Source organism: Triticum urartu, chromosome 7A (assembly GCF_056163025.1).
Source record: "Triticum urartu cultivar PI428250 chromosome 7A, HENAU_Tu73, whole genome shotgun sequence".
Lineage (NCBI taxonomy): Eukaryota > Viridiplantae > Streptophyta > Magnoliopsida > Poales > Poaceae > Triticum > Triticum urartu.
The window spans coordinates 734,288,703-734,360,791 of record NC_141879.1 but is presented as its reverse complement, the minus strand read 5'-3'; the positions used below and the strand labels follow the sequence as shown (position 1 = coordinate 734,360,791).

Sequence of the window (72,089 nt, the reverse complement as noted above, 5' to 3'; positions counted from 1 at the left end):
TGTCCTTTGGAAGCATATCCTTTATCATTACCAGCAACTTTCCAAATCCCTTGTCAGATACACCATTCTCTGCCTTCCATTGCAGCAATTCCAGTATGGTGCCCAGCTTTTTCTTGTCACCTACGCAATTCGGGTACAACAAATTTTTGTGATCCTCTAACATGCGCTGCAACTTCTTCTTCTCCAAATCACTTGCGCAGTTTCTCTTTGCATCGGCAATGGCCCGACCTAGATCATCAACGGGCTCATCTGATGCCTCTTCTTCAGCTTCTTCCCGCATTGCCGGCTCAGCTTCTTCCCGCATTGTTGTATCATCATATTCAGGGAACCCATGGCCAGGATAGCTGTCGTCGTCCTCTTCTTCTTCATTGTCTTCCATCATAACCCCTCTTTCTCCGTGCTTGGTCCAAACATTATAGTGGGGCATGAAACCGGACTTAAACAGGTGGATGTGAATGGTTCTTGACGTAGAGTAATTGTGACCATTCTTACAGCGAGCACATGGACAAGGCATAAAACCATCCGCCCGCTTGTTTGCCTCAGCCGCAAGCAGAAAAGTATGCACGCCCTCAATGAACTGGGGAGAGCATCGGTCATCATACATCCATTGCCGGCTCATCTTCATTACACAACGCGGAATAGACCAAATTAATACAAGTTCATACATAAAGTTCATACAACACTTAAATGCAACAAACAAATAACTCTCTAGCTAAAGCATATAAATGCAACAACAAATACGATCAAGATCGCAACTAAGGTAACAATGGATCCAACAGCATAATGATACCAAGCCTCACTATCGATGGCATATTTTCTAATCTTTCTAATCTTCAAGCGCATTTTCTCCATCTTGATCTTGTGATCATCGACGACATCGGCAACATGCAACTCCAATTCCATCTTCTCCCCCTCAATTCTTTTCAATTTTTCTTTCAAGTACTCGTTTTCTCTTTCAACTAAATTTAACCTCTCGGCAACAGGGTCGGTTGGAATTTCCGGTTCACATACCTCCTAGAAAAAATTTCTATGTCAACTTGATGGGCATAATTTGTCATAAACACGAAATGCAACTAGTTTTAAAAGAGAATATATATACCACATCCGAATCATAACAAGGACGAGGGCCGACGGGGACGGATATCAAAACCATGGCACTATATGTATAACAAACAACGTACGGGTAAGATAATTATACGAGTAACTATATATTCAAATCACACAAACATCAATTTTTATATAAAATTTCATGAACAAGAGGCTCACCACAAGGTGGTTCCGGCGACGGGACGGTGCGGGCGATCGACGGGGGTTACGACGGAGATTTAGAAGGCACTAAGTAAACCACACCTACATATGCAAACTAAGTGTTATTTTTGACCTCAAATTGCATATAAATCAAATACTAGCACATATATATATATCCTCCCAAATTACTAAACTCACACATTAATCACTATATAAAGCATTGCAAGAGCTAATCTAGCAATGAGAGATGAAAGGACAAAGTTGCTAACCTTTGTGATCATTTGAATGGATGGGGGCCTTCAAATCTTGACAAATTTTGGGCAAAATGTGTGATGAGCTCGAGAGGAAGAGGGGAAGAACAGAGAGGAGAGGGGAAAGGGGAAGAACAGAGCGAGCTCAGGTGGACGAAGGGTTTATGTAGGACGACCTTTAGTACCGGTTTGTGCCAAGAACCGGTACTAAAGGGGCTGGAGGGGCCCCAGTCTGACAACATCCTGCCACCACTCTCATTAGTACCGGTTCGTGGCACGAACCGGTGCTAAAGGTTCGCCACGAACTGGTACTTATGAAAGCGGCCCGGCTAGCCGTTGGAACCGGCACTAATGTATACATTAGTGCCGGCTCAAATACAAACCGGCACTAATGTGCTTCACGTTTGACCCTTTTTCTACTAGTGGTACATTACTGATCCATGTACTCAGATGACACGTGTACAGAATTGCTAGGAAGGCTGCCGACTGATTAAGAAGATCATATCAAGATAGAATGTACAGTGTTTAATCTAGTCTAAAGTGGTAGTAGGATGATTATTTTGGTACATAGATTATTTTTTTTTTACTAATACAGGGCTATAATAGAACATTATTTTTGTGTGATTCTTTTTGTTCCCTGGCAGTGGATATAGATGTATCTTTGATAGTGCATTTGTATATAAAGGTAGCAATTAAATGCATGGAATTAATCCGTGCTGCAGGGCATGCGGTCCCAACCTCGCCTTGTTTCAATATTTTGTACAGTATTACTCGTGTACTTACTTGGTATGTATAACAACAACAAAAATAGCACGCTATTTCGACTTTATAGCGTCGCTATAGCATATCTGAAAAGGTCACATTATGTTTTAACTAATTTGCTCGCTACAGTGGTATTTTCGCTATAACATGTTATTTTTTACGGTAACGGAAATCGTTGTAGTGTTTTGGCGAGTACCATAGAGTAGCCCATCAGGCATCACTGCATCGCATCGGTCCAACTCACTCTCACTCTCTCTAAGACACAAAAGCAACACATACAGCCTAAGCTAGCCAACTTCTCATCAATTTCCACCAGGTCGTGACTGGGCCCCCCCCCCCCCCCCCCCTCCCTCCAAGTAGCAGCGCCGGCCACGGTTCCATCTCCAACAAGACATGGTCGATGTCAACCGCGTCGACGAAGCTTGCAAGTCAGCCACCGATGCTTCTCTGTTTAATTAGAAGTGTTCCTTTTCCTTACAAATGAAGAGTATACATGCCTTCAGCCTAGCTCTTGTGTGCTTCTTTGTGTAATCTGGAGTGTCCCATTCCTTACAAATTATGGAAGCCTCGAGTTTTTGGATATATTTGACATTTTTATGCAGAATGCTATCTTCGAATATAGCACACTATTACTTGTATAGCATTTCGATAATGGCAGCGCTAAATCTTAAATGACGCTATTTTTCCATTGACGTATAACCATTTGCTCTGACGGTTGCCGGCAGACTACGAACACTATATCAACATCGTATGTATAGTGTTAAATCTAGTCTAAAGTAGGAGTAAAGATGATTATTTTGGTAAGTATACATTTTTTTTCTATTTCTTTCCTTAGCTACTGTACGATAGAAGGATATATTTTCTGCCATTTTTTCCCTGGCGCGCAGTTAATATATAGGTCTATGTTTGTAATGCATTTATAGGCCAGGCTAGTAATTAAATGTAGCAAATTAATACGTACTCTGGCGCGCGCGGCCCGACCTTGCCGCGTTTCTGGAAAATATACGGTATTAATGCCGAGCAATAAATGCCGCGCGAGCCTCGTTTCCTTCCATTCTCCGTCATTTGCTTCTCCTCCGGCTGCCTCCTCGCACTTGTCTTCTCCCACGCGTCACCGAAGAACCATCGACCTAATGGCCGACGCCGGCGTTGTCAACGCCGTGCCCTCTGCGAACGACGCCCAGGAGCACCCCGTCGCCGCGCCGGCCCCCGCCCCCGTTGCTGACGATGGGAAAGGGAAGGCACCCGCCGCCAACGACGACGAAGGAAAAGGCAAGTTGCAGCCCTGGGAGGGGCGCCCGTGCGTGGTGCTTGCCCTCCGGGCGGCGACGGCGCCGGTGGAACCCAAGCCCAAGAGACGCCGCCAGGCCAACCGCGCCCCTGCACCGGCCGCCAACAGAGAGCGGTTGGAGTCCCGAGAGGCCCACGTCGCGGCGCATGCGCTCCCGAAGACGCCGGTGGCCCCGCCTGTCTACGAGAACCACCCGGTGAGTCGCCTCCTCTCCCTTGCAGAATCCTGCACCGTGCGTGGTCCTCCTACCTGGCGATACTACGTACTCCAGCTCTCCGTCCGCTAGCTAGCCGGCGACCTGATTTGGAAGTAATTAACCATCCATTAATGATTCAGCACTAATGATCCCGCTGGTTATGTTGATTACTACAGTTGTCCTTAATGAATTTCCTGATGTGTATGTATTCTTCGCTTGTCTAATCGCTTGCAATTTGATCTTGATGCTAAGCAGCCGGGGAACATTCCGCGGAGGCACGCCGGGTATAGACATACATCGGGGTGCGATGCATGCGCGTTAGGTATGTACTTCATACTGTTACTTGATTTATTTGTTTGTTCGCCAAGCGCACACGAGTATCCTCGTGACCGGGGTGTGCCTCCAATTGGCACATACTATTAGTAGATTGTTTGCTTACCAATATAGTAGTACTAGCTAGTGTGTGTCTTCTTTTTTTTCGAGAAAAAACTTCCGGACTATTCATTAACTGTCTATATGCATCCCTCGCCCTTTGGTTCAAGTAAACAGGCCGTTTTTGTCATTCGTTAGATGTCTTCTTCGGAGGAATGTGATCCGAGGGACAAGGTGCCATGAAATGTTAATTAAACTACTCCACGTGGAGAAAAGAGAGGCTGTACCAAGCGTGGAGGTGGAGACGTGAGACAACGACGACGTGGAGGATCCGGCCCCGCTTCGTTGCTCTGCTGCTCCGACCAGATCTGCCGCTCCGCTGCTCCAGATCCGCTCGGGCGCCGCTCCACATCCACGCCCCAGTAGCCTAGATCCAGTTTTGGCGCCTCTACACATCCACACCTCCGTCGCAGAGAAGCTCATCGCCGGCGCAGAGAAGCTCATCGCCGGCGCAAAAGGAAAAATTTTTTACCTACAAGGTGTGAGTGAAGGCGGGGTGGTGGGAAGAAAGGGATGGACGAGGCCGGCGACGGGGAGAGGAAGAGGCCGGCGATGAGGAGACGGAAAAGACGGCCACGAGGAAAGGGAGTGACTGGCCACTGAGAGGAGAGGGAGAGGCGACGGGGGAAGGGGATTCTGGAGGAAGAGCGAGGGAGCGAGTAGATCAGGTGGGATGGTAAAATTGTAAAGTGAGAAAAATCTTGTAACGTGGTAGAATTTGAACTAGGTTTGCCCAGCGACAAGTATTTATGTGCAGAGTAAGTAGCAGTCAAGCCCTGAAAGTACTATGCATAAGACATTTTGTCATCCGATTATTGTAAAATACTTAATCCAACGTATGAGCTGCAATTTCCAATAAGCATGGATGGCCCTATAACTATTTAATTTCTAGCTAGCGTGATACCAAAATCGTAAGAAAGTAGTCGCGTGCATAGCATGGTTCAACGAGCTGTCTCGTTTGAAAGTTAGAACTACCCGTACGTTTTTCCCCATTAATTAAATTTTTGTATAAGGATACCAATCAATTAAAAAGATAGAATTACGTACTTTGGGATGTAGACGCCTTATTATAACGATTTGAAGTCTGATGCTTACCGTGTGAACAGTCTGATCTGCCTCGTCATCCCTTCGCGCTGCTTGCGATTAAGGTGGGCAAATACCTAGTGTATCGCTCGCGATGGGGGAGAGAGAGAGAGAGAGAGAGAGAGAGAGAGAGAGAGAGAGAGAGAGAGAGAGAGAGAGACGTGCTTGGGTTATGTTCAGCCCAAAGCCCCTGATAGTCATTATCCCTTTACTCAACAAGATCACACCGCCGCAACTTTCAAGCAGCGACCACGCGGCCAGGCCCACACTGCCGGTGATACGATCATAATTCGTAAATATCCCGCCAGTAGCTAAATAGGCAATGCTCTAAATCACATAGGTCTTCGATTTTTCTTACTCGTATGCTGTTCAGAATCGTAGATTGATGCCTGCTTGACAGCAGTCAGCAGCATGAGAGAGCATGGGGTCACGCGCTCAGGGTCGTGCCATCCATGTCAACTGGAGGGGAGGAGGGGAACAAACGTTGGGAAAGAGAAGACGTGGGGAGAAAAAAAACGTGCAGTTGATGAAGTGTGTGAATGCATAATGGCGACCTGAACAGCAAATCACGTAACGATCCAACGCTCGGCATGCGAGGGATTGGTCAATCAGGATCATCTCCCAATTACTTTGTTCCGTTATAGGCAGGCCATTACCTTTCTTATGGAAAAAAATATCAAAATGTTCTTTGCATCTTTGTTATGATTGAGTAACCTTTTGAACTTGCCCAAATCTCACTGCTCAGCTAACACGCTCCCCAACTAGCATGGTCCCAACTCACTGCTCGAGAAGAGTGATTTTTCTAATATTGTACTTTCCACTATGGGAAGCAATCCTTCTAGCAATTTTGAATAGATGCACTACTAACTTTCGGAAAATAACAACTAGGTTTCAAGTTTCTGGAATTTGAACTTCCACCTTTCATAAACGTTCAGCTTTCCAAATTTTAAACTACCAAAATTTTGAGAAATTTAAACTTTTGAGTCATTTAAACTTCCAAAATTGCTAATTTAACTTCCGAGTTTGAAATTTAAAAAATTTAAACTTTGTGTAATGTTGAACTTACAAAATTATGGATAGCCTACAGAAGAAAAATGTTGAAAAATAAAAACACGCACATTGGTGGGGCCAAATAGCAAAAAGTCAAGAGATGGGAATTAGGTTCCCGTCCCTCTCCCCTACTCATCCTGCACATGCAGATGCACTGTCCAGCGAATGGAATACGCAGTCCTCCCACTCCTTGACAAAACTTGCCCACTCCCTATGTCGGAACGCTTCGTGCTCATGCCGACCACGACCACGAGCGGATTCTGGAGGATGTGATTTCATTTGTATCATAGGAGGCTGCCATTGCCATCTTCTTCTATATGTTTGGTTACTATTGTGACATGCTACATTATTTTGCATTGAGCCATGCTACTTTGTTTCGATGTTTGGAACCCTTTTAAGGCATGTTTTAGTTATCTTGCTAGTGTGCCCGTTATTACATACTAAATATTTTTCATGACATAATAGGTGTGAATCTAGATATGTTGTGTCGATAATATTTTGGTAGTTATGTGTTAACATGTGTCCTAACATTCTTCGTTATGTCCACATGACAATCAGTTCATTTGCCTTCCAGGCACGTCACGTCTGGTATGATGTGCTACCTCGAATAGGCCCATTCTGCATGGTGCTTCGCACTCTATAGGGCCCATCTCTCATGCCGCATACTCTGCTCTTCTCTATCCCTCCCTCTGCCCCTCCTCCTCTCCCATTCATGAAAAACATTATCTTGCAGTAGCACTGGCACTACTCTAGAAAGCCATCCTATAAGGACGGGCCCAACAATGCCCATTAGTGAGTGGTTCGTCGCCCATTCACTAATTTCTAGTTAGTGGAGAGTAACAAACCAGTTTTGTTCATACGACCTGTCAGCAATGTGTCCTTGTATGTGTCATCGCCATCCTCCTATGTCATTTATTAGTGTTTGATATGGATCCATGGCCTCAATATCATGGTCGTCTAGCCTCTACTCCTGGATTATAATCTTCATGTGATTCATGGTGTGTTGTTCAGAGAAGGTATGGAATAGGGATCTTGACAAAGAAAAAGAAAACTAGGGAAGCACTAAAAGAATACTAGAATCAGGATATCTCGATGGAGAAGGATAGCCACCAGAAGCAACACCCTCGACCTGTAATCACTGACATGTGCGACTAGGTGTTGAATGCAAAAGTTGTCGTCGTCATCTAGGAGGCAAAGCAAGGTGGAATAGCAAGCTTCACCTCCTCGGCTAGCTCATGGAGCTGTTGGAGATGATGACCCGCTGGTTTCCACGGATTTGAGAACATTGAGGAGCTGGAGGGGTGGCTCAAGGTGGATTCTTCGGAGGTGTTATCTGTGGAGAAGAGAGAGAGAGAGAGAGAGAGAGAGAGAGAGAGAGAGAGAAGGGTATGATGTGGCGGGCAATCAACCCAGGGAGTGCACATGTATGCCTATGGAAATAGATCGAGTTAGACAAGTGTACTGGTGGCTAGATAAGGAATTAGTTTTACTACGAAGGTATTTTTTTTCTTATCAGTCGGGGCTAGGCTTTTCTTGGGTCAGTGATCTCATGAAGGAGCAATGATGTAGGCACTCACAGGATACATGTTTGGTCCATCACCGGTGTCCTCCGTCATCTATAACAATGCATCTGTGATGGGCCACATATTTGGCCCATCACTAGTACATATTTTCATTTAGTATGGATTGTCCATTCTAGTCACCATTGATGGCAATCCCATTGCCCATTATTGTCAAGTGCACTATTGATGGAGTTCTCCGTTTGGTTAGTGGTGACCGATGATGAGATGGGTATAGTATAGTGTAGTGCACTGTAGTTTCTTTGATATCATGAACAAGTTTTCCTATGCCTAGGGACATATCGATCATCCCTGGCCCATATTCCTCTCGAATCTTGTTTTTATGAATAATTAAATCTAGAACTATGCCTTTATTTCATCAGTTCCATGCACTAAATACCTTAAATGTTATCACTAATGTGACTACAACTACTTTATCGTGAAGACAATATGTTGGATATTGATTTGTATTCCTTACAAACATAAGTCTTATCATCGACATTATATGCGACCAAAGCTCTTACAATTGTGTCTTAGTCTGATTGACTACCTATCTCTCAACATGAGAGAGAGAGAGTTGGTATATTTCCTCATGTTCACTTTGGCCACTCAAAATGGAATTTCTAATCATTTTCCATAATTATTTTCATATGTGGGTTGTTTGAACTAGAGTTTCCATCTGGCCAACTTTGTGCAACATCAATGTCAGAGCTACTTCTTAGGGTACACGAGAAGACAACAGGTCAAGAATCATGTTGGCCCATGAGACAATATATCATTTATGTTGCTGGCCATGGGTGATGGCACCGTGGGTCATATGAGAGAAGGTGGGAGGGCATGTTTGGATTCCAAATGAGTTGAAGAGTTAGAATTGGATGACCGGCGAAAAGGGCCAAAATAACATGACTAAGTGGTGGAGGGACACAAGGTATGGAGGTCACCAACTGGATGAATGTGAATGGTGGCTATGTAACCGATCACGGGAGTTTGATCTTTCATGTAATTCAAACCCACATCCTAAATGGGCATTGGGCTTCATGCGGCTACTAATTCATGGTCAAGCTAAGTGATCTATGTTGCAAAGGTCGGAGGACATGGAGCGAATAGTTTTCAATATGGCTCCACCACATTTAAATTAAGAGTTACAATATGCACGACAGAGAAGGTGATTTCTAAGTATCCTATCTAGTAAATCTCATAGAGATTGGAGACACCAAAAGGATAATTATTTGAGCATCAAATGGAGGACTTTAACATACATCAACTATCCTTCATATAATTCAAACCCACATCCTACATGGTAATTGGGATTCATTGCGGCTACTACTTCATGGTCAAGCTAACTGGTCTTTGTTGCAATGGCCGGAGGAAGATGACATGGAGTGAAAAGTTGTCAATGCATTTGTATCAGATTCAATTGTCAAGAAACATATGTCCTGACATGGGTCTCTTAATTGATTATGTCGTAGTTCACATTGATTATATATGCCACTATGTAATCTTCCTTTCACACTTTGTGTCCACCTTTTAGCGTGAAGACATTTGTTACTTCTCTAAACTAATATCGTTGTGTCCATTTGTTTGACCAAGATAATGGCAAGGGAACTAATATCCTTCTCTATATTTAGATGAACATAAGTGAATCCAAGATATCATTAACCTTCAATATTACCCGTAATTTTCGAACTAGGGGTCAAGTTGCATCCACCCCCGTGCATCATCTATGGTCACATATGGTGTATTGCCTACTCTAAAAAAAATGAGTATTTCATAATGACATGTGCCAGTGGGGACGGACGGTATGGCTTGTTATCTCCAGCAGAGACCACATGCCCTAATAATCGACATTATGAAATTACCTACCTTCTATCTAAGGTCTAACCCAAGTCGGTGAAGATGCGACATTGAAATTCCACAGTTCCAAGTAGTCAGTTTTAGATAATTGAATGTACCCTATGTTGTAAACTTGATAATGACATGTACAAAAAAAGAGGAGGGATTTGGCATTTCAGGTCAAGGAGACACGATAATCCCAGACAATCAGACATTGCAAACTTAACTGCCTCCATAGCTCCAAACCCAAATTGAAAGACGTGCCATTACAATTCCTCCTCAATGTTATCTCTAGGTCCTTAATGTTTGGTACTAAAATGTGCCCCATATGTCGAATTTGATAATCACATGTACTAACGGGGAGAAGCGAGGTGGCACTTTGTGTCAAGGATAGACGATGTGCCCACATAACTATATTTGTACTAAGTGCCTCCATCGAGTTGAACACAAGTCGGCATAGATGTGCCAATTCAATTCCACCACTAGGATATCTCCATGTCATCAATATTACAAAACCAAATGTGCGCCCATATATTAACTTGCTATATTTAATGCATTTCGCTAAGGTTTTGTATACCCATTACTGTAAGGGCAACTCCCACATCAGCCTCCCTTATGGGAAGGATAACCATTTTGAATTTAGTGTCGAGTTTACCTTGCCAATTTTGACAACCAGAATCTGTGATGGATTCAAGCAACCAATTATAGTTGGTATGTTATTTATGTCCATGTATATCTTGCCAAGTTGAATCTGAATTGGCTTCTTTGAGACACTCGTGCCGATATTATGAGTTTATAAGAAAGCTAATTATGTGCATTGGAATAAGCCGAACTCATGGCCTAAGAGATACTTGTAAAACCAGTTGAGTTGGACCATTCAATGGGTATGTCATCTCTTGAATTCATGATGTTGACCGGTAGTTCCCTAAAAGCATTAACTTGTGAATAAGCTTGTACAATGTATTCCAACAAACCCCTCATGTCTAGGCTCTTCTGAAGCCTAGATGAGCCTAGTCGTGGGATTCATGTAGGATATTTATTAATAGTGCATTGAGTAGGTCCTGAAGTTGAGCCCTCTTTTCCTTGTACCGTATCAATTTCCCACCACACTTCGTACCTTTGTCCGGTTTATTTTTTTCCACTTATATTCTGGGTGACAGTTTGACAAAAGATTTAACCAACAAATTATAATTTATACGTAACAAAAATAATATCATTGGTAACTTCTTTCAAATATGAATCTATCAATAAAATTTTTATGACATATAAGTAGATTTAAAGCGGGTGTCGAATTGTGGCCAGTATATTTAACGAGTCACCTCACGTCCATCTTTTAGGGGCGTATAATGCCCTGGGTCGACAACAAACTTTATCATATATACTTAAATTCTAATGGAAATTTATAATTGAGAAGCAATTTTGTATGTCAAAGATATTTCGCCAATGAAAATAAGGTCTCAAATGCTACTAGTTGGCCCTGATAAAATAAAATGGGCTAGGTAGGAATCTTGAACCAAAGCACACACAACCAATCGCTCAAGTTGTCTTTTTCCTCCCATGTTGGTTCCTCTGCTGTTTGACATTCGCAGTTACAAGGACAACATGTTATCTTCACACACCAAGTAGAGTGAGGGATCGAATCCACTAAAGCACCACATACCACCTTTGATATTCCAATTTGAATGTCCATATGGTACAGTGAGTTATCTCAGGGAAGATTACCATGTATCTTATACGTTAATAAATTGGTTATCATGCCTACAAGGACAAAAGACTATTTCTTCAGAGAAAATTATTCTGACAATCTGTTGTCCTTTTGTGTAAAAACAATATTTGTCTTCGGTATGTTATAAGCAGTTTGAAATATATATGTATTGAAGAAGTGTTAGCAATCAGCTACTGATAGGTGCAACTTTTTCCTTTTTCTTAGGGGATTTTTATTATTGCCTTATCAATCATTTTATTCATGCCATAACTGGAAAATCTTGGGACAAGAATTGTTGACCTTGCTGGTTGCTGCCAGTCGATATGTTTTCACATTGGAGATCACATAGGCATAGTAATGTTTTCTTATAGGGCCGGAATATATTGTTCCAACTCTGCACTTGCACTTAGTTGTCCATCTAAATTTGGTGTCCTCCTTAGTTTATATATTTTTTGGATGCATTTATCTCAGAGCTAAGGTATACTCCATTAGCTAAGTTTAATCATAGACTGACATACTTACCATGTTATGCAAATTAGTAAGCTCTGTACTTACCAAAATGAAGTCACAGAAGCCGAGACTGTAAAATACACATCATGTGGTACGCCACAAACCCAAGGGTATCATTTTTTCCAACTTTTGAGCCATGCTACGACATGTTCATCTTAGAATTATCTAATACGTCTAGCGAGGTTATTTCAATAGCTTGGTAGTACGAGTGTTTGATTGCTAGGGGTAGGACTAGGTATCACTTTGTAGCGGCTGGGCGTACAGGTGTGGAAACTAGTCATGTTTTTCTTTTACGAAAAGTTTGTTCATATCTACAACATCTTTACTTTTTTTGATGTAAAGTGTTGTAGTATTTCATCTCATCTGACATTGAACTATACTTGTAGAGCAAGCGCACGGTGGAAGACACTACATTAAGGCAAGAGGAAGGCCCAGACCACGCCGCGCTCCTCGTTGCGAGCTTGAGTTTGGAAGGTGGTGATTGATCTAAAGGTTAAGGTGTTAGCCATGGATACTAAATAAGGAGTCTGCCGAACAATTAGTAATAATATGGATAAAACATTGCCATGATTGCAATAGCATTACAAAACATGATGTTGACATTTTGATGTCCATTGCTGTTCTCGTTATGTTTCTCGTGGTGGCTTGCTGATTCGCAGTTTCGCACTTGAAACTATTGTTTTGTTTTGGTAAATGCTGTGTGTCAATGCTCCTGCAGGTTTGCAATTGATTAAGTTCTGCACTGAATGTGTTATTGCTTGAAACTTGAGGGATGGAAGTTGCGAACTTGCAATGTAAATTTGCAATTCAGTGCAGAACTTAATCAACGCTTTCAAAGACCATTCGACGTAGGACGTCACTTATTCAGGACCAAGTCCGGAACTCATGTTAGGTACGTCTGAAGTTTCTTCTGATGTTGGGTGACCACTGCATATTCTTCTTCAAAAGTTGTATGTCCCCATATGCTACATCTACACTCATTCCCATCATATACTCAAACATCCGCGAATGTGAGAGGTTGGATGGGAGGACGGCAACGAAGGCAGCACAAACTCAATTCATGCAATTTAGGATGTACTTGATCAAGCATGCAGGATTGCTCATCACTATTTGTATGTGAAGCGTACGTCCCAAGACGTACGTTCGTATCTGCTACCGATGAGATGAAGAACATGTGATCCAATGCTGTGGTCAGTGTCGTTTGTCTCCTCCTGCACCTAAAAGAGCCTCGCCACCAACCTAGAGAGCATCTCAGTTCCCTTTGTGCTAGTCTGGCCACTCATATACATTTTTTACATATTACATGGTACATATTAGTTAGTTTTTAGGAGTTTGTGGAAATTTTTTATGCATTTAATGTTTTTAAAGTTGAAGTATCTAGAAATGCACTCAATGCTGTAAATATAGCAAACGGCCCTGACAAATCCCAAATTTTACATGTCATGTGTAATAGTGTGTGTTGAGTGTAGAAAAACATTACAAACCAACTAGCAAAGCAGCAATCGCTTCACATGCAAACCTAGCACGTTCCCTATTGAAACCTAGTTTGTTCCTCAGAAATGGTCCCGTTTGTAAGCATCTACGTGAGAAAAATTGTGAACCAATTCTCAAGTTTTCTACCACAACCTCTATGGGGCATACCGTGACACCAAGCCAAGTTTCGAGATTTTTGGAATTGGTTTGCATTTTTTAGAATTAAAAAGCCAATAACCACCATGTTGGTGGCCAAGTCTTGCGCCCTAGTGTTTAATACTCCTCTTACTTCCTTGTATAAGGCCTAAACATAGGCTAAAGAAAACAAAATGGATTTTTGAACCCATTTCTAGTAATCATTTTACGCACCTTCCGTTTAAATATAACAATCAAACCATGAAATGCCATAGTTTAACATGCCACATGTATCTGTGTATGTTGAGTACAGAAAAGGTTTCAAGGCCAAACCCCTCTCGAAACCTAGTTTCTTCCAAGGAGATTGTCCGGTTTCTATGCAGTCTATGTGAAAACTATTACGAAACATTCTCAATTTTTACCACAACCTTTAGGGGTCATATCATGAGATAAAGCCTAGTTTTGTGGTTTTTCATATTTGTTTAATTTTTTTAGAATTAAAATTACAATAACGGCCATGCTGGTGGCTGAATCATCTTACCCTGGTGTTTCATGCTCTTCTTTTTTCCTTGTATAATGCCTAAACATCACTGGAAAAAATAGCGCGCTATAGCGCCGCTAATAGCACGCTATAGCATGTAGAGAATTGCCTCACTAAATTAATTTGTGTGTAATGTCTTGCTAATAGCACATTGTAGTGCACTATGGCACGCTAATAGCATATTTTCGGGGGCTGCGCTATTTTCTGTAGCGCGCTATTTTTTTCATCGCTAAACATAGACTAAAGAACACATAGGATTTTTAAAGTAAATAATGGTCATAATTTGATGTTCCCATAGTTCAAACTTGAATTATATCTATCAAATGTCCAGAAATGGATTTTTTGCGAAAAGTTTAGATATACACTTAATGGCTCAAATTAGCAACGGACATTGGAAAAACGATGGACGTGTCACATGTAACTATGTATGTTGAGTGTAGAAAAATTCAAGGCCAACCGGCCAAGTAGTAGCCCTTCGCATGGAAACCATATTTGTTCCCTCTCGATGTCTAGTTTCTTCCTAAAAACGGACCAATATGTAAGAAGTCTACGTGAGAACTTCTATGAAACATTCTAATTTTTTTTACCACAATTCATATAATTTTAGAAGTAAAATGCAAAGAGAAGAAAGAGAGCAAAAAGAATAGAGAACTAACAAAAAGAAAGGGCATGCAAGAAAGCTAAGTAAAGAAAATAAAAAGAGGAGAAAAATATATAATGAATTTTGCGAGTGCTCTCTTTCAACTACTCGGAAAGGTGACCGCGTCGTCGACCTCCTGCAAACCCTTATGATGACGAACATTTGGCACATGGTTTGCGGAGTATTGTCCATGGGACACTCGGCAAAGGGCGTCTTTGTCGAGTGTCCTTATTTTCCTAAGTTTTTTATTGTTAGCACTCATCAAAGGGTGTCTTTGTCGCATTTCTTATATGTTGAGTGTTTTGTACATGTACTCTATTTAAGCGGACCCTTGCTGAGTGCCAACAGGAATGCACTCGGCAAAGACGCTGACACTTGGGAAACACTGGTTTTCTAGTAGTGAATGTAAAAGTAAATATTATGTGCATTACATAGCATAGATAGATCACCTTTGGACTCACTAGATCATGATAGGAAGGAGATAATATATTTCCACACAAGATCACTTTTCTCGCTTTCTAAGTGTGGCAAAGGAGACGATCATTTTCTTCTGCCAAACACATAACTTTGTCAAAAATGTATTGTTCCTTCTAATTTTTGTGTTACCATGGGATATAAATTAAACTTTCATTTTCTAATCTCCTGAGAAATCTTTTTGATCTGGTGAACAGTAGAAGAGTAAGGCAAACCACTTTGTCATAATTGATTGTTGCTTCAAATTATTCTGTTACCATGGGATGAGGGTGCTCATGCTCTTCTTTTGAGGTGAATGGTAATCCAGTTTCACCAATCCACGCACTTGTATACGCTGAAGTTGTGGAGATAATAACTTACGATGTTAGTATTTCTCACACAGATGCATGATTTATTTATGTTCTATTATTTTGACAAATTTAGTACTACCTCCGGTCCGCTTTAATTGTCATGAAGGAAACTGCTGTGATAGTACAAAGTCATGTACAGCTAGTGACAATTATTTCGGATCAGAGGAGTAGTCTTTTTTCTGAGTTATATTTGGTTGAGATAGGCTTACTAAAGAAAATTTGCACTAGTCAGAAGGCTATGATGCCCTTTAATCTTGTTCATTCCATACAGTTGTGATTCTGAAATTCATTCCATTGTATAACCATCCAACTAAAGAAATTGTAGTCTCATATTTTTCACATGTTGAGCAACCAAATTGTTGAATTGCTAAAGACAAATCTAGACTGCAGCATTAGGATTCCATGGCAGTATGTATTGGCACACATATGTTAACTCTTGAGTATCTGGGTAAACTCGACTTATACACATATATACTTACCCCTTTTTGTCTTGTTTCGGTAAATATGCATTCAAGCGTCATCAGCAGTGGCTGCAACATGCCAAAACCCGCAGTGCTAGGCACAAAATTATGAAAACTAAAGTGACTCCTCTCATCCTAAAAAGGTAAAATAAAACTAAAAAAATCTCGGAGCGTCCTTTCCGCTCCGATGTGAATGGTGTCTCTGGGAGGAGTTCCACGCACACCAAGGGTCTCAGGCAAGGAGACCTGATTTTGCGGTTGTTGTTTGTTATAGCTTTGGATGTCCTGATGGGGATTATCAACAAAGTGGCTACGGAAGGAGTCATCAGCTCGTTCCCAGGAATCGCGGCCATGCAACGGCTATTGATATATGCGGATGACGTTGCTCTCTTCATCAGGCCCTCGGCGAGAGATTTGCAGTTTGTCAGGAGGGCACTACATATCTTTGGACAGGTATCAGGGTGAACTACGCTAAATCTTCAGCCATTATGATCAGACGGGGCGGGTTGGATCAGCAGTGTGTGGCTGAGATCATTCACTGTCCGGAGGGAGAGTTCCCTTGCAAATATTTGGGGCTGCAGCTTGCGATATGACAGCTAACTCATGCGGAATGGCAGCCAATGTTAGACCACGCTAAGTATTTTGTGCCGGCTTGGCAAAGAGGACTTATTCAGAGGCCGGAGATTGGTACTGGTGATAGAGACGCGCTTCGGTACAACCCCCCTCCCCCCCCCCCAAAAAAAACGTATAAAGGGCAAGGGGGTCATTTCGCAAGGCATATGAAAATACACGCCCGCTGTACCAATACACGCCCGCCCGCGTCACTGTACGGGCCGGTCGCGTACGCTTGCACGCCCGGTGTACGCCCGACCGGCCACCCGCTATGCGTCCTCCCGCTATTGTACGCCTGCACCGTTCGAAAAAAGAACAAACCGTTTAACAAGGCGCCACCCCTAGGCGGAACCCTATTTCCCCCCTTGCCGTTGCCGCCATCGCTGTCATCTCCGGCGGTATCTGGCCGACGGGGAAATATTGTGGCTGGCATAGTCGCCCTCACGCCCCCGCCGACGGCAACCACTAATCTTGATGTCGTCTCCGTGCCGACAATAATGTGCGTCGTCGCTCACAAGCGTTGTGGTCGTCCAGAAGCCGTCGTTGTCGTCTGCCCCACGTGTTGGTCCCCCTCACGCCTTCGTCACCGGCCAACATTGAGGCTTTTGTCATCTCTGACGGCGGCTACAAGGTAGGCGAGCCCTGGTCATAGTATTTTGTACATATTTTATCTCCTAATGAGACATAATGTAAGCAATTGATTTAAAAACTAATTATAGTTGCGATGATGTTACGTGGTGTTTGAATGGATCTAAGATTATATTTAAACGTGTATAGATGGAGCAAGAAACCGGTTATGATGGCGATGATGGTGGTAGCGAGGTCTGATCATTATCATTCAATGTAGACCAACATGCCACGGAAAATTATATGAGTTTGGATGAATCTTACAGTTGCAATGTAAGAGTTGTGCACGTTGTCAAAAACATGAAATAGAAACAACTGCGGTGACCCTGAAATATACTTCTTTAACCTTGTACAGGTAGGTGAGGATAATGACAATGAGTATATGGATATAGATGATTCATATGTTGAAAGTGGTAGCCAGGTAAGTTTAAAATTAAGTAGGGTAGGGAATGACATAACAAGCACATCAACTCTTACATGTCTTATTTTAAATTTGCGCGGATGGATGCGAAAGGGTACTAAGAGCGGAATATATTCGATGATGACAATGACCAAAGCAATGTCGATGCATCTTATGTTGAGAGCTCGAGCAAAGTAAGTACTAAGAAGTATAAGGTTGTATGTATTTTTTTCTAGGGAGACGTAGTGGCCCAAGCGGGAACGATGAGGATGCCGATGGTGATGAGTGTGATTTTGACATTGGCTATGATGAATACCAGCAAGACTCACTCGACATGCATTGAAAGGTGATGGCCACGATGTTCAGGTCAGAAGAGGAGGCATACAATTTCTATAACAAGTACACGAAAAACCGTGGATTCAGCATTAGGAGGGACCTGCTGAAATACATGTAGGGTGCTGACGCAACTATGCGCTTGAGGAGGTATTGTTGGAAATATGCCCTAGAGGCAATAATAAAGTGGTTATTATTATATTTCCTTAATCATGATAAAGATTTATTGTTCATGCTACAATTGTATTGAGCGGAAACTTAAATACATGTGTGAATACATAAGAAAATATAAGCCTCTACTAGACTAGCTCGTTGATCAAAATATGGTTAAGGTTTCCTAACCATAGACATGAGTTGTCATTATGTAACGGGGTCACATCATTAACAGAATGATGTGATGGACAAGACCCATCCGTTAGCTTAGCATATGATCGTTCAGTTTATTGCCACTGTTTTCTTAATGTCAAATACATATTCCTTCGACCATGAGATCATGCAACTCCCGGACTCCGGGGGAATACCTTGTGTGCTATGAAACGTCACTTCATAACAGAGTGATCATAACGGTGATCTACAGGTATCTCCGAAGGTATCTGTTGAGTTGGCATGAATTGAGATTGGGATTTGTCACTCTGTATGATGGAGAGGTATCTCTGGGCCCTCTCGGTAATACAGCACCACAACAAGCTTGCAAGCAAAGTGACCAAGGAGTTAGTTACAAGATGATGTATTAGGGAACGAGTAAAGAGACTTACTGGTAATGAGATTGAACTAGGTATGGAGATAGGAACGATCGAATCTCGGGCAAGTACCATACCGACTGTTGGGGATATAATTATTGGGTTAACCAGCCCAGGAGGGGCATGGTTAAATCCCTGGCGGTTTATCAAGACATAGCCCATGAAGACGCTTAAGGCGGTAGTCTATTATGCAAATGACAAGGCCCGGAGCCCAAAGGCGACTTAAGGCCCAAAGAATTGTAAACCGTCATATATATGTAATTTGTATTATAAGGCATGTGCAGTTAGTAACCGAGTCGGACACGTTGTTTATGAGCCGGTCGGGACTCTGTAAACCGTCGGGCGTCGACCTGTGTATATAAAGGGACGACCCGGCGGCGACTTAGGGCAAGAAACAACAGATCAAAAGCCAGGCTAACCGTATTTGCTCCCCGGTAATCGAGACATAAGCAATACCACCTCAAACTGGTTTAGGCCTTTACCTTCACAACAAGGGGCCGAACCAGTATAAACTCATGTGTCCTTTGTCCCGTTTAAAACCTCTAAGCTAACCTACAACATCTAAATATATAAAAATTCCACGACTAAGTCCTCACCCTAGGACATCTGCCGTGACAATTCCATGACAGTTGGCGCCCACCGTGGGGCTAGCGCACGGTGGTTTCAAGTTCTTACAGGGCAGCTTCGAAGGGATCAAGGGATACGCTGTGGGCCGGATGACCAAGAGTCATCGCGGCAAGCTCTACATCGATGACGCGGGCTGGGGCCCCTAGGCCGGCTCAATCGAGTACGGGTACAAGGTCCCCTTCGGCGAAATCCACGTCTTCATGGGCAAGATCGGCGAACCGGGCCCTGAGCCGGACATCTGCACCGACATCATCGAGACGGCTCAGCGTGCACGACCCGCCCAAGTTCAACCCGCCGTGAAGCGCGCCTTCATTGGATTCATGCATGGGGCGGAATTCGAGGAAGGATCTGTGTCTGGCAGTGAGACGGAGATCTACTCTGACGGTGAGTCATCCACAGGCGAGACTACTTCATTGTATCAACTGCAAGATAGCAGGCTCGGGGGCTGTTCCGATGGCGATAGTATTTCGGACCCCTGTGAGCCGCCAAACCGGGTTGCAATTTTCATGGCTGGTACACAGCTAGGGCAAAATTCTTCAACTGCAGCAGCAATGGTTTCTGGGTCAGCAACGGTGACGGCAGCTGGGGCAGGAGGCCCTGCGTGCCCGCCAGCTCAGTCCTTGTCCCATTTACTGGACACCATGACAACATTGGTAATAGCAGAAGTCAACCCGGCAGATCAAGATCAGCATAACGCGGAAATTGCAAAGCTGCAAGATCAGATAGGTCAAGCCAAGGAGGATCTGGTAGCTGAGGACGCAAGGATGATGGCGGAACGAGCTATTCTGGATGCTCAGGCACAACGGATCCAGGCTAATTCCTTCTGGCTCTCGTTGGATCAGAACGCTTCGAATGACATCATGAGGAGAAGGCACCGGAGTCATCTTCCTCCGGTCTACGAGGCGAGGAACCTCTTCAACACAGCTGGTGCAGGGACCAGTGACCGGCCAGAGGTAAACTGGGCAGTAACCACGCCTAGGGCTAGAGCGTCGACTCAGCCATGCGTGACGGATCCGCCTCGTTCGAACAATGTTCCGCCGCAGTATGTTCCAACACCACCGGGTCATTATTCTGACCCTTTGGATAATATGATCGTTGCGGCATCACGATTGGCGACTCTCCCGGTGGAAGGCGAGTCTCCAACTACGGTCGAAATGCGGAGGGCCAGGGAGCTTCTTCAGACAGCATTGGTACAGCAGGAGGCCTATTCTTATAGTCGGGAGAGGATTCATTCAACCCCTCACCCAAGCCGGAGTTATAGTAGACACATTGACTCACCGGGCGTTTCAAGCGGTGAGAGACATCGTAACCCGCTCCACGGAAATGACCCAGCGCACGGTGGTGCTAATGCTCAGGATTTGGTAGATAAGGGCAGAGCGCGCCGGGAAGCTGAGCTGGCGGCTCAGCAAGGGGTGCATCAACGTTCCCCGGTTTATCCAACAAATTCGGGGGAGACGGGCGTAACCTCCAGAACCTTGGGAGTGCCATGTTTGGTGCCTGCTTTATGCAATGTACGCTTCCCCAAGGATTTCAAAGGTCCTCTTAAGGTGCCCAACTACACATCCGACTTACCCCCTAAAGCATGGGTTGAGAGTTATGAGAGGACAATGGAGTTGTTGGATGTTGATGATGCAGCATGCGCTAAGTACTTCACAATGATGTTGGAGGGGACGACCCGGAATTGGTTGAAAGGGCTGCCTGGTAACTCCATTGGATCATGGGCTGAGTTAAAAGCCCAGTTCATCCAGAATTTTAAGGATACATGCAAGCAGCCTATGTCGATTGTGGATTTAGGTTCCTGTATCGAAGAAAAAGGCGAGTCAACAACCCATTGGGTGCGCCGGGTCTCGACTCGGATTGCATTAATGTTGGCTCAGCAGTCTTGATGTTAGAGAAGAACTGTCGTTTTATGTCCCTTAAGCAGATGTTAGGGCGGCTCAAGTGTCACTGCAATGACATGGGGGAGCTGATAGTACCAAGGACCCCGAGTCTGAGGAAACGCCGGGAAAGGGAAAGAAGAGTGGCGGTAACACAGGGTAGCAACATAACCCGGCGAATCAGGAAGGAAACAGTAAGAGAAAAGCTGATAATAGTTTAGATTTTGTGGCTAACACCAATACACAGAATAATGGAAACCGACGTAAAGGAAAGCCGCCTCCACGGATCGGAGGGTCAGATTTTGATATTGAGCGGTAGCTAAACATGCCCTGCCCAAGGCATGGTAGCCGGGAGAGGCCATCCACTCACCTCTGGAAGGATTGCTTCAGTACGAAAGAGTAGAGAAATTCCAATCTTTTTCAAAACAATCATGGGCCGGGCGGTGGTTCAGGTTCCGGCCCTCACGGCCCGGGTTATGGTGGTGGAGGTTCTAATTCCGGCTTTCAAAACCTAGGCAATCAGGGCAGTTACAGCCAACAGAACAATCGGGGGAATCGGCAGCAGTCCGGTTATCAGAGTAACCCGAAGCATTTGAACAGTGGGCAGTACCACGTTTTCACCACAAGTTTATGCAAGCGGGATCAGAAGCTCCATAAAAGGGCAGTAGACACCGTTAAGCCGGTGGTTCCTCGTTAATTGCGATGGTCTGAGCAACCCATTGTGTGGAGTCGCGACGATCACCCGCCTCGGCTTGATAATTCGAGTCATTTGGCTTTGGTGGTGGCACCTCAGGTTGGAGGATACAAATTCACCAAAGTACTCATGGATGGAGGAGGCAGCATCAATATCCTTTATTATGAAACTTTCTTGTCGCATGGGATTAACTGACAAAAACCTTAAGTCGTCGAATATTGTTTTTCACGGTGTAGTGCCTGGTAAGTCAGCGTATCCAGTTGGTAAACTATCTTTGGAAGTCGCTTTTGGAGATGACTATGATTCCAGGTCCGAGACATTGACCTTTGAAGTCATTAAAATCAGGAGCCCTTATCATGCACTGTTCGGGTGGCCGGCTTATGCTAAGTTCATGGCAAGGCCTTGTTATGTTTATTTGCAGCTGAAGATGCCGGGTCACAAGGGCACTATAACAGTACATGCACTACAAAAAAATACACTTCCGTAATGATACGTGTTTGTCACAGTAGGTCGTGTTTTTTGTCATGCATGTACATCCATGACAAATTTATGACAGAATCAAGATAGTCATACCTATGTTGTCGTAGAAGTGTTCCATGACATTACCAAAATTATCATCACGGAAGTGTCCACTTCCATGATGATAAATCGCGCGTCACAGAAGTGCTTTCATCAAGGGTGAACGACACGTGGCATCCACCGTAATGGAACGCCGTTAAGCTATCCGGTCGGGTTTTGGATCCGATAACCCGCTAACAGCCCCGACCAATGGGAAATTTCCACGTGTAAAATTCTTATTGGCCGGACAAAACACGTATCAGCTCATCAGTGGGTCAAATAGGCTCCTATGATACGTCGACACGTGGCACGGCCCAACAGAGGCTCATTCCTGTGAAAAGGCCGGCCCGTTTGACTTGGTCAAAAGGTGGCGGGCCGGCCCATGTAAAGCATGTTAACGGCATGTTCGCATATAGCCCATTTATAGCCCGCTAACCCAAGGCCCGTTACGCCCTATTCGAATTAGGCCTAGTAGTGTCATCTGGGCCACCCAATATGATTCCAGCCCGTTTACTTCTGGCCCATATGTGGCCCATGACGTCTTTCGGCCCATATGAGGCCCTATGTAACTCTTGGCCTATTAACGGCCCGTTGTGAAACTAGCCCGTAATGAACAGTGTATCACTTTACACCCATTAATGGCCCGTGGTGAAACTGGCCCGTAATGAACAGTGTATCACTTTATACCCATTAACGGCCCGTTATTACGTTGGGCCGTTTCCACCCCATGTTATCTTTCGGCCTTCTCAGAGCCCATTTATTCTTGGGCTCATTTCCAGCATTCGTTTACTTACGGCCCGTTACTGTCATTTTCTGTTTGTGGGCCAAATTCAGCCCGTGGTTACAGTCGGCCCGTTTGTGGTCCGTTAATACGTTGGGCCGTTTTCATAGCGTCATCAAATATGGCCTATTAATGATGGCCCGATATGGTCAGCCCATGAACGGACGATTCCAACTCTAGCCCGTTTACGGCCATAATGCGGCCTGTTATTGGCCCATGTTTGGCCATCGATCATACTGCCCGTATAAGGCCCATTGATGATACGGCCCGTAGAAGGCCCATTGTTTCTACGGCCCATAGAAGGCCCATTGTTTCTACGACCTGTAGAAGGCCCACTATTTCTACGGCCCGTAGGAGGCCCAGTGTCACTACAGTAAATATTAGCCCATGGTTATTGTGGCCTAGTTTTAAAAAATAGGTTATTGCAGCCACTAGCAAACCGCGGAAAAAGAACTGCAATGACTAGAAGCAAACAAATAAACAAGACAACAAGGAAATAAATAAGCAAGCAACTTACGCTAGGCTATAACGGCTATCACACATATTACATCCACTGGGCATCAAAGTTCGCCACCAGTGCAAATAAACGCGCCGACAAAATAATATACAAAACTGAGAGCACTTCAGAAGGCACTAGGCCTGGCCAGGTCGGGCCCCCCCAAACAACTGAAGAAGCTGAGTAGACCTCAGTTGTGTCAAGGATAGATGCATCAACTATAGATTTAAGGCATGATGGTGCGCACGACAGTCCTCTGACATCTTCATTGCATCTTTGACTTCAAGTCGGAGCTGAGATGAAGCAAGCCTTTCCGCTTTAAGTTGAGACTGAAGAAGTCGAATTGATTGAGGTAGCAACTACACAGAGGTTGTCTCACACCTGCTGGTGAGTAGCTTCAACTCACTGTCTTCATCAAGACAGGACCTTGGGGTCATCTCGGTGTCCTCAAGATGGTTTGGCTCACTATCTTCCCTAAAGTTCTGCCTGGCGTAAGAGATACGAGTCTGGAAGAGAAACAAGGAGACACGTAACAGGTTTCACAATTATATAAGCAAATAAATGGATTTGTTCTGCATAAGGAACATGTTTTTACAACTACAATTTGAGACTGGTAGTTGTTGCAAACATCCAATCAGATGTAAACAGCAGCAAACAACAATGGAGGAAATGATGCCTATCCAAATCTATACTAGAACAAAGTTTGAACGCTTGAGAAGGATGAACTTACATTACATGTTAACACGGGCTGGACAAAGCCCTTCTCCATGTTGATGGAAGGATAATTCCATAAATTCCCCAAAGAAAATTCTTTATAAGCGTTGCCATTATTCTACATTTTGCAAAGAGTAAATATAGATCAAATAATATTGGAAGAAACAGATGATAATGAAGCTCAGGTGCAGACTGATGATACATAATCAAATAGCAATTAATTAAGTACAGCGTTACAAGGCAAAAGGGAGAGAGGTATTAACAAGAGCAATGCAGAGCCCATTATTGTTTTGAGATCGTATGATCCTTTGAGCAAGGAGATTCATCTGAAATTAGTTTTCATACAAGTGAGAAGGTAAGGCACAAGCATAAATTTAGGAGTTCAAATTTTGAATTGATATCATAGACAGTACCTGACGATGGGCTCCCAGCAGTTCTAATAGGGGTTTGGCCATTGGAGTAGGGGTAAAGTGTGGTACAGTTGGGCCTGTGTTTTCTGTGGCTGCTGATCTATCTGATTTAACAGGTATCACTACCTTTTCCAAATACCTATTTTGTACTCCTTGACGACCTGCACTCACCCTCTTCCTTTTGGACACCTATTACAAAAGAACAACATTTGACTGGAAAAACTAGTGTGACGACACATGGAATTGGTACAGAAAATGGATAGGTATGTCATATACTCATATATGATGCTTAAACTAAGCAGATGGTGTAACAAAGTAGAAGTAATGCAAGAGGTCAGAAGCAAAATATGTGTGACCAATACAACTTTGCAAAGTTAGAGCAAGCACGTTGATGGGTGAATAAGATAGGCCATCCTCCACCATGCCAAGTTTGTTAGGCAGTGGATCATTCCGCAATATTCCTCTCGTGCGCCCATTCTCATATTCATTTTGATAATGTTCAATATCTGACATGCATGAAAACATAAAAACAAGTGAGATTTTCTTTGTAATGCAGAAGTGATTCTAATCCAATATTGCCTCCCTGTAAACCCCTTTGTGGTATCTTTGCAATTCTTTTAAAAGATGCCATGCATGCTGTAATTTGTTGTGTGCATTAATATAATGTGGCCTACTACTCAAAATATGAGAGCTCCAGAAGTGATGACACTTCACAAATGATAGCTTCAACATATAGTAAAGAAGAACAAGTCGACCTGACCTGACAGATTCAAAATATACTAAGGGAGAACAACTCGACTTGACCAGTCGACCGCAAGAGAAGAGTATCATCTTAAAGAAGAGCAGAAGAGCAAGCAAATTGAAGATATTACAAGTCTTTTAATACAATGTCGGTTGGCCACCCATGATGAACTGGAGCGCACAGAGAAATACTATTCTTTTTGGTCTCTCCATATGTGGCTCACATGCATTTCGAAACGAAAGTAGGAACATTTAGCTAACCAATTAAACATCTCTCAGTTTTACTAATATCAGCAATAATATCAGATATGAATTTGTACAACTAAGCTTGTTTAGCTCGATGGGTGGAGCAGTGCTATTACGACACGAACCATGTAGGCTGATTGTGGTCATCATAAAATGGGGAAAACATAAGCATGATGAGTATAGTGTTGACCGTGGCAGTGGAATGGCAGATCTAAAGCTGCAAACCGCGCAAAGGGTAGTTAGGAACTGATGTTCGCTTTGAAATAACAACTAAGATTTGGTATGGACAAGAAAGTACGGTCAACAAGTGACAATAAATGCAATTATGCTATCTCTCTATATGTCGCGACATGCATTTGGAAACTCAAGTGGGACATTTAGCTAACCAATTAAATGTGTCGGTTAACTAATACCAGTATCAAATCACAATCATATTTGAACAACTAAGCTTTCGAATTCTGAGTGTTGTGTTGTTTAGCTTGAAGGGTGGAGTAATGCTAGTATGACAGAATGCACCTACGCAGATCATAGGAGAGTAGATAAAAGGGGAAAACCCTAAGCATCAAGAGAAAAATCAGGAAAGTGGAACTAGCTGGACCAGTGGGTGGCGCACATGCTTTTAGAAACGAATATAGGAAGATTAGGTGACCAATTAAACGTTCTCTGTTTTAGTGATATGAGCATCATATCAGATTCGTATTTCAACACATAAGCTTTGGGTTGAGGTCTTGAGGAGCAGTGCTAGCACGACATGAAGCACCTACGATGATGGTAGTGAATATAAAGGGGGGAAATCATAAGCTTTACGAGTATAGTGCCCGTGCCATGGCGGATCTGAAGGTGCAAATCGGACAAAGCTACTTCGCAACCAATGTTTGCTTTCAACTAGCCACTACGATTTGGTACGGACAAGAAAAGTACAGTAAAAAAATTACGATCTATTTTACGGGTGAGATCAATAACTTAAGCACATATGGAAGAGTACCACCTCTCTTGCGACGCCGTGTAGGCCTATGCTGATACGTTGAGGGTGCTGCGGGTGCGATGGCTGTCGGCGCCGGGGAAGAAGACTTTAGACGGCAGACGTCTGGGTCGGGGGATATATCCTGTTGCCGTGGACGAGGCGGTCGTAGGAGCGGCAACGGCAAGGTGGACGACGGCGTCGATGAAGCGAGAGGAGGCGATGAAAGGATGTTGGTCCAGCGCCGTGGATGAGAGACGTCCATCCCTTGTAGTGGACAACGGGGTAGGGGTAGCGGCTCCGGCAAGGTGGAGGATGGGGTGGCGGACGGAGGAGGCTGGCCGCAGTGCGGAGGTTGTCGTGCCGCCGACGGTGTATGAATGGGGAAATGGAGGGGAGGGGGGGGATCTCAAACTTTGGGACGCGCTTCTCTGAAATGGGGGAAAGTTACAAACTTATCCCCCGTTTAGAATTTCGGACATCGCGTCGGTTGGGGATAGGACGGTAATCTCGCATCTCCCAAATATTTGCCGGTAACTATTTCAGTCGAGGAGAGGGTGTTTTGCCGCCCACGGTTGGCGCCCACTGTGTATGAACAGGGCTGATAGATAGGGCGGTTTGTGTCACGTCTGATGGAAGTTACACATCTGCCCCTATTTAAAATATAAGCCTACATCGATTTCGGACGAGGAGAGTTTTTTTTTCCGCCCACCATGTATGAATGGGGAAATGGAGGAAGAGACACATGTCTTTCGGACGAGCTTGAATCAAATGTGTTTTGCCGCCCACGTTTGGTGCCCACCGTGTCCGAATGGGCTTAGAGCCGTCGTGTCACGTCTGATTGAAGTTACTAGTCTACGCCTATCGACAGCAGCCTAAATCCTGTCGATAAGGATGTCAAGTGTCAGGCGTAGACAATAATTTCCATCTCGCAAACACTTGCTTCGAGCAACCCACAAATTATAGTGGGTGTTTAGCCGCTTCGTTCAAAACTTGGGAGAATTAGCATTCACGTTTGCCCTGGGACCTGGCAAACTAAATTCAAATCCAATTTGTATTCGATTACGAATATCCACAGATAATTATACGTTTTGTTATTTATTTCTTCAAAACCACAACAAAGATTTATGACGGAGGGGCCGTGGGGAAGAATGTTGTGGGCAAAGAGGGGAAAACAATGGAGTTACCAAAGCAGCCCTTTTCCGTTCATGTGGCAGGGGTAAAATAGGAATATCGCAGGGCTAAACTTTCGGGCGCGTGATATTTCGATGTGAGCGGGAAGTTTGAAAGCTTTTGGCGCCTAAAATTGTAAGTATTATGCTCTCGTACGGCCGACTATGATATCATGGCCGACAATTTGTTTGTTTTGGACGCAAAAAAAATGTGCAAGTTTTGAAATTCAATGTCTCCAACTCGAAACTTAGATTGTCCATTCAGTTCAAATATGGATCATTGAGATACTACAAGAAAATACCATCATACGGTCCAATTCAAATGAAATTCCAAATGTGTTTATCCTAAATATGATGACAAAAGCAAAAATGTGTATGTGTATGAATAAAGTGGATGATTATAAAGTTTGAACATGTCCGTATGAGTATATCTCTAGGTTTGATATATGAATTTGAAATCACGAAATCCCGGCTTAAAAATGTACCTCCGTTAAATGAATTACAAAAGCTAATGATGGAGTCGAATTCCAAAATTCCAATCTTAGATTTGTAATTCTGGTACATCAAGGTATATCATGCATGTTCAAAAGTATCGTTATCTCATAGTACAAACTATGAATGATCAACCATGAGTGCACAGTATCTCAATTACGCTAAAGTCCTTCAAATATAGACACCTCACTCTTTATCTGAAGTCAACCCCCCCACCACACACACACACACACACACACAGAGAGAGAAGTCGTTCTCTCCCCCAAACACCAACACACGACCACATTAACACCCCTCTCTCTTGTAAAGTCCGGACCCCAACATAGGTCTCTATCACTTTGTCTCTCGCGCATGCACACATCTCTTCCCTCACTCTCTAGGTCTCCCGCTATCTCTCTTACCCAAGCACACGCACTATGTAGAGTGTATATTTCCCTACACACAAAACGTCACCCCCAAACGTCTATCTCCCTAGTTATGTGGTTCTCGCGCACTCACCTCACACCACCCCCACTGCAAACAAGCACACTTTGTCTCCTGTGCACCACTCTCCTCTTTCTATCTCTCCCACATGCGGACCCGCCCCAGCTCCTTCCCTGTATACATATATGTCGTGACTCTTTGCATAGCTCCCTAATGTATAATCGTTCTCGATTTCGCACATTATTCTCTACACAATCTATTCTAGCTCTCTCATGAAGTCCCTATCACACACACGATGACTCGCTTCCCTTTTGCGTCTCCGTTCATAGGCCAATTTCGGACAACATCAACATTGTCTCCCTATCTATACGCCATTTATGGACACAAACGACCCATCTCGCCCCCTCTCTTCCTCTCTCTCTCTCCCTCTCTCTCTGTCGCTAGCTCTCTCTTTCTCTCGCTCTCACACCCCTCTCCCACACACACACACACTCGATGTCTCTTCCAAATAGTCTGATCCCCCCGCCCACACCCATGCTATCTCGCTACTACACATGTCACGCCATTCCCCCTTCCCTTATACTAGGTTTACATCATTAGTGGTCTCTCTACTCCACATACACTCTCTCCCTCTCACACACAAACGCGTGCACAAACACACACACACGCACAAACACCCATTTACCAAGATCCTCATCTCTCCTCATGTCTGTATGTGTATCTCACACACTCACTCTCTAATTATGTATATGTGTCTCCACGTTACACAACACAAAGCCCCATGTACATGTCTCTCTCTATCCTCCACACACATAGACACAAAGAATATGTTATCACTGCCTCATTCTCTAACATATCACACACGCACTCTCTCTCTCTCTCTCTCTCTCTCTCTCTCTCGCAAACACGCTCAACAAGGGATTCCCCGTGAATAACTTACCGTCTACTCATGAACAGTTGTGGCAGTACGGCGAACACGAGACGTGAAAAAGAATAAATCTACACGTGCTTAGACCACCTAGTATGACTACTAGGACTAGAGAAAGCCAAAAAGCGCGCCGCCGTCACCCCTGCTTGTCTGCGACGGGAAAATCTTCGTTTTACACAGTCGAGAAGTCATTGTGCTAAGGCCCCACATGCCGAGGCGTTGAATAGAATGTAGATGCTAGTTTACGGAAGCAAGTATCGATAATACATTTGTATCTCCATACTTATATTTCTTCTCTTATAAAAAACCGAGTTGGTGATGATGGTACGTGTGCCATCTTGCAGTATAGACCGTCCGATCTATATCTGACGGATGGAAATTAAACTAAAAGATACCCGCACCCCTCTCCACATTTGCAGACAAGGCCTTCCCTCGTTCATCCTTATCTCCAACAAACCTCATTGTTGAGCAATTAAGAAAGGAAGCCTCTGGAACAAACTGGCCTGGTGGCCGCTGCCGGCGTCGTCAATCCCCATGCCTCCGCTCAGTTCGACCACCAACCACCACCACACCCCACTCCTCTTCACCTTATCTCATATTTCTCGAGATATCATTAGTTTTTACACATGGGATTACTCCCGCAAGGGTCAATCACAACAAGTGTTTTATAAAAAAAATGCATCTTCATTTTCCATGCAATGCACGAATCTTGCTAGTACTCTTACACAAGACTAAGTTGGTGATGCTGGTGTGTCTGCCATCCGTCGTTTCCGATCATTAGATCTACATCTAACGATTATGAGATAAGTTGTTGCCTTTTCTCACCAACATCCCACTTGTCTACCAATTTGCAGAAAAACCCATAATTAGTATCTTAAAACCAACCACATCCCTCCCTGACCTCACCAAAACAGCCCAAGGAATATATTCTAATTGAAACATAATATATCTCTAGTGACATATGTATATCAAAATTAGAGTGTCTTGTACCAAGTTTGTGAATAAGTATTATTCTAATTATGATTCGTTGCAACGGACATGAACATTGCTAGTATTTCCAACCATGCATTTCTTTTCCTAGTATTCCATAGTTTCGAGTTTTCCATCAAGATATTAGTCACTCATGGTTGATATTTACTTTCAATCATGTACACATATGCACTATGTAAAAACTACCACTTATTAGCTTCCAAAGCATAACTTTCACTCCAACTTACAATATGTAGAGTATTTAACAAAAAACTACCACTTTCAACCAGCCCTAGGAGGAATCTATTGTACAAAAAATAGCAAAAACATACCAAAAATTTCTTAATCCACGCCAAAAACCACCTAGTACTCCTACCGATTAGGTTTGTTTAAATCCATTTATGACAGGGTTGGCCCACATGTCCGTGCTAACGAGGCAGCTTAAACCAACACATTTTGTTTTACCGTTGACACGAGGGACCCACATCTGACCTTCTATCCTGTTATTCCCCCTCAAATCATTATTTTTCCTGAACATTACTTCAAACAGTACTGATGCGTGTTCGTCGGTGGCGCCGGTGATGAGCGAGTTGGCCGCCGCTCCGCCGGACGGGCCGGACGCCGCGCTGGCCTCCGCTCGGGTTGGCAGGCTGGCCCGAGCGTGACTCACGAGTGAGAAAGCCGCCGCGCTGGCCTTCGCTCGAGCCATATGGCTGGCTTTGAGCGGCGCACGCGAGCAAGCCGTCGCGCTGCCTTGCCAATCCAGCTAGCAAACCTTGCAGACAAGCAGCTGGACGGAGCTATCTTGGCTAGCTAGAGGCCGCAAACGCCGGACGGAGCTGGCATCCGGGCTGCCGCAACATGGGCTCCGCACCACCGGCGGTTTTGACCTCTCCTTCTGCTGGCGGCGGTAGCTGCGTCCCATGGCCGAGGATGACTAGGTGGACGGGCCGGAGGTAGGAGGTCACTCGAGGATTTTTGTTGGTAAGAGCATGTACAATGGTTGATAAAGTAGTCTTATCTTAGGTCTGCCACATATGCAAGTGGTAGTAGTTTCTTGACATTTTAGTGGTTTCTTGCATTATTAGAGCAAGTGCAATAGAGCTGAGTCAGCGGGCTATAAGAAATAATCTACTACTACATGTTGGCTATAAGATGGGCTGTAGATGACATGGCACTGGCTTATAGCCAGCAGGTGGCTATACTATTAATCATGCTCTTAGGGGTTTCTTGTAAGGAACAATGTACGTACTACTAGCGATAAAAGGCGATTCTAGGTTGCGTTGTACTCCAACGTGTACTACTAGTGGTCGCAGGAGTGTATACCTTGTTTTGTGGGTTCGATCCCGGCCGAACGCACGGCGGCCCTTAAAAAAATAGTACTACTACACTTCGCTGCGAGCGAATATTTTACATGGGTAGTTTGAGTTTTGAAGTCAAATGGACGTGCGGCCCCAAAATCTGGGTGCACTGGACAGCCTAGCCACGTGAACAGGTTTTCCTTCCCAGCATCCCGTGGCTCGCGTACTCGCCCTAGCTGCACCTTGCTTGCAGCTTCCAGCTAGTAGCATATTTAAACTAGCGCCTCCCAATTAAGCCCGAGGAGCCGAAAAAGCCTGGCAGGGCATTGGGAACTGTGCAATATGGCTCTGTACGTAAAGTGCTCTACTACTACTCTGTAGCTTGTGGCGTTGCATGCATGGACTTCACTCCATTATCGGCTCTACTATAAAAGAAATTCCTCTTGCCGTGTTTTTTTTGAAACGGAGGCAAAAGATTTGCTTCATCTCATTCATAAAGAAGGAACTACTAACAAAGTTCGACGAGATCCATTACACCTCCACAAATGGAAGCGAAAAGCCTAGTCTTGCTGTATCAAATAACTCAAATGTTCTGCCCCCATAGTAACCATCGCTGATAAACAGGCTCCTAGTGTGTGCGTGAGAGGAGCGGCTGAGTAGGCCAGCTAAGTGAGATGAGTGGCTGAATAGAGCACCGAGAGTACCCACTAGGCCACTACGCAGGTGTACTTCCCCTGCATTGATAGTACAGCGATGGTTCTAGAGAACAGTAGTACCCTCCAATTCCAACTGTAGCTCCTTGGCCCTGAGATTCAAGAGTTCAAAAATGGCGCAGTATACTAGACTAGACTAGAAGTACAGTACATCGCACTACTAGTTGAGAAAAGTAGTACTAGTACTGCTACAGTACGAGTACGTACTCCTCCGTCACATAATGTAAGACGTTTTTTGACACTAGTTGGCGCGTACAAAAAATGGCAAAAACATACCCAAAATGTCTTAATCCACGCCAAAAACTACTACCTAGTGCCAAAAATTTCTTACTAGTGCTATTATTTACAGTATAATGCAATCCCATAACGTTCCATAATCCCTTTCTTTCAAAAAAATCTCTTCTGGAGAGAAGATTGCTATCTCCACGCGGGTTTCTCATAGGCCAGCGCCACCGCATGCAGTCATGTGAGAGAGAGGGAGACATCCATGCAGCATGCAGAGAGAGTAGAACGCGGGCGGACAACCAATGGGCTGCATGGGGCATTTGTAGCTGCTAACTCCTTCCATCCATGTGCCAGGGGTATTTTCGTCCAGAAAGCATGTAGCGAGCCCCTGCCTTGGTATCCAGGTCTGCTCTTATGCTTAGAGTAAAAAGAATCGGAGGGAGTACTAGTAGTAAATAATAGCCTGACCGCTTCGCTGAGGAACGATCTACAGTTGGAAGGGAAGAGGCCCTGCAGTTACTACGCTCTTATCTCCTCCTCACCAGTTCCCCTCCCCCCGAAGAGAAGGCAGTTCGTCGCTTCTCCCATGGATTCGCCAGGCGGTTCTCCTCCTCGTCGGGGCTGGGAGACCTTGGATGACGATCCTGTGGGAGAAATCGCACGCCACTCCGACGTCCTCACCGCCGCAAGACTCGGTGCTTCCTACACCAACTTTTTCAAGACGCTGCTTAAACATGCCATGCTTGTTGGTCTTCCATGCATCCTCGAGGAGAAGGTTCTTCTATGTGACAATCCTTCAAATAGTCCACCGCTCCGTGGCCATGGTTGCACGTTGACTCCGCTAGAGTTGCCGACGTTGAGAGGTAGTCGGATTTTGTCCGATGAGCAGGTCAGTAATGGAGTTTGATCGTACTTAGTTATTCCATTTCCATCCCGTAATTTCTTCGCTGCCCACCGTCTTATATATAGGTCAGGGTTGGTGCCAACGAAGATTGGCTTGCATACCTCCGGCCGGATACCACCATCATTTTGCACAACATCCACAGCAGTGCAGCCATTCCGGTAGACCCCTTCTCCACCATTGGGATCGGCCTTCCGGACTGGCTGGGCAAGAATACGTATGATGATGCCTACATGAGATTGAAGAAGATGGCGATTGCGGACCTGCCGACAAAGCGACGCGGCTACGACGATTACTATCTCATTGCGGTGTTCGACATAAGGATTGCCATCAATGTAGGAGGCAGTAACGGCAGAGGCTGGCGCAGGTTGGTGGCGGCAGATTTTTACCCCTACACGTTCGAAGACGCCGTGCGCCATCTAGGCCGCATCTTCATGGTGACAAGCCAGGGGACTTGTTTCATCTGGTTGACATCCTACGGTACGGGAGATTACAAACGGAATGCACAAACCATCATTTGCATCCCTAACGGTACTCCTTTATTTTGCAGGGACCATTCATCCCCCGATCAAAATAAGATCGCTGATCCTGGATGTGCATTTGCATCCGCGATTCGGTCTAACCTGGAACCTTGTAGCTGATTTTGGCATATTGGGATCAACTATCTTAGCAGTCGTTACCCATGGTACCACTGATATGCAACATGGTCACATAATCTACCAAGATCGGACCGTCACCATCTACCCAGGTATTCCATTTTTTAACCCTCTCGCCTTCTCTTTCATTGTTGTACTAGTAGTATACTTTGTAGTACTAGTGGGAGTACTTTTTACCATGGAGCATGCGTATAGCGAGCTAGGCCCTTGAAGACTTGAACCCACTAGCTGCCACCATTTTTGTTTTTCCATGTCTTACTATCTCATCCATGTAGCCAAGAGTGGCTATATATAATACGCCGGTTATTTTACTTCCTCTATACCGAAGTAGTATTATTTGCTGCACAGTATTACTGACCGCCACATTTGAGCACAACATTATTATGCATGGACCTTGACTATATACGTCACCATGTGTCTAGATCTGGGATGCCGCATGTACCAGATGAACGGCGCCGAGTTCGACCCCCGTGATGCTACATGGGTGCCGAGGAACACTCTTGGAGAGTACTCGCTTTTCATCGGGGACAGCTACCCCATTATGAAGCGGATGCCACCTTCCGTGCATGACACGGAAGGCCTGCCATTCATGAAGCATGGTTGTGTCTTCAGTGCGCACCGCCGGATGAACGACATGCTGGGACACGCTATCCCTGATTTATGCCGCTTCAGCTTGGATGAGTCTCCATCGTGTGGAACCGGAGTAGAAAGCTATGACAATGATTCCCATTGCCCACCGCTATGGATCGTGCCATCCATGAAGAACACCCGGGACTGGAACCTGGAGGAGGACATGTAGCCCATCTATAACGTGTAAATGGAGTACGGTAATTGTGAACGGTAGCGCTGTGAATATATGTAGACTAGTCGTGCACAAATTTAACACATGATTTGGAGATGAACTTGTGTGGCATACTGGCATTTGTCCTTTAGAATTTATTACTAGTAAATGTGTTATGTGTATGTGCAACTTGTGTGGTTGTTGCACGGGCTCTAACACGCTCTTTGAGAAAAAAAGGTGGCACAACTTTGGATATACGTGACGTGGCGGCATCATACAGTAGCACCGTTCCCTATAGTTGTACTAGTACACTCCTACTAGGATGAAAACTCCTATAAAACCTTGCGCTTGGCTCTTTGCCTCTTCAAGAGGTTCAACAGTTTGTACTCGTGTGAACCTTGCACTTCGCTCTGCGCCTCTTCGGAAGGTCCAACAATGATGGTACTACAGTACAATATGCTTCTGGCAATCTGACACCGATTGAACTGATGCACGTCCACCACGAGGGCGAGGGCGAGGGAGAGGGAGAGGGCGCTGTAGTCAAAACCCTCTCCTCGTCCTGCGAACCACCGCGCGCGTGGGCGAGGGAGAGGCATAGTAAGCAAGCTTCTCCTCGTTTGGCGTGTTGACGGGACACATCAAAGCAGTACTAGTACTAGTAGTAGTAGTCCATACTACGTCCTTTCCGGTTAGTATGGCTTAATTTGAAACGAGAAAAATACACAGGCGGTCAACGTATGGAATAGTATGCTCTTTACGGTCACTATATATAGTTTTGCGGCGGTTATGCGATCACTAGCTCATCGTAGAGCACTGTATTGCACCCTACTGACCGGCCACATAGTCGATGTGGCACTTTTTTGATTGGTTAAATTATCACCTGGTTTCTGGGTCCCACCTGTCAGTTGGCAGAGCAAAGAAATCAGTTAAACAAAACTTTACGTAGGCGTGACATGAGTCCAACCCTTGCGCGCGAACCGCCCTGGCTGTGTATGTGAGTGCATGCACGTGTCCTCCCTCGGTCTTCCAACAAAGAGTGTACTACATGAGGTACATCTACACATCCAATGTGTTTAGCCTTTAATCTAAATCTATATTGATTGACTAATGCACCAACTTGTGCTGTAGGTATAGGCTACATGTCTATCCTTAATTACAGCATGCAACGGCCTTCATTTAATCTTCTTATCTCAATGGTCGCAAGCACACATAAGTCTGGTACTTTTGGGCTTTAATTATGCCCTGGTCAATGTGTAAATCTCTAAATGTACAGTCTTTCACGGACGTAGGGAGTAGGTTGAGCACTTGAGCGTGAGCGTGTGTGTTGCGTCGTGTGCTGTGTGCCACATGGGTGCGTGAGTGTTGCGTGTGTCCATGTGTACGTGTGAGTGTTGCATGTTGCATGCATGCATGCATGGGGCTTACTCCCTCCCATTGACATGTTCATATTTCAAGGTTCCTCTGTTCCCTCCATATGGTGATACTCCCTCTGTTCCCAAATAGTACGGAGTAAAAGCCTCCCTCTGTTCCCAAATACGGAGTATTTGTCTTTCTACATATTTCAATAAGTGACTAGGTACGGAGCAAAATGAGTGAAGTGAGCATAGAGGCATAGGGATACTGTAGAAAGGAAGTCCTCGCGATCCATTTATTCCCCATCTCGGTCAGAGAGAACTATTCAACTAGTCTCTTCTTCTTCCTCCTCTCTTCCCCATCATCAGCCGCACACCATTTACCCCGCGCACTGCTCGCCCGCCCGCGCCATCTTCCTTGGTTACTCGCGCGTACCATATCCCCCCACTCACTGCTCGGTCACATGAGGAGAAAATTCTTCGCTCGCCCGCCCGAATCCACTTCCCCACTGGCTCGTAGGCACCGAAAACACCAATGGCAGGACCGACTGACACGCAGAGCCGCGATTGGAATTCCCTCCCCAATGTTCTCTTGGAGCAGATCTGTAGTCGTATGGACCTACTCAGCACCGTCCGTCTGGCCGCATGCTCGGTGTCTTTGTACCTTCTACTCGTCTGCAACCGGCCGGCTCTTTTCAAGACACCCTGCTTGATGATGCCCGATCCTCGCAGGTGGCCCAGACACCGACTTGACGATCCTACGGAGGTTGCCGTAGTGCCCCTCGACATGCTACCACTACCTGTCCACCTGTCCTTCATGCACGGCCACTACTGGGCGGGCATGAAGGCCAACTGGATCGTCCTCATCCACCACACCGGTAGTCCGTGGCGTCTCGTGGATATCTACACCCAGCGAGAGATCACCCTTCCGTCGTTGGATACCGCCGCCATCGAGCCTCGCGGCCCGCCAGAAACTCCTGCATACTACGCACGAGATGCGTCAAGCTTTTGGCTCGACCTCTATTTGCAGAAAGTTGTAATCTGCGAAGTGCCCACACCATCAGAAGACTACATGGATTACAAGCTCATTGCCTTGTTCAACAAGGGATTAGTCTATCTGGAATCCGGTCGCCATACATGGTTATGGCTCATCATCAATCCTGTTGAGGAAACATTTTTGTCTGATGCTATAGTGCATGATGGCATCGTTTACGCGGTCGACGCACAGATTGGCTACCTATATTGGTGGAATCTATCGTCGTGTAATTGTTCTATCTCATCTCATCTTTAACTTATGAATACGACTGCCTGTTCATTTGTTACAAATTTAGAATGCATAGCATGTCTATAACCACATCATTGCTATATGTTCCTCTCATTTCCTAGATTTTTATGACCACACATGTTATTGTTAGAGTTGATATGAGAACAATTGGCATCTAATGATTGTTAGAATACATATTATGAGCATAACATCATGATTGCTATATGTTACTCTCGTTTACAAGATTTTTATAACAACGCATGTTATTGCTTAGAGTTGATATGAGAACAGTAGTAATAAGTGCTATGGTAGAATATGAGTAGACGCTGTCATAGCTGTTTTCCTCTCATTGTTACATGATGTTTGAACCGTGACATATTGCTAGAATATGAAAGCCATTGGCTTATATTTTTTAACTTGGGGTATGATTATCACCACGACATTGCAATTCTCTGCCTATGATATGTGTCACTGTTATAATAATCTTAATTCCACACATACTTTGAACATGATTGTTTATTTTTGTCCTTTTGGTCTCCAATTTGAATTGTTGCAGCAGACGCAAATGCGCAGGCCTTCATGATTCCAGGACCTGGAATCATACCAGCCGATGGGTGGTGGTTTATCGCTCGTTCAGCTGACAGCGGTCATTTGATGCTCATTCGCACGTAACAAATTAACCAAACCATTACATCAAACCACATGCAGTACAATGCGTGGGGCATTCGTGACATTGATGGCTATGGCTGCTTCGTGTTCGAGAAAGATCCCATCTCCGTTGGGCCAGGCGTATTCAACTGCAGGCGGGTTTACAGCCTCGGCAACCAATCCTTGTTCCTTGGACTCAATTATCCGATCATCCAACCAATCATCGATCATATCATCACCGGCGATGATTACTGTGCTATGCAACTTCCATTCGCGAGGGGGGCTGTGTTTACACATCATACCATGGGTTTCATGAATCACCATATCAGAATAACTATTCTGATAAAACTTCCGCACTACACGCTCAACGCAGGCGCACTGCACTTTCTGTAGCAAAAGCACTGCAATACACACTAGTGAACTTCATGTCGTAAAAAACTGTACGCAGTATTTTTTCGATATTGTTTTTGCTCTAGTTTTTTTAACCGCTTATCGGAACGAGGCGTATGATATACTGTTGGAAAGCTATGGATTATATGCAAGTTCGCCATGTTGAACACTTTTCGAGATTCCTCACGGTTTAAGAGCAGTTTTGAAAATGGTGCGGCCCATGATGAGTGGCAGCGAGCGTTTTTTCACGTTTTTTTCTAAACCGTTCGTCAGAATGAAGCAAACGATACATCGTTGGATAGATATCGTCGAGGCGCATCTTTTACATATCTATTATTTTCTCTAATTCGTTACGGTTTAAGAGCAGTTTCAAATTTACTAAATTGCGGAATTCTGTTTTTTAAATTTTTCGAAATTTTCGGTACTGTTTTCGCTCCTGTTTTTGAACCATTTGTCCAAATGAAGCATATGATACACCGTTCGAAAGCTACGGACAAGGCGCAACTATCATATTTTGAAATGTTTTTGAGATTCCTTACGGTTTTTAGTTTATTTTGAAAATCGTGCGGCGGATGACGAGAGGCAGCAGCCGTTTTTCGTGAAATTTTTTCAAACCGCTTGTCGAAATGATCTAAATTATACGCCGTTGGATAGATATTGACGAGACGCAACTTTTTCATGTAGAACACTATCTCCGATTCCTTACGATTTGGCAACAATTTTGATTTTCAACGAAATGCGGACACTGTTTTTTCGCGACCCAAAATCATCGTGTGTACTGCATCAGACTAAAAACCGCACTTCATCATATCGACAAGTGCACTGCATGTTTTTTTGTGGGACGTAAATTTTCCCAAACGAGTTTTGGTTTTGTTGTGTTTTTTTCAACTTTTTTTATGAACTAGAGTGGACCGCAAAGATAAGGGCAAGTGAGCCGCGACATATATCAAGTGAACCACATTACCATCTTGTAGTTTCGCAGTTTTTTTTGCATTTTCATGTTGGGGGCAAGTGAACGTCATCACTCTCAAAAGTGAACCACATCCGAGGACCAAACGCATTGCAAACGTTAATGTAGTCGACTGAATTTTGAGACAGACGACGCACTTCATACAGAGGGGTAATGAGCTGCCACACAAAATGACCGATGGGGGGTAATGACCTACCACACAAAATGACAGATGGGGGTGTACTGCACACATATACACACCGCATTGCAAGCATATACAAAAGGAACTGCATGCGCATGATACTTGTGGATTGTTGTCTCGCCGGCATTAGGTTCAATTTCTCATCCCTGGGAATTTGGAAAACAAAAAGAACTGGACCAATCGGCAACAAAAAGAACGGCATTACACAGCTGAACGAACTTCTCAAATACAAACAAAGGACATCACAATACACACAAACGGCATCTATTTTACAATTTCTTACATTTTTTCTCACATATCCAAGAACAAAGTGAAACTTAAAAAAATCCAGGCGCACTGTAGCACCATGGCAACGGAACCCCATCAAGAAGTGGGGAGAACTGCAATTCAGAAGAAAAATATTCAGGATGGCGACCCTAGGCTCGATGTGGAGAACTGACTAGCAACTAGGGAGTAATCACCACCACTATTGCTACACAGAATAGCAACAAGAAAATATTCAGAAGAAAATTTGGGCAAGCTAGGCCATGAATGGGAAGAACATAAGAAATTGACCAGCGGAAGCAGCCATCGCGGTGGTTGTGCTAGGCTTGATGACCTCTTCCATGCCACTGATGTGCCGTCATGGTAGTCTTTGAACTGTGCAACAGGATCTCCAGTGCTTCTTCCATGCCACTTATCTGAAGAAACAACACCGACACTTCACACACCGCAACTGACCAAGAATAGAGACAGAGCACAAGGGAACAAGTGGCAAGCCATCACACACCTCTCATGCATCCAGCCCAATGCATCGCTCCACCAGCATGTAGGAACTGTAGGACACACGAACGCCATATTCACGAAGTTGGGACTGCACTAAAAAAAGAAGCACACTCTACTTGAACATAGCCAAAATAAAAAATAGAGAACTGCATAAAATCAGTTTTTGGGGAAGATGATGCACGAACTGCATTTATGTTCCTTTTAGTCTCATCCGGGCGTGCAGTGCACTAGCTTTCCTATTTTCTTTTGTTGGTCCTTTCTTGTTTCCGCAAAAATAACAAATCTGAAAAACAGACTGTAGTGCACTTTGAGTTATTTTGACTGTTGGCGGGCGACTCAGGAAAAATAAGCAAACTAAATAGTGAACTCCAGCGGCAAATGAACTACAGCATAGCGCCTCACCCACGGTGCTTAACTGCTTACGACGGCATGGTCAACGACCCACGGCGGAGCTAATGGAGCTGCTCACCGGCCATCAAGGTGCAGGCACAGAGAGAGAAGAGGGGATGTGAAGGTTGTGGTCATCAGGATGGGGGACCAACACAACGACTTGGGGGCTATAGCCATCATGGATCTCGCAGGGACTAGCTACTAGGAGAGGAGGAAGTGGCGCACCAGTAGGGGGAAACGTCGGCCGCCCCAAGATCCGGTGGGGCAATGGTTGTTTGCCGGCCATCGGCATCTCCATAGGAGCCGCTGGTCGGAGTTGGCCTAGGGATGGGTGGCGTAGCCGGGGGCCTGGGGATGGGGATGGGTCACAAAGTGGAGGATTTGGAGGCATGAACTTGACCGATGTTGCTCACGAGGGTGCCCGCACGCCGGGGCGGGGGTCGAGCTACACGCCGGGGTGAGGTGCACTGCACGCCACAGTTGCCCGCACTGCCTGCTGTACAGTTCAGAGGAGGGTAGAGGGGAGTCCGGTGGGGGGAGCCAGGGGTGCGGCGCCGGCAGTGGCGGCCCGGATCCACCCGCGGTGTACAGCGGAGGTGGTGGCGGCGAGGGTCGGGATCCGGGGGTGGTTGGTCCGCGCCGGAGGAGGGGGGCGCCCAGGCCTCGCCGGGGAGGAGGAAGAGGCCCGGCTGCTCTCCTCCCTCGGGCCTGGCTGGATCGAGCGTCGCCATGGAGAGATGAATCTGATGTTGTGGGGAGGGGAGGTAGCAGGGACGACACAGCGGCGGGAGCTGTTGGGGAGGAGGCCTGAGCCCTCTCCCGAGCGCGGGATCCGACGCTTCTCATCGGCGCGCGTCGTATCCAACGGCGGGGGCGCCGCTGTGGAGGACTGCGATGGGCGGATCCGGTGGCTGGCCTGCGTGGGGGAGGTGGGGCAGGAAGGGTAGGTGGTTCGAGGTGGTACGGCGGCGCAGGGGGGTGGAGGTGGCGCGGAGGTGCACGGGAGGGAGGTGGCGTGGCGGTGGGAGGTCGCCGGCCTGGGGACGCGACGGCGGGTTGGTGGATCGGGGGGCTGGGGCGTGGGAGGAAGAAGGTGGAGGGGATCGGAGGAGGAGTGGGTGGAAGTGGGGTGGGTTTCTTTTTTTGTGTGGGTTAGTCGGGGTGTTATCAGAATAAGGCGAAAGTGTTATTAGAATAAGGTCTTTAGGGTGTTATTAGAATAGACCCACCCTATATCTATATATATATATATATATATATATATATATATTAGTTAGGCTTCAAGTGCGTACTTGTTAGTTAAACCTATCTATAAATTGTGACACTAAATACGACTAGTAAGTAGTACAGTAGCAGTACTAGTATACGTCGGTCAAATTATTCATCATGTCCACACATTGAATTGACGTGACAACATGCTGCGCGTGAGGTGACACAAGAATCCCGGCGGCGTTTTCGGGTATTCTGGACTTCAGATTTGGAGTATCGCTTATCTGTCGAAATATTTCATCATTCACTTAAAACAGTCGATTGATCATACATTGAGTACCATATAACTGGAATTACCGATGCAAGTCGAAGAAGGATTGGCCCGTGCTGCCAGCTGGCGTCAAGTTCGATCCCACGGATCAGGAGCTGATTGAGCACCTTGAGGCCAAAGTGAGTGCTGACAGCGCGAGATTTCAGTCTCTCATCGATTTGTTCATATCGACCATCGACAGCGAGCACGACATATGTTACACCAAACCTGAGAAACTTCGAGGTAATACACCGATCGACCGTCTACTTGCACAAACATATTCCTTTGTTTATAGCTCTATTTTTCTTTTTAGACGTAGACCTGGTGAAGCAATTACAATTTGACAGTTAATAAAAAGTGAAACAAGTGACTGCAATATGCCAAAGATGTTATGAAAATGCCAACTAGGTACACTAAAACCTGTATTCCACAATACTGCAGGTATCACACTGAGTGGCCTAAGGAAGCATTTCTTCCAGTGCAATTGCAGGGCGTTCAAAAGTGGCGTGTGGACGCATCGCAAGATACAGTCGGAGTGCGGCATGCACGCGATGTGGCACAAGACCGGCAGTACCTTGCCGGTGATGGTCAACGGCCGGCAGACGGGCAGCAAAAAAGGTTCTGGTGCTGCACACCAACAAGAACTTCGACCAGCAGAGGACGAACTGGGTGATGCACCAGTACCACCTCGGGGACCTAGAGCAAGAGAAGGAGCGGGAGCTGGTCCTCTGCAAGATTTTCTACCAGATGAACACTAGGGCCAGGAGTAAAAAGATTATAAGTTAGTTTGGTATTGGTAGTTGTACTACCTTGTCATCCGCAAGTTGGTATTGTTGTTAACGCTCTTTTGGTATGGACTTGCATTTACTTCCAACCATCATGCCGAGGGTCGACGTGGATACAAAGCTGAATCATTTGTTTCAAAACGAATTTTCAGGCACCTGATTTTTATTTGATGGGTAGCATAAGCACCCGCCGTTCGAATTCCCAGTTCTCCAATTTTTTCGAAACAAGTGCATGCACTTATTATCATGATAAGAAAACAATATCCGTGCTGCATCCCAGTTACCAGCCTGTACTTGGAGAATTCTCTCGTTTATTAAGCATGTATATTGTTTTTTCAGGTCGAGCAAGTTTCAACTGGGCTGTAGATTGCCCAGGGTTGTTTTGTTTTTAATAGGCCCAGCCCATGACGACAACGGGGCACAAAGATCCAGCAGGTATCTACTGGCCTCTGGCCCGCCAGCGTTAGTTATATTTTGTCTTACAACATCCGCAGGCAGTTTTTTTATTGAATCAAACACATAGCCCAGTTCTATTTTCCTCATGAAACGCATGTCCTACATCCGTTTTCTAATCTCTACCTATAGTTTTACTAGTTCATATACACGTATCATTATATTGAAACCACATAAAATTCTGTTTTCATATTTACATCCTTATTTTTGTTGTTTTTTCCCACCCAGCGCTGATTTTTTTACCACTGGTTTTTCCTTAAACCAACTAAATTGTCCCACGTCTTATTTGCTTACAAAAACAAAATGATTTTTTGGCAAATCAATAAGTTCTTAAAAAATGTTTATCATTTCGGGATTACAACAGTTCGGACTCCACCGAAATATGCAAAATAAGGTTGGACTTTTTGACCATGGTCTTGGGCAGAAAATGGGCTGTAATAAATTACTTAAGAATTAGCAAATGAGCTGCAAATTATAAAAAATAACAAATGGGCTTTATGTTGTCTGCCACAGATTTGGAGGCTGACTTGTGGGCTTACTAAGTTCATGCGTACACAAGGTTTCTCAAAAAAGAAACTTAGTCAACAATCGACTCTACCAGCGTCAGACCGTTAGATGTCAATCTAACGGCAATCGTGCTTCTTCAGTCTCTGATCTTCCTGCCCCAGCCGCCCAAACCAGCACCGTCGGAACCGCCTGCCCCCGCCCCCCATGGCCGGCAGTGCTGCCGGGAAGGCCTCATGGCCCCATCATACTCGCATCCCTGGCCTGTCTATCCCTCTACTCACCCACACCTCCTGTTATTTTCCGGCGATGGCAGCCGAACCAGTCAACCCTCGTACTTTCCATCGCATGGGCAGCCACTGCCGTGTCTTCCCCGGCTCCATGTCGTTCCCTTCGTAGGCCTCGCCGTCATCCACCGCCCTGGTGCTCTCGACACGGCGTGGTCAACGATGTCCATCCAACGGCCGTAGTGCATCTTCAACCTCTGGTCTTCTTGCCCCAGCCGCCCAAAGCAGCGCCGGTCGTGCCGCATGCTCCTGCCTCCCATGGCCGGCTGTGCTGCCACGGAGGCCTCACTGTCCCCATACTACTCCCACCACTGGCCAGGCCATCCCTCCACTCACCCACTCCCCCTGTTATTCTGCGGCGACGGCAGCCTCACACCATAGCCGAACCAGTGAACCCTCTTACTCCTCTCCGTGTGGGCATCCACTGACGCGTCTTCCCCGGCTCTGTGTCGTCCCCTTCCTAGGCCTCGCCGTCGTCCACCGCCGTGGTGCTCTCGGCGCGGCGTGGTCAATGTGGTCAACGACCGACTTCCATCGGAAGAGTACTGTACGTGGAGAGGCTGACAGCTGCGTCCACGGTAGCCGCAAGGAAGTGCCTCCTTATTACACGCAAAATAATTATTCCTCCACCTGACAGCAGGGACCCACCGGACGGGCCACCAGTATTTCGCGGAAAAAACGTTTCCCCCCTGACTGCTACGACCCACCGGACGGGCCACCGTATTTTAGAAAAAAAACGTTTGCCCCTTACTGCTGGGACCCACTGGACAGACCACCGTATTTCGTGAAAAAAAACATCCCCCCCCCCCCGCTGTCAGCTCAGACCCACCGGAAGTGCCTCCTTATTACGCACAGAAAAATGAATACTCCCCCTGCTAGCTGGGACCCAACCTGGTGGGAGGCTGACTTGTGGGCCTACTAAGTTGACGAGGATGGAGGGCCCTGTCAACTTAGTCAATATGAACGATTCTAGCTCCAATGACCGTATGATGTCCATCCAACGGCCGTAGTGCTTCTTCAACCTCTGGTCTTCTTGCTCCAGCCGCCCAAAGCTGCGTCGGTCGTGCCGCGTGCTCCTGCCTCTCGTGGCCGGCTGTGATGCCGCGGTGGCCTCACCGCCCCCTACTACTCCCACCGCTGGCCCATGCTATCCCTCTACTCACCCACACCCCCTGTTATTCTGCGGTGACGGCAGCTTCGCGCCGCAGCCGAACCAATGAACCCTCGTACCCCTCTCCGCGTGGGCATCCACTGCCACGTCTCCCCGGCTCCGCGTCGTCCCCTTCCTAGGCCTTGCCGTCGTCCACCGCCTTGGTGCTCTCGGCGCGGTGTGGTCAATGTGGTCAACGACCGACTTCCGTCAGAAGAGTACTATACATGGAGAGGCTAACAGCTAGGTCCACGGCCACAGCCCGGTTTTTTTGTGATTTGCCAAGTAAGTCGCTTTGTCAGGCCTGTTGGGCTGCAAATCTTTCAAGACGAGGAGAGCTTCATTTGGCTGGCCGAGAAAATGGCCCATCAGTAATGAGAAATGGGCTGTACATTTGTTGGATTTTATATTGATATACATTTATTTTTAAAATTAGTTTGAATGTGAGTCGAAATTTCGGGATTAAAAACAGTTCGGACCGCACCGAATTATGCAAAATTTCGTTAATTTTTTAACCGTGGCCACAATATGGGCTGTAATGCTAACAAAAAGAATATGGGCTCCAAAAAAACCTTAAGAATTAGCAAATGCGCTGTAAATTATTAGAAATAATGGCAAATGGGCTGTATGCTGTTTTCCACAGATTTGAGGCCTTCCTAAAAAAAGGTTGACACACAAGCAGTGGCTGTTGGATGTCCATCGAATGGCCGTCGTGCTTCTTCAATCTCTGCTCTTCCTGCTCCAGCCACTCAAACAAGCGCCGGCGGGACTGCCTGCTCCCTCCTCCCTGCGGCCGGCTGTGCTGCCGCACAGGCCTCACCGCCCCATCGTACTCCCATCGCTGGCCTAGCCATCCCTCTACTCACCCACACACGCTGTTATTCTCCGGCGACGGCAGACGAACCAGTAAACCCTCATACAGTCGTACTCCCCTCTGCGTGGGAAACAACTGTCGAGCCTTCCCTGCCTCCGTGTCGTTCCCTTCCTAGGCCTCGCCATCGTCCACCGCCCTGGTGCTCTCGGCGCGGCCTGGTCAACCTGGTCAACGACCGACATGCATCTGAAGTGGACTGTACGTGGAGAGGCCGACAGCTGGGTCTACGGCCGCACGCAAGAAAATGCCTCCTTATTACGCGCAAAATAATGATTCCTCCTCCTGACATCGGGGACCCACCGAAAGGGCCTCTGTATTTTGCGAAAAAAATGTTACCGCCGCTGACAGCTCAGACCCACCAGCTATATATATCTTCACACGCAAGGAAGTGCCTCCTTATTACGCTCAAAAAAATGAATACCCCCCTGCTAGCTGGGACCCACCTTGGTGGGAGGCTGACTTTTGGGCTTACTAAGTTGACGGGGACGGAGGGCTTTGTCAACTTAGTCAATATGCACGATTCTAGCTCCAGTGACCATACGATGTCCATCCAACGACCGTAGTGCTTCTTCAACCTCTGATCTTCTTGCTCTAGCCGCCCAAACTAGCGCCGGTCATGCCTCGTGCTCCTGCCTCCCATGGCCGGCTGCGATGCGGCGGAGGCCTCACCGCCCCCTACTACTCCCACCGCTGGCCAGGCCATCGCTCTACTCACCCACACCCACTGTTATTCTGCGGCGACGGCAGCCTCACACCCCATGGAACCAGTGAACCCTCGTACTCCTCTACGCGTGGGCATCCACAGTCGCGTCTTCCCCGGCTCCGCGTCGTCCCCTTCCTAGGACTTTTCGTCGTCCACCTCCCTGGTGCTCTCGGCGTGGCGTGGTCAACGTGGTCAAGGAACGGCTTCCATCGGACGTGGACTGTACGTGGAGAGGCTGACAGCTGGGTCCACAGCCGCAACAAGGAAGTTCCTCCTTATTACGTGCAAAATAATTATTCCTCCACCTGACAGCGGGGACCCACCAGCTACATCTTCGCACGCAAGGAAGTGCCTGACAGTCGGGACCCACCTGGTCGAAGCGTACGTAGCGTTGTCATTCTGGTCGCGAACGTGTACGTACATATATACTGGTCGATGTAGAGGCGCGCACGTGTCGTAGTAGAGGCGCGCACGTAGCATGTACACGTACGTACAACGGCCAGGGTGCAAGAAAGAAAATACGGCCACGTATGTGTACATACAGGCGGGGTTCATGGGGAGGCAATGGAATGCGTCGTGTTCATGGGGAGGCAACGGAACGCGTGGGAGCCAACAGGCTGGGTCGGAACGGAATGTGTGGTCGTGTTCATCGGGAGGGCTTGGACGGAACAGGCGATGGAAACGAGGCCTGGCGTACCGCAAAACGGAGGAAAGGGCCTTGTGTTCGACCGGCCACGTTCGAAACGGGATCCTGTTCATCGGGAGGGGTCTGGCCTACCGCAAAACGGAGGAAACGGACCTCCTACGGTCGAAACGAGGGTCCTGTTGATCAGGAGGGGTGTGGCGTACCGCAAAACGGACGAAATGAACTTGTGTTGGAGCGCTACGGTCGAAACGGGGGTCCTGTTCATCGGTAGGGGTGTGGCGTACCGCAAAACGGGACTCCACGGGATACTGTTCATCTCCACCGTCGACCCCCTCCAGCCTCCACGAGCTACTATTCATCCACCGTCGACCTCCTCCAGCCTCCACCTGCGACTGTTCATCCATGGGCTCCAGTTCATCCAGCCTCCACCGCGCGCTACTCCACCGGCTACTGTTCAACCAGCCCTCTCCACGTGCTCCTGTTCAACCACCCCTTCACGGGCTACTGTTCATCCTGCCATCCACAGCTACTGTTCATCCTGCCCTCCACAGGGTGGTCTTGTTCATCCAGCCCTCCACGGGGTCCTATTCATCCAGCCCTAACCGGCTCGATCAATCGGGGTCCTGTTCATCCAGAGGCAACACCACGGCGTCCTGTTCATCCACCCCCACCGGGAACTGTTCATCCAACCCCCCCGCCCCCCCCCCCCCCCCCCCCCGCAACGCTCACTGTTCATCCAGAGGCAGCATCGATCGGCTTCAGTTAGCAGTAGTAGCGAAGGAATCACTCGATCGGGTTCAGTTAACAGCCATCGATCGATTGCTCGGGTTCAGTAACGCGTAGCCTGCAGTGCAATCGCTCGGGTTCAGTTAGAGCCCAACGCCTCGCTCGGGTTCAGTTAGAGCCAACGCCTTGCACACATGCGCGTACGTGTACGAGAGAAGCGCGCATCGCTCGGCCCCCGACCTCCCACCGTAACCGGGAACTCCCCGAAATCCCCCCCCCCTCGCTTCTACCATGGTTTTTTCCATCATGGACGGTCCAAAGAATGTCATGCATCTGCGTCTCCGGCCCGCCCAGGACAAAAAGCCCACTTTCTGTCATGATTTTTTTGTCATAGAAGTAGGAGCCCACCACATCTATGATGATACCGGGTTTTGTCACAATTATCGTCATAGAAGTGTCATATGTATGACATAAATTTTTTCCGTTCGGCCCAAAATGTCACGGATGTGTCTTTTTTTGTAGTGATGGGAACCACAAGATAGCCTTGGAGTGTGAAGAAGGTGACGCTGCTTACGCTGAATCTGTCTGCGCAACAGAGGAGTTGAAGTTCTATAAAGACAATGTTGACCCGACAGACATGACATCTTTGAAAAAGCCAACTACGGAACATGATCCGGCCTTGAAGTTTAAGTCGGCAGATGACACCAAGCTAGTTGATTTTGTTCCTGGCGATTCATCCAAGAAATTTAGTATCAATGCTAATCTGGATCTAAAAGAGGAAAGCACGCTCATCGAGTTCATCCGTGAGAATCGGGACATCTTTGCATGGAAACCTTCTGACATGCCAGGTGTACCGAGGGAACTCGCTGAGCACACTCTTAATATTGATCCAAAGTTTAAACTGGTCAAGCAATTTCTTCATCGTTTCAATGAAGAGAGGCGTAAGGCCATGGGTGAAGAAGTAGCCCAGTTCTTGGCGGCTGGGTTTATTGTTAAAGATTTTCATCCTGAGTGGTTAGCTAACCCGGTGTTGGTTCTTTAGAAGAACGGCACTTGGCGCATGTGTGTGGATTACACGGACTTAAACAAAGCTTGTCCGGCTGATCCTTTTGCTCTCCCTTGTATTGATCAAATTTTTGATGCTACAGCGGGTTGTGAGCGTTTATGCTTTTTGGATGCTTACTCTGGTTATCATCAGATCAAGATGGCAGTTAAGGACCAGGAGAAGACATCTTTCATCACTCCGTTTGGAGCCTTCTGCTATGTGTCTATGCCTTTTGGGCTCAAGAGCGCCCAGGCGACTTACCAGCTGTGTGTCCAGAATTGCCTTCATAGTCAAATCGAGCGTAATGTTCATGCTTATGTGGATGACATTGTGGTGAAATCCAGAAAGAAGGAAACCCTGATTCATGATTTGAGGGAGACATTTGATAATCTCCGGGTTTATAAGATCATGCTTAACCCGGCCAAGTGTGTCTTTGGAGTACCAGCCGATAAGCTTTTGGGTTTCCTGGTTTCTGAACGAGGTATTGACGCTAAACCGGAGAAGATAAAAGCCATCGCCTCTCTAGCTAAGCCGGCATGTATTAATGATGTTCAGCGGTTGGCGGGTCGTATTGCGGCCTTAAGCCGGTTCATAAGCCATCCCTCTTTACCACATCATGAAGAAGACATATCACTTTGTTTGGAGTGATGCTGCTAATCAAGCGTTTGAGGATTTGAAGAGATAGCTGGCTGAGCCGCCCGTTCACGCTCCTCCCATTCATAAAGAGCCTTTGCTATTATATGTGGCTGCTAATAGCCGAGTTGTTAGTGTTGCCATTGTGGTGGAAAGGAATGAAATAGGCATAGAATATCCGGTTCAATGGCCGGTTTACTATATCAGTGAGGTCCTTATCGAGTCGAAACAGAGGTATCCACATTGGTAGAAGCTTGTGTATGGGCTCTTTATGGCTAGCAGGAAGCTTAAGCAGTATTTTCTTGGTCATCCTATCACTGTGGTTAGTTCTGCCCCCTTAGGGGATATCATTCAAAACAGAGAAGCCACAGGTCGAGTAGCCAAGTGGGCCATTGAGCTTGGACCTCATGGTTTAAAGTATGTGCCATGTACAGCCATCAAGTCTCAAGCACTCGTGGACTTCATCAATGATTGGACAGAATTGCAGATGCCTGAGGAGAAGCCGGATAACACATATTGGACTATTCATTTTGATGCGTCCAGGCAATTGGAAGGTTCGGGGGCTGGAGTTGTGTTAACTTCCCCACGAGGTGATAACTTTTCTTATGTTCTTCGGTAATGTTCCCTTGTACTAACAATGCAGCTGAGTATGAGGCCTTGCTCCTTCAGATGGCTAAGGAGATGAACTTAAGCCGGGTGAGGTGTTTCAGCGACTCAGATCTGGTAGCTCAGCAAGTTTCTGGCACCTGGGATTCTAAGGATCCACTCATGGCGGCTTATCGACGAGAGGTTGATGCTATTGCAGGTCACTTTAATGGTTATCAGGTTAAACATATTGATCGCAGGAAAAATGAGGCAGCTGATGCTTTAAGCCGGTTAGGGTCTCAGCGTAAGCCGGTACCACCTAATACTTTCCTGGATATTCTGCATAACCCTTTTGTGAAATTGCCTAGAGAGGAGGATCTTGGTATTCCTGACCCAGAAGCACAACTAGTGGCGGCTCTTCATGCTATTCCTGATTGGACAGTTCCATATTTGGTTTATATGACCCAGTGCGACTTACCTAAGGATGAAACTTTGGCCAGGCAGATAACCCGGCGGTCTAAGTCAATGGCTATTGTCAATGGAGAGTTGCATCATCGCAGTGTTACAGGGGTGTTTCAACGTTGTGTTTGTCCTGAAGAAGGTCGTGAGATTCTGCGAGAGATTTATGAAGGAGAATCTGGTCATCACTCCGGCTCTAAGTCTCGTGTAGCCAAGGCTTTCCCTCACGGGTTTTATTGGCTGACGGCTCACGCCAACGCTGAGGATATGGCCAGCGAGTGTGATGGGTGTCAGAAGTTTTCACGCCGAGCTCACGTACCATCTCAAGAATTGCGAATGATTCCAATCACTTGGCCATTTGTAGTCTGGGGGCTTGATATGGTTGGACCTTTCAAGAGGTCTAAATATAAAAAAGATACACCTTCTGGTGGCAGTTGACAAGTTTACAAAGTGGGTTGAGGCAGAGCAAATTAGCAAATGTGATGCAGCGACATCGGTTCAATTCATCAAAAAGGTGATCTTCCGTTTTGGCTTTCCCCATAGTATTATAACTGATAATGGCACTAATCCATCCAAGGGTGCTATGGAAGAATTTTGTCAACATGAGCATATTCGGCTTGATGTATCATCAGTGGCTCACCCCCAGTCTAATGGTCAAGCTGAGAGAGCCAATCAAGAGATCCTAAGAGGCATTAAGCCCTGGCTTATGGTTCCTTTACAGAGGATGCCAGGTTGTTGGGTGGAGGAGTTACCTTCCGTGTTATGGAGTATCGATACTAACCACAACAAATCTACGGGTTACACTCCTTTCTTCATGGTTTACGGAGCAGAGGCAGTTCTCCCTAGTGATATCCGTCATGACTCGCCCGCATGGGGGCTTATGTTGAAGCTGACAATGAAAAAGCACGTCAGGATGCCCTTGACCCGTTAGATGAGGAGCGTGACCTTGCAGCGGCTCGTTCGGTGATTTACCAGCAGGATCTGTGCCGTTATCACAGTCGCCGGGTTAAAACTAGAACTTTTCAAGAAGGTGACTTGGTTCTCTGTCTCATCCAGGATCAACCTGATATGCATAAGCAATCCCCTCCTTGGGAAGGGCCCTTTGTGGTCAGCAAAAATCGGAACAATGGATCATACTACCTTATCGATGTTCGAGACCACAAGGACTCATGCACGTCGGAGGAAGAAACCCGCCGGCCATGGAATATTGCTCATCTTCGGCCTTGCTATACCTGAGCCACCGGCTCACCTGATGCACATATGTTTACAATGTATATATTATGAGTAATATAATAAAGCCGACATTCCTGAAAAATCAGGGCCTCTGTCGTTTTCATTTCTCAGAAATTGAGTCTTTATTTTATATGATCACTTAAAGGCTTGATGCCAAATAGTAAGGACCAAAGAGAGTCTGTTGCATAGCACAGCTCAAACATAGCTACCCAGCGAGCACAACTCATAAATATATCACTTGGGGGCTTCCTGCTCATCGAGCATAGCTATGACTACCCTTGTTGATCCGGCTTACATGCCCGGAATATAATGTTACTTGGGGGCTCTTTATCTAACGGACAAGAGTTTTTGTGATCCTTTTAGCAGGCTTAAAAGCCTAGCTTGGACGCCAGGTGTATTCACCTAAAACCCCGAGTTATCTTGCCTTTTTAAGTCTGCCACTCCGCCCAGGTAATCCTGGAACGACCCGACGTACTTCGACAAGTCAATCTTATACAGACCCTGAATTTGTCAAAAGTTAAAACGACGATTGGTTATGTGAGGTCAGGCTTATAAGGTTTGTATGAAGGTTTAACTTAGTGGCTGTGCAGCCCTTGAACGCACTTGATTTTTAGGCCTGGCCGCCTATGACAACATTGATTTTATCAATTTTTTATCTGAACATTTCTTGATACATGGTTAAAAATGAAGGAGGGTTGTGCCTTCTGAATTATACATGAAATTACCCGGTGTTTATTAACCCGACCTGGCTTCAAGAATATAAGTCACCAAGATATAATGATTTTATATGCTTGGAAGCGCTATGATCTAAGTTTGGGATATTATCCCTAGCAGCATATGGCGTATTAAGCTGGCGGTGCGTGTCAACTTGCACGGAGCTTTGTGTGCACGGCCCAACACTTTTGGGCCAGATTCCTCCTTGTCAAAGATAAGATTGAAGATTGCCACGACGAAGACACGATCACAGCGTTCCGCAGCAATTGCACGGATGAAGGAATTCTCAACGCCATAAACCATCGTCACATAACATGCTTCGCAGACATGGCAACCATAGTATACAAGTACTGCACAATGGAAAGCATCTGGAAAACTCAGGCAGCCGGCTGGGAACTGCCGGTTTCCCCCCAACCCCTCGTTCAGGTGAAAAGGACGCACCCTAGTGGCACGCCCGACCTAATAACAAAGAAATATAAGCCCATTACGGAATGTGGAACCGTTCTAGAGGGATGGCTCGATGGACCATGCAAGCTACACACAACACCGGATACTATATCAACTCACAGGCTTAGAGCATGTTGGATACTCCAGCAGGTGGCCAAGAGCGGTGAGGATATCCTCACCAAAAATAACCCAGAGCAATATACTCCGGAAGATGCTGACCCCAGAGTACTAATGGTCTTCGAGACCTTCGCTTCAAACAATAAGCGTAAAAGGGCACTCCGCGACCTTGCCTAAGTCTGCCAAATCGCAACAACAAACCCTTGGAACGACACGGCCATAACTTTCAATGCCAAGGACGAACCAAAATTCAGGACAATTCGGGCACCAGCCTCCTTGGTCCTCAGTCCAATCATGGATGGCTTCCGACCCACCAAGGTTCTCATGGACGGCGGCAGCGGACTAAATCTCATCTACGAGGATACACTCAGTAAAATGGAAATAGACAGGAGCCGCATCAAGCAAAGTAGCACGACCTTCCGGGGAATTATTCCCAGTTGGGAGGCGCGATGGGCGGGAAAAATCACACTCGACGTGGTCTTCGGCACACTGAAGAACTAACCTTCCAAGTGACCCCTTTCAACAGCGGATATCGCGCCCTATTAGGGTGGGACGCATTTACAAGATTCTAGGGTATACCTCACTATGGGTATATGAAGCTCAAGATGCCAGGGCCCAATGGCATAATCACTCTCGCTAGTGATCCGGACATAGCACTCCGCGCTGAAAACAAAACCGCATCGCTGGCCCTTGAGGCATTATCTGAAGCCCCCGCGGCCGAAGAATTAACCGCATTACGCTCCACGGTGGATAAGGATGACGTAATCTTGGACAAATGACCCAAATCCACCTCCTTCAAACCAGTAGAAGAAATAGTCAAATTCCAACTCCATCCAACGGACCCTAAGAAGACAACATCTATTGGGGCACAACTGGACCCAACGGTCGACACCGCGCTATGAGAATTTCTGTGCGAAAACTGGGATATATTTGCGTGGCACCCTTCTGATATGCCAGGAATCCCACGCAGATTGGCTGAACACAACCTCAATATATTGAAGGGATTTAAACCGGTCAAACAAACACTGCGGCATTTTTTTGAACCCAAACGTCAAGCGATGGGGGAGGAGCTAGACAAGCTAATCGAGGCCGGATTCATTAGAGAAATAAAATACCCGGACTGGCTAGCAAACTTGGTGATGGTGCCAAAGAAGGATAAATCCTAACGCCTGTGCGTCGATTTCAAAGACCTCAATAAGGCCTGCCCTAAGGATCCCTCCCCCCTCCCCTGCGTCGACTAGATTATCGATGCCACAAAGGAGACGATTCGTTATGCTTCCTCGACGCATATTCCGGATACCATCAAATCAAAATGAAGGAGTCCGATCAAGCCACAACAACATTCATTACCCCATACGGGCTATTCTGCTTCAACACCATGCCCTTCGGGCTCAAAAACGTAGGAGCCACCTACAAACGCATGATTCAAATATGCCTAGAGAAACAGACCGGCAAGATAATTGAAGCATATGTGGACGACGTCGTCATTAAAACTAGGCACGTCGACTCACTAATAGGCGATTTACGTCTGGCATTCGGCAACCTCCGTGCATGTGACATAAAGCTCAATTCGGAAAAGTGTGTTTTTGACGTTCCTGCTAGAAAGCTACTTGCCTTCATCATTTCCAATAGAGGAATTGAAGCAAATCGAGTCAAAATCCGAGCCTTGTCAAAATTAGCCACACCAACGGATCTTAAACAGGTCCAAAAACTCGCTGGGTGCGTGGCAGCGTTAAGCCGCTTTATCTCCAGATTGGGGGGAAAAGCATTGCCATTGTATCGCCTCCTCTGGCGCACCGATCAATTCGAGTGGACCGATACGGCAACAGTCAGACTGGAAGTAATAAAAACCCTTCTGGCGAGCAACCCAACCTGGCCGCACCAAACGTCGGCAAACCCATGTTATTATACATATCGGCAACACACCAGGTGGTGAGCGCCATGCTCGTCGTGGAACGAGAGCAGGACAGACACAAATTCGCACTTCAGAAGTCGGTATATTACGTATCCACCGTCCTCACACCATGCAAATCCCGGTACACTCATTATCAAAAGATAGCATATGCGGTCTTCATGGCATCCCGGAAGCTACGACACTACTTCCAAGAATGTTCTATCACGGTGGCTTCCGAAATACCACTCAATGATTTAATAAACAACCACGATGCTACGTTCCGGATAGCCAAATGAGCCATTGAGCTCCTTCCACTCGACATAACATACAAACTGCGCCGAGCTATCAAATCCCAAGTACTGGCAGACTTCGTCGCCGAATGGACAGAGGCCGAGCTCCCTAAAGAGTACGTCACATATTCCAACTGGGTTATGTACTTCGATGGTTCCAAAATGCTAGCAGGACTAGGAGCGGGCGTCGTTTTAACGTCCCCCACTGGAGACGTAGTCCAGTACGTACTCCAAATATTATACATAGACTCCAACAACGTAGCCGAATACGAGGCCTTATTACATGGTCTCCGAATGGCTGTCTCTATGGGCATACAACGCATGGAAGTGCACGGGGACTCAAACCTCGCAATATCTCAAATAAATGGAGATTTTGATGCCAAAGATCCGAAGATGGCGACTTACCGCAACGCTGTCCTAAAAATGTCGGCTCGATTCGAGGGGCTTGAGTTTCATCATGTGGCTCGAGAAAGCAATCAAGCGGCGGATGTCCTCACTCGCATTGGCGCCAAGCGCGACCCCGTCCCACTTAATATCTTTCTGGAAAGGCTCTTTCACTATTAGGAAAAGGGATATAGATGATATGGCCACTAATGGCGCACCAGACATGTGGTGCGCCACTACTATATAGTAATGGCGCACCATTAGTTGGTGCGCCATTAGTGTGGTAGATACTAATGGCGCACCAGACTCACGGTGCGCCATTAGTAACAAATTTTTTTCCAAAAATACTAATGGCGCACCGGGGCACAGTGCGCCATTACTAGTTTAACTAGTAATGGCGCACCTGCCACACAGTGCGCCACTAATATTCTTTTTTGCAAAACTACTAATGGCCCACCTCAAGCTGGTGCGCCATTCGTAACTAGGGTTACTAATGGCGCATTTGTGGGTGGTGCGCCATTACTAACCTGGGACCAGCTAGATATTTTGGACAGCCACACCTACACACTCACTTTCCCCGCTTCATTCTCTCCACCTCCTCCTCCAAGCTTGTGTCGGCTGCCTCCTCCTCCTCACCTTTTTTTGATAGGTAAGTAAGGGGAAAGCTATCTTTATGTTGTAGATCTACTTTTTTTCTCCCTCCACAACGTGCACATGCACTTTTTATGGCCTTGCTAGATCTATGTATGTTTGTGGTGTTGCATATGTTTGTGTTTGTAGGTACCGGTATTTGAAATGCGATAGTTGACAATATTTTGCCGGAATATTGATTCATTTCTGTTTCGGCGAGAATTTTGTCACTATGCATTCTTTTTGGTCCTGTTTTTAGGGAAAGTCATGCCAAAATTTTTCTTTGTTCTAAAATATCGTTTTGCTCTACCTCGCAGGCGACCATGGCCCGCACGATGACCGAAGGCATCGAGAATAGGTTTTTGAGCTCCGCGAAGGCCAAGATGCTTCAAAAGAATAAGACGGAGATAAGATGTCCGTGTCAAAGATGCAAGCTGAAGAGCCTTGTTGCGGACCCGGATTCTGGGTAGGTGCGGGACCACCTGCTCTTGCGTGGTTTCATGGATGGCTATCGGTGGCAAGGTGATGAAGATGACTATGAAGTCGTCCATGGGTGCTAGGAAAGAAATGAGGAAGAATCTCCAGGACATGATCACGACGGTGATGCTGTACACAGTCATCATGTAGAAGATGCCGGACATGATGATGAGGAAGATCAAGACGAAGGGAACGATCATGAAGATGAAGATGCCGGCGCAGACAATGATGGAGGCTGGGTGCAGGACCCTCATATTCAAGAGCTGCTTCTCAAGCAGACGGATAACGCAAGAGCTGCCGCCCGAGAGAAAACCAAGCTAGATCAACTGGAGATAGATGCGGTTACTCCATTGTATAAGGATGCAGGCCCGAGGATACCCGCCTGAAAGTAACGCTCATGGCTCTGGAGATGAAGGTAAAACACAAAATGACCGACGCATGCTTCGACGAGAACATGTCATTCTGGCACGAACGTCTTCCCAAGGGGAACAAGTGCCCGACCAGTTTCGAGGAGGCGAAGAAAATCATGTGTCCTCTGGATTTACCGCATGTGAAATACCATGTGTGCATGAACAATTGCATCATTTATCGGGACGAGCACGCGGAGTCTACCATATGTCCGGTGTGCGGCATCACTCGATACAAGAAGAGGAAAAAGCTCCTCGAAAAGTGGTGTGGTACTTTCCGATCACTCCTCGAGGGTCGACTCGCCGACTTTGAAAGAGCAAACCTAGTCGCTCTACAACACATAGACGTGGTCGATCCTTGGGTGGTAGAGCACAAAACCTTTATTGACAAGACGTACAATGACGAAGGCCAACAGAGGACGGACGGAGATATAATCAAAGAGCACAACTCATGTTTCACGCGTTGGTTCAAGCAGAAGCTTCTGTCATACCCTTTACATGAGGATTCTTCCGCGGAAGAACAACTCATATGCGCCTTGTCACAGGGCGCCGAGCACAACCTGATGACCTATGAGGCGTACGATATCAATGGCTACACATTCTACACTGAGGACAAGGACATGAAGAACGATGGTTATCAGAACTCTGGAGTGACGATGGAATCCTATACCGGTAACGACAAGGACAGATACTACGGAAGGATCGAGGAGATCTGGGAGCTGAGCTACGCTGGAGAGAAGGTCCCGATGTTCCATATCAGATGGGCCAAGAGCGTCCTAAAAGAAGACCGGTATTTCACCACCATGGTTATACCCGAAGTCAAATCCAAGACCGCCGGCGCAAACGTCACCGCGAAAGATGAGCCATGGGTACTGGCTTCCCAAGTGGACCAATGCTTCTTCATTACCGACCCGTCGAAGCCCAATCGTGTTGTCGTGAGGAGAGGCAAAAGGAAGATCATCGGAATGGATGGAGTCGCCAATGAGCAAGACTTCGACAAGTACGGCGACCCGAAGATGGAACATGACAACGACGAGGAAGTAGCAGCATACACCACAAGAAGAAGCAGGACCACTCTACCTAAAGGACGTCCGTTCCACAGAAGAACTCCATTTGCGAAAAAGAAGGGCAAGAAGGGCTAGCTAAGATCGATTGTATTTAAATCGTAGTCTTCATTTCTCGATTGTATTTCATGCGCACTTTTTGATACCATGAGTATTTTTAAATTTCATGGACACTTTTTGAATTCATGAATATTTTTTCAAATTTGATGATATTTTTTCATATTCAATATGAAAAAATATTGAATATTCATGAGGACACTCGATCTCGATCCCCCTCCATCTCGATCGCTATCCCCCTCGCCAGATCCCGCTCGCCGCCGAGCACCCCCGCACTCCCCGCACTCTCCCCCGCTCCACCGCCGCCGACGACCCACCGCACCCTCCCCCACTCCACCGCCGCCGACGACCCACCGCACCCTCCCCCGCTCCACCGCCACCGACGACCCCCCACACCCTCCCCCGCTCCACCGTCACAAATGAATGCAACTAAAAATCCAAGAAAACAAATTTTATTATATTTTCAAATAACAAATTGGATGATATTTTCAAATAACAAATTTAATGAATGCAATAAATAATAATAATTATATTACTTATGGCGCACCGCTGGCTGGTGCGCCATTGCTATGCAAAAAAAGTTACTTATGGCGCACCACTCGGGGGTGCGCCATTGCTATCTAAAAAAACTTACTTATGGCGCACCGCTAGGTGGTGCGCCTAGCGGTGCGCCATTGCTATACCTCCCCCGACTAAAATCTCGGCCCCAATCCCCGGCCAATCCCATCTCACATCTCTCAGCCCCCGCGCCCCCCACCACCGCAGATCCCATATGGTTTGTGGCCTTTTCATCTATATGAAAGTAGAGGCACATTGTGGTGCTAGTTTGCTGGGTTTTGTCTCTGACCATCGTGTTGTGATGATTTTGCAGGTACCCCGAGAGGCCCTTGAGTTTGCCGGAATGTCGATTAACGTTCGTTCCGGTAAATTCGGGTACTCCATATGTCATATTTTCAACAAAGGTTATGCTGAAATTTTCCGTAAATTTTAGCATGACTTTCCTAAAAATCGGACATATGCGGTACTTTCTACTAATGCATGGGCCGGGGTATCTTAGTACTTAATTAAGTAGGATCAACTGCCTCTTGTGTTATGCATGGGCCTCAGCGTCGACAAACCCTAAATTATAAAACCTTAGCTTTTAGGGTGCCTCGGTTTCGATAAAAACCTAAATGATGAAAGCTTAGGCTTTTAGGGTGCCTCGGCGTCGACAAACCCTAAATGATAAAAGCTTAGCTTTTAGGATGCCTCGGTGTCGACAAAACCTAAATGATGAGACCATGATCTTGTTCCTTGACAATAACCAACTTTTTGACAAAACTTTTTTTCTATTTAGAGCAAAACATGGCCTTCTAATGGCGTGGTGCTAGTGGCGCACTTGTAGTGCGCCATTAGTAGGCAAAACAGGTGCACCACTAGTAGGCCTTTTCCTAGTAGTGTTTAAGCCATCCGTGGTGTGGCAACGGGAGAGCGGTAACACCAGTCTGGATCCGAACACAACCCCCGCCTCCGAACACAACGATATCATCGGGGGCTCAGCCACCGAAATAACACCGTCGGCCCATCTAATCATGGCAGTCATTGCCCCGTGGACCGAACCCTTCTTGGCCTACCTTAATAGGAAGGAACTCCCGAAGGACTAGAATGAGGCTCGCCGCATTGTTCGGTGCTCGAGGGTCTACAAGGTTCATGAAGGAGAGCTCTACAAGAAAAGCGCTACCGGAGTTCTTCAAAGATGTATCTCCGAGGAAAAGGGGCGGCAGATCTTGGCTGAAATTCATGCCAGACTCGGCGGTCACCACGATGCAGCTCGGGCCCTTGTTAGCAAGGCCTTCCGTACAGGTTATTACTGACCGATGATACGTCTCCAATGTATCTATAATTTTTTATTGATCCATGCTATATTATCTACTGTTTTGGACATTATTGGGCTTTATTACCCACTTTTATATTATTTTTGGGACTAACCTATTAACCGGAGGCCCAGCCCAGAATTGTTGTTTTTTGCCTATTTTAGGGTTTCGAAGAAAGGGAATATCAAACGGAGTCCAGACGGAATGAAACCTTCAGGAACGTGATTTTCTCAATGAATAAGACCCGGGAGATTTGGACCCTACGTCAAGACACAAAAGAGGAGGCCACGAGGTAGGGGGGCGCCTACCCCCCCCCACCCTAGGCGCGCTCTCCACCCTCGTGGGCCCCCTGTTGCTCCATGGACGTACTCCTTCCTCCTATATATACCTATGTACCCCCAAACAATCAGATGCGGAGCCAAGAACATAATTCCACCGCCACAACTTTCTGTATCCACGAGATCCCATCTTGGGGCCTGTTCCGGAGCTCCGCTGGAGGGGGCATCGATCACGGAGGGCTTCTACATCAACACCATAGCCCCTCCGATGAATTGTGAGTAGTTTTCCTCAGACCTACGGGTCCATAGTTATTAGCTAGATGGCTTCTTCTCTCTTTTTGGATCTCAATACAATGTTCTCCCCCTCTCTTGTGGAGAACTATTCGATGTAATCTTCTTTTGCGGTGTGTTTGTTGAGACCGATGAATTGTGGGTTTATGATCAAGTCTATCTATGAACAATATTTGAATCTTCTCTGAATTCTTTTACGTATGATTGGTTTTCTTTGCAAGTCTCTTCGAATTGTCAGTTTGGTTTGGCCTACTAGATTAACCTTTCTTGCAATGGGAGAAGTGCTTAGCTTTGGGTTCAATCTTGCGGTCTCCTTTCCCAGTGACAGCAGGGGCAGCAAGGCACGTATTGTATTGTTGCCATCGAGGATAACAAGATGGGATTTTCATCATATTGCATGAGTTTATCCCTCTAGATCATGTCATCTTGCTTAAGGCGTTACTCTATTTTTAACTTAATACTCTAGATGCATGCTGGATAGCGGTCGATGAGTGGAATAATAGTAGTAGATGCAGGCAGGAGTCGGTCTACTTGTCTCGGACGTGATGCCTATATACATGATCATACCTGGATATTCTCATAACTATGCTCAATTCTGTCAATTGGTCAACAGTAATTTGTTCACCCACCGTAGAATACTTATGCTCTCGAGAGAAGCCACTAGTGAAACCTATGTCCCCCGGGTCTATCTTTATCATATTAATCTCCTACTACTTAGTTATTTCCTTTGCTATTTACTTTGCCTTTATTTTACTTTGCATCTTTATCACAAAAATACCAAAAATATTATCTTATGATATCTATCAGATCTCACTCTCGTAAGTGGCCGTCTAGGGATTGACAACCCCTATTCGCGTTGGTTGCGAGGATTTATTTGTTTTGTGCAGGTACGAGGGACTCACGCATAGCCTCCTACTAGATTGATACCTTGGTTCTCAAAAACCGAGGGAAAAACTTACGCTACTTTGCTGCATCACCCCTTCCTCTTCGGGGAAAACCAACGCAGTGCTCAAGAGGTAGCAAGAAGGATTTCTGGCGCCATTGCCGGGAAGGTCTACGCAAAAGTCAACATACCAAGTACCCATCACATACTCTTATCTCCCGCATTACATTATTTGCCATTTGCCTCTCGTTTTCCTCTCCCCCACTTCACCCTTCCCGTTTTATTCGCCCTCTCTCTCTCTATCCTCCATCTATTTCTCTATTTGCCTCTTTTGGCCCACTTGTTTTTGTTTGCTTGTGCGTTAGTTCGTTTGCTTATCGTTATGGCTAGTAATCTACCTTCTGCCTCTATGTCTGAAATTGGGGAAACTATCGTCGATATGGAAAATAATAATATCATGAAAAATTCTGATGCTCCTGCTAAAGAACCACCCATCTTACATACAAAAAAATTCTGTGTTGGTAGTGGTAATATTATTGGAAAAGGAGTTATTCAAGATTTCTTTACTTGTGCCGGTGCTTTACCTTCTATGGGTAGTTCTATCCTTCATAGAACTAGTAGTCTTGTGGACGCTATTGCCATGCTTGTAGTTGAACTTGAAAGACAATTCATGCACATGCATCCTTGCATACAAAGGATTTTCCTAGAATTTTCTAATATTGAGCATTCTTCTGTTAAGCGTGCCGCTACTATCTTTTTGGCTCATGAGTTTAGATTCATAATAAAAGAGGCCAAAGAAATCTTTGCACATTATAGGGTGGACACTTGCCGTCCTCCCATAGAGGCTATCCTCTTTGATCAAGAAGAAATAATGCGTTTTCAATCTCTAGACTTTGTTGCTTTCAATGAAAATCTTAGAAAAAGGGTTCCTACCAATGTTTTAGTTGATTGAATTTCTGAACTTAATGATGATTTTTCTATTTGAAATAATGAACTAGGATATTCTCTTGAATATAGGCTCACAAAGTTCTGTCAAAAAAATGCTTATAATGATGAATTAGTTGTGCAATATGAAGGACCAAAGGAGGAACCTATACCTCCCAAGGTTGATCTTGGGGACTTTTGTCCCATTAAATTTAGCCCTTTCGATTACTTTTTCTTGCCTCAAAGAAAACTTTCTGCCGAACGTAGAGAATATGAAATGAGTTTTAATAATCTATCTTACTATTATGGCAATACCTATATCTATCCTTGCTTGTTATGCGTAGCTAGGGGCGTTAAACGATAGCGCTTGTTGGGAGGCAAAGCAATTTTATTTTTATTCCTTGATTTTTACTCCTGTTTATTAATAAATAATTTATCTAGCCTCTGTTTTGGTTGTGCTTTTTTGTGTTTAATTAGTGTTTGTGCCAAGTAGAACCGTTGGGAAGACTTGGGGAAAGTCTTGTTACACTTGCTGTAAAAAACAGAAACTTTAGCGCTCACAATAACTACTGTCATTTTTATTTGGAAAGTGCTATTTAGTTAATTCATTTTGAAGATGATTAATAGATAAATTCCTCACGTCCAGCAATTTATTTTAGAATTTTTGGGGTTCCAGATCTTGCGCTAGATACAGATTACTACAGACTGTTCTGTTTTTCACAGATTCTGTTTTTCGTGTGTTGTTTGCCTATTTTGATGAATCTATGACTAGTAAAATAGTTTATAAACCATAGAGAAGTTGGAATACAGTAGGTATAACACCAATATAAATAAAGAATTAGTTCATTACAGTACCTTGAAGTGGTCTTTTGTTTTCTTTCGCTAACGGAGCTCACGAGATTTTCTACTTTGAGTTTTGTGTTGTGAAGTTTTCAAGTTTTGGGTAAAGATTTGATGGATTATGTTACAAGGAGTGGCAAGAGCCTAAGCTTGGGGATTCCCATGGCACCCCCAGGGCCGGCCCTGAGGGGGAGCAGAGGGGGCGGCCGCCCCGGGCCCCCCAAATACAGGGGCCCCGCGCCAGGTATTCTGTATGCTACGTTGGTAGCCCATCCTCGCCTAAAAACGTATGTACCCCAGCCACGCAAATGCAGCTAACCAACGCAGGCAATCAGCGGTTTCTTTCTTTCCTTAATCAACGATTTATTTCTTTGAATCGTGCGTCTCTGGCTCTTTCCTACGATCTGTAGTTCAGGGCCCCGATCGCAAGTTGCTGTCAGGCAGGCGCTGGACGATCTAACTCCATGGCCCTGACTGCGGCAATACACCGATGAACTCTGCTACCCTGTTGTTGGGCCTTGAACACACACACACACATCATAGAGTGTCCCGCCAGATTCCAGTCCACACAGTGCCATTGTCGAGCCGAGTTGCCGAGCACTCGACAAGCGTTCGCCTACATGGCGACACCGATCTGTATGATTCAAGGTATGCCATACAATCAATCCCTATTTCCTATACGTATATTGCTAATTTACGTAATTTACATGATGCATAGCATGCATCGTTCAACCTTTGATGCAATTTTTTTCCTAACAATTTGTGTTATATATTACTGTCGTTTACAATGTATGATATCTAGTACTTCCTTCGTAAATAAATACGAACTGAAATGAGTGAACAAATACATTAAAATGTGTCTATATGTTACTTCCTAATTAGAAAAGAGTTAGAACATTTTATATTTATTTACGGAGGGAGTAGATTGAAAAAAAGGAAGAGAAAATGATGAGTTGGGTATACTTATTGTGGAGGAAAAGAAACCAACTAAGAAAACTTCTAAATTGAAGCGGAAGAAAATTTTGGCATCAACATTGACGATAAAAATGTAAGAGGCCCTAAGAACATAGTTAATTCGTTAATGACAATGACATTTATTGGAAACATCTTGTATACAATACTGATTTGTCATGATGTTTGTATTAAGGGCCCCAAAGTTGTAGACTCGCCCCGGGCCCCTGAAATCTTAGGATCGGCCCTGGGCACCCCCAAGATAATCTAAGGACACCTAAAAGCCAAAGCTTGGGGATGCCTCGGAAGGCATCTCCTCTTTCGTCTACTTCTATCGGTAACTTACTTGGAGCTATATTTTTATTCGCCACATGATATGTGTTTTGCTTGGAGCGTCATGTATGATTTGAGTCTTTACTTTTAGTTTACCACAATCATCCTTGCTGTACACACCTTTTGAGAGAGCCATACATGATTTGGAATTTGCTAGAATACTCTATGTGCTTCGCTTATATCTTTTGAGTTATATAGTTTTGCTCTAGTACTTCACTTATATCTTTTAGAGCACGGTGGTGGATTTGTTTTATAGAAACTATTGATCTCTCATGCTTCACTTAGATTATTTTGAGAGTCTTAAATAACATGGTAATTTGCTTAAAATCCTAAAATGCTAGGTATTCAAGATTATTAAAATTTTCTTATGAGTGTTTTGAGTACTAAGAGAAGTTTGATGGTTGATGATTGTTTTGAGATATGGAGGTAATAATACCAAAGCCAGCTAGTTGAGTAGTTGTGAAATTGAGAAATGCTTGTATTGAAGTTTGCAAGTCCTGTAGCATGCACGTATGGTAAACGTTATGTAACAAATTTGAAACATGAGGGGTTATTTGATTGTCCTCCTTATGAGTGGCGGTCGGGGACGAGCGATGGTCTTTTCCTACCAATCTATCCCCCTAGGAGCATGCGCATAGTGCCGAGGTTTTTGATGACTTGTAGATTTTTGCAATAAGTATGTGAGTTCTTTATGACTAATGTTGAGTCCATGGATTATACGCACTCTCACCCTTCCATCCTTGCTAGCCTCTTCGGTACCGTGCATTGCCCTTTCTCACATTGAGAGTTAGCACAAACTTCGCCGGTACATCCAAACCCTGTGATATGATACACTCTTTCACACATAAACCTCCTTATATCTTCCTCAAAACAGCCACCATACCTACCTATTATGCCATTTCCATAGCCATTCCGAGATATATTGCCATGCAACTTTCCACCATTCCGTTTATCATGACATATTCATTATTGTCATATTGCTTAGCATGATCATGTAGTTGACATAGTATTTGTGGCAAAGCCACCTTCATAATTCTTTCATACATGTCAATCTTGGTCCATTGCATATCCCGATACACCGCCGGAGGCATTCATATAGAGTCATCTTTTTGTTCTAGTATCGAGTTGTAAATAAATAGAACTGTGATGATCATCATTTTCTAGAGCATTTTCCCAAGTGAGGAATTATTAAAAAAGGAGAAAGGCCACAAAAAAATAGAAGGCCAAAAAAATGAGAGAAAAAGAGAGAAGGGACAATGTTACTATCCTCTGCCACACTTGTGCTTCAAAGTAGCACCGTAATCTTCACGATAGAGAGTCTCTTGTTTTGTCACTTTCATATACTAGTGGGAATTTTCATTATAGAACTTTTCTTGTATATTCCAACAATGGGCCTCCTCAAGTGCCCTAGGTCTTCGTGAGCAAGCAAGTTGGATGCACACCCACTTAGTTTCTTTTGTTGAGCTTTCATACATTTATAGCTCTAGTGCATCTGTTGCATGGCAATCCCTACTCCTTGCATTAACATCAATTGGTGGGCATCTCCATAGCCCATTAATTAGCCTCGTTGATGTGAGACTTTCTCCTTTTTGTCTTCTCCACATAACCCCCCTCATTATATTCTATTCCACCCATAGTGCTATGTCCATGGCTCGCGCTCATATATTGCGTGAAAGTTTATAGGTTTGAGATTACTAAAGTATGAAACAATTGCTTGGCTTGTCATCGGGGTTGTGCATGATGAGAGCATTCTTGTGTGACAAAAATGGAGCATGACTAAACTATATGATTTTGTAGGGATGAACTTTTTTGCCCATGTTATTCTGAGGAGACACAATTGCTTAGTTAGTATGCTTGAAGTATTATTATTTTTATGTCAATATGAACTTTTGTCTTGAATCTTTCGGATCTGAATATTCATACCACAATTAAGAAGAATTACATTAAAATTATGCCAAGTATCACTCAGCATCAAAAATTCTGTTTTTATCATTTACCTACTCGAGGACGAGCAGGAATTAAGCTTGGGGATGCTTGATACGTCTCCAACGTATCTATAATTTTTGATTGCTCCATGTTATATTATCTACTGTTTTGGACATTATTGGGCTTTATTATCCACTTCTATATTATTTTTGGGACTAACCTATTAACCGGAGGCCCAGCCCAGAATTGTTGTTTTTTGCCTGTTTTAGGGTTTCGAAGAAAAGGAATGTCAAACGGAGTCCATACGGAATGAAACCTTCGGGAACGTGATTTTCTCAACGAACAAGACCCAGGAGACTTGGACCCTACGTCAAGACACACAAGAGGAGGCCATGAGATAGGGGGGCGCGCCTACCCCCCCCCCCCCAAGGCGCGCCCTCCACCCTCGTGGGCCCCCTGTTGCTCCACCAACGTACTCCTTCCTCCTATATATACCTACGTACCGCCAAACGATCAGATACGGAGCCAAAAACCTAATTCCACCGCCGCAATTTTTTGTATCCACGAGAGCCCATATTGGGGCCTGTTCCGGAGCTCCGTCGGAGGGGGCATCGATCACGGAGGGCTTCTACATCAACACCATAGCCCCTCCGATGAAGTGTGAGTAGTTTACCTCAGACCTAAGGGTCTATAGTTATTAGCTAGATAGCTTCTTCTCTCTTTTTGGATCTCAATACAATGTTCTCCCCCTCTCTTGTGGAGAACTATTCGATGTAATCTTCTTTTTGCGGTGTGTTTGTTGAGACCGATGAATTGTGGGTTTATGATCAAGTCTATCTATGAACAATATTTGAATCTTCTCTGAATTCTTTTATGTACGATTGGTTATCTTTGCAAGTCTCTTCGAATTATCAGTTTGGTTTGGCCTACTAGATTGATCTTTCTTGCAATGGGAGAAGTGCTTAGCTTTGGGTTCAATCTTGCGGTGTCCTTTCCGAGTGACAGCAGGGGTAGCAAGGCACGTATTGTATTGTTGCCATCGTGGATAATAAGATGGGGTTTTCATTATATTCCATGAGTTTATCCCTCTACATCATGTCATCTTGCTTAAGCCGTTACTCTGTTTTTAACTTAGTACTCTAGATGCATGCTGGATCGGTCGATGAGTGGAGTAATAGTAGTAGATGCACGCAGGAGTCGGTCTACTTTTCTCGGGCGTGATGCCTATATACATGATCATACCTAGATATTCTCATAACTATGCTCAATTCTGTCAATTGCTCAACAATAATTTGTTCACCCACCGTAGAATACTTATGCTCTCGAGAGAAGCCACTAGTGAAACCTATGGCCCCCGGGTCTATCTTTATCATATTAATCTCCTACTACTTAGTTATTTCCTTTGCTCTTTACTTTGCCTTTATTTTACTTTGCATCTTTATCACAAAAATACCAAAAATATTATCTTATCATATCTATCAGATCTCTCTCGTAAGTGGCCGTGTAGGGATTGACAACCCCTATTCGCGTTGGTTGCGAGGATTTATTTGTTTTGTGCAGGTATGAGGGACTCGCGCGTAGCCTCCTACTGGATTGATACCTTGTTTCTCAAAAACTGAGGGGAATACTTAAGCTACTTTGCTGCATCATCTCTTCCTCTTCAGGGAAAACCAACGCAGTGCTCAAGAGGAAGTAGCCGACGGCCCGAGCAGATGCACACGACCTTGTCCAACGCTGCATTGGATGCCAGCTATTCGCCAACCAAAGCCATATGCCCCCCACCGCTCTACAAACGATCCACATCACTTGGCTCGATATGGTCGGACCCCTTAAAGGAGGAAGCCATAAGAAAAAGTATCTGCAGGTGGAGCCTTTTGCTTCATTTTGCTTTCTAAAATGACGGCCATATCCAGCTCATATAGTCTCCTCTATCTATAGGAACCTAGGACATTAGCTCTTCTATTTTTCAAGGAAAATACACTAGCTACTGTACAAGCGACATCGGAAGAAGTCTTGTCGCATGTGAATACGACACTAAGAGTGTGATACATATAGGTGCATACTTTGTGGGTGATACAAATTTCAGAAGATATGAATAGCTCCAGGGGGACTGAGCACACAAAGGAATCAACCAGCATAAATGAATCCTTTCCAAAGAAACAAAGTCACAAAAGGAGAGACAAGACATTATCTTCTTTATGGAAAACACTTATATATATTTAAATGTTGCTTCGCTCTTTGATTATTAACAAGAATATTTTTACTAATATAATAAGTGTAAATCTCGATAGATATGGAATGTATTTTGGTCAGTAGGTTTTAAAGAATCATATAAGTTTTTGGTATGTTGAAATTAGAATAAGTTCATGCACCTTCAAGGCATGTCACGGTGTGTGGTTCCACCTCAAATAGAGTCATAATAATTTGTTATTCTCCGTGAATATAGCCCCTCTTCTAAAGACTCTCTCTCTTTCCTCTCTCTCTCTCTCTCCATTGTAAATTCCAGAACTGCCGACACTACTCCATAATGCCTAACCGGTGAAGGTCCAAAAACACCCAGCCGTGACGGGATCAACACCCGTCAGTAGTCTATACTTAGTGGAGAAGTAACAAACCATTTACAGGCACGTGTGCGCCATGGTGGTCAAATTAGAAACAAAAATCAGGCAATGACCGGCCCAAACCTGACACCTGCCTATAATGTGTGTGATGTTTGGAGAAGCCATATAGTTGGGGATATGAATAGAGAAAACAATGATGAGTAGTGGCTTGAAGAATAGGAGCTGAGAATCCGAACGGACAAGGCGTCCACCATGCTGCACCATCGGCCGATGAGTACTGATCTGTATGGTGCAAGGACCGAGGCAGAAGTGAACACCATCATAATCTGGGTGGCAGAGGGTGTTGGACTGGGGTGTTCCTCCTCTCAGACAAACACAATGAATTTCTTAGAGGCGGCACCTATGACAGATTCTGCAGAGGTGACAACATTTTGAGGAGGTGGAGGGTAGCACAAGGTTTCTTCCTTGGAGGGTTTATTTTTAGCAAAGAGGGGGAAACAAGCGAAGTGTGTGTTGCTACAGAGGACAAATCATGAAGACAAGTGTGCTAGTAGCTAGAGAAGGGACAAATCATAGCAGGAAGCTTACTGGGTGGGGCTACTATTTTCTAAGTTGCGATCTAAATGATAGGGCAATGATTTAGTCACTATCGTGTTGTGACTTGCGCTTGTAAGTGGTGGGTTGTATATGACTAACAAGTAGCATGTTTAGCCTCAATATTATCTTTTTTTCACTGGTAATAGTGTACCATTGATGGAAAACATATTGTGCCCATCACTACTATCTTTTTTGAAGAAAAATAGATTTTTAGTTATAGTCAGATTCACGACAACCCCTCCGTACATTGTGCTAAGTAGCACAGCTAACGAGTTGTGTGACCCACCACTTTTGATCAATAACTTGATGATAACTCTAGTGTAGTGCACATTTGTTTCTTTGAGATTCTCTTAGTGTTTTCTTGTTCACGGGAACAAATCAATGGACCCTAATAGGTGTTCTCTTTAGGTGGGTGTAGAGAATGAAATAATGGGGAGCTTGGTGGCAGGGGAAAATGGCACCTAGAGGGGTTCAGGTCTCCATGATGAACAACCACAACTTTGATTTGAATGAGCTATCGACCGAGCATGAGCAGCTAAAGAAGGAGCAACCACCCGTGGGGCAGGAGTAGCCACCTGTGGCACAACATGAGCTTTAATATTCACAATGGTTGGAGGCTGCTCAAATCTGCATTTGTGAGCAAAAATAACTCTTGGCCAAAAGCATAGCCTTGTCAAAAAATATCAAAAGTATCTCTATCTCGAGAATAATGGGAAGGCTTGTATGGAACTTTCGAATTTCTCACATCCTACTTTTTTCCATTGACTGGCACTATTGCTAAACTTGAGGGCGGGACATGGTATGCTACCTCATGATCACCCTGTCCACTTGAAATGTCTTTTCTATTTTCATTTCCCATGATGGTTTTGATATGAGAATTGTTTAAACAAGAATATATTCGTTCCGTAAAGTTTGTGAAACATCTGCGATGGAGCTAGGTCTCGGGTCATGTGAAAAGATAGTAGGTCAAGAAGTGTGTTAGCTCATGAGACACCCTTCTCTCATACTACCCATGGTGTTAACACACATGATGAACAACTTAGAAAATATATTTTCTCATGATCCAACACACTTCTTGACCTATTCTTTTCACATGGCTCGGGACCTAGCTCCACCATTGATATTTCAGAAAGCATTACCGAATGAATAAGTTCTTGTTCAAAAATCAACATATCAAAACCATAATGGAAAATGAATATTAAAGCCATTTCGAGTGGACATGGTGATAATGAGGCAG

At 45.4% G+C, this 72,089-nt stretch overlaps 1 protein-coding gene and 1 long non-coding RNA gene across 3 annotated transcripts; one reads left to right on the top strand and one right to left on the bottom strand.

The window, feature by feature from the left end:
• Window positions 1-3,330: 3,330 nt before the first annotated feature.
• LOC147962444 (uncharacterized) lies at window positions 3,331-12,549 on the top strand. Its single transcript, XM_087537458.1, has 3 exons — window positions 3,331-3,748; window positions 4,004-4,070; window positions 12,307-12,549. Exons 1-3 carry the CDS (start codon window positions 3,395-3,397, stop codon window positions 12,399-12,401), a joined length of 516 nt encoding a protein of 171 aa, XP_087393584.1. The 5' UTR covers window positions 3,331-3,394; the 3' UTR covers window positions 12,402-12,549.
• Window positions 12,550-40,378: 27,829 nt separating this feature from the next.
• LOC125523545 (uncharacterized) lies at window positions 40,379-42,495 on the bottom strand. Of its 2 annotated transcripts, XR_015611439.1 has the most exons (3): window positions 40,947-42,468; window positions 40,733-40,857; window positions 40,379-40,649 (listed from the first exon to the last, which is right to left on the bottom strand). It is a non-coding gene; the product is annotated as an uncharacterized LOC125523545 (long non-coding RNA). The 2 variants fall into 2 exon arrangements; XR_007290286.2 differs by having other exon boundaries at window positions 40,379-40,857; window positions 40,947-42,495.
• Window positions 42,496-72,089: the final 29,594 nt, after the last annotated feature.

Bases quoted from the DNA above. Each gene is read 5' to 3' on its own strand.
- LOC147962444 (XM_087537458.1), top strand. From the start codon at position 3,395: ATGGCCGACGCCGGCGTTGTCAACGCCGTGCCCTCTGCGAACGACGCC. The intron at 3,749-4,003 runs GTGAGTCGCCTC...GATGCTAAGCAG, and splicing joins CTGTCTACGAGAACCACCCG to CCGGGGAACATTCCGCGGAG. The intron at 4,071-12,306 runs GTATGTACTTCA...CTATACTTGTAG, and splicing joins GTGCGATGCATGCGCGTTAG to AGCAAGCGCACGGTGGAAGA.